The 72,089-nt window shown below is 38.2% G+C and overlaps 1 protein-coding gene across 5 annotated transcripts; it reads left to right on the top strand.

The window, feature by feature from the left end:
- Window positions 1-2,523: 2,523 nt before the first annotated feature.
- map3k7 (mitogen-activated protein kinase kinase kinase 7) lies at window positions 2,524-57,753 on the top strand. Of its 5 annotated transcripts, none has more exons than XM_016997281.2 (17): window positions 2,524-2,864; window positions 7,179-7,289; window positions 10,505-10,570; window positions 12,451-12,496; window positions 13,367-13,505; window positions 16,516-16,640; window positions 28,178-28,306; window positions 30,120-30,250; window positions 31,660-31,741; window positions 32,769-32,920; window positions 33,496-33,655; window positions 36,550-36,630; window positions 43,701-43,765; window positions 46,897-47,011; window positions 50,279-50,340; window positions 52,200-52,315; window positions 56,892-57,753. In XM_016997281.2, exons 1-17 carry the CDS (start codon window positions 2,775-2,777, stop codon window positions 57,070-57,072), a joined length of 1,851 nt encoding a protein of 616 aa, XP_016852770.2. In that variant the 5' UTR covers window positions 2,524-2,774; the 3' UTR covers window positions 57,073-57,753. The 5 variants fall into 5 exon arrangements, with proteins under 5 accessions (XP_016852770.2, XP_062836759.1, XP_062836775.1 ...); XM_062980689.1 differs by having other exon boundaries at window positions 2,525-2,864; window positions 43,698-43,765; XM_062980705.1 differs by lacking the exon at window positions 36,550-36,630 and having other exon boundaries at window positions 2,525-2,864.
- Window positions 57,754-72,089: the final 14,336 nt, after the last annotated feature.

Raw genomic sequence — 72,089 nt, forward strand, 5'->3', positions numbered from 1 at the left:
GAAACTATTACAAATATTGAACATAAAATTATCTTCAGGATATGTGTGTAAGTTGTATATGAAACATCTATTAATTTCATGTTTAAACTTGGGTCTCATGTCCAAGATATCACACAGGTACTTCAAAATCCAAAAAAATCTGAAATCCAAAACACCTCAGGTCCCAAGCATTTCAGATAAGTGATACCCAACTTTTACAGATTCATCTGTTCCCCACATCACACGGTGATCTAGTTATTAATGCACAAATTGCTCAGGTAATACTTCTTCTTTTTTTACTCATATCTATGCAAGAGACATTCTGTCTCATAGAACTATGTATACTCATATTGTAAGGTGCTGGCCCACAAGTACTGCTCCCTTCTCTAAATTGCCACTCATTATCTATGTTAGAGGTGCAAGCAGATGTGTAATTGATACTCATTATCTAGATTAGATGTGTAAGCAGATGTGTATCTCCATTTGTCAGCCACTATAATGATGCTAAACATCACCTCTGTGCAGAAAATAATACAAATACCTTCTTTAAACTGAAAACAGACAAGCTGTGCAAACATTTATACGAGAAAATTAAGGAAACATTATTCTTGTAACCTTATTAACAAAACTTGTCCAAAAAAGTAAGAATGCCAAAGGAGAAGCAATTATGGGGAAGTATTCAATGAGCTTAGAAAATGAAGGGAAAATGTAAATTAAGTAAAATATTTCATAAATATGAATATCATGGAATCCTTTTGCGACAAATGAATGGGGATTTTATAATGGCAACTCTGCAGTAGAACATTTTAGTGAGTTCTGTTAAGTTGCCTAGGAAGCTTCAAAGAAAAACACCATACAACAATTTCTCCAATAAAGATGTTGATGGAAAATGCTGCTTTATGAGAAATCATGTTGTTGTTGTTGTTATTTATTTGTTAGATGCCTCACCTCACAGTTTGAGGCCAGATACTACATGGTTAAAACACAACAATAAAATACAATATTATTAAAATTAGATTACTGTTTCCATCGTTCTCATATCTATGGTTCTGTGATATCAAAAATGGTAAAAGACTAGTGCTGTATCCTGCATTTTGGTCATGGAAACAGAACAAAGAACTAAAATTATTCTTTCTACAGCTGATATTCTGGGTTGTATGGCTATGTGGAAGGGCCCTAAGCCATGGCAATTAAAGTGGGTATCACTTTGAACTGCATGAGTTGTACACTATTGATGCCCCTATCCCTCTGGCACCATTGGCCTCCATTTAGTGCTAGTGAAGTGAGGGCAGCAGCCCTCCCTCAGCACATCTACACACTGTGGAACTGAAAGTTTGACAACAGTGGGTTGCTGCGAGTTTTCCGGGTTGTATGGCCATGTTCCAGAAGTATACTCTCTGCTGACATTTCGCCCACATCTATGGCAGGCATCCTCAGAAGTTGGGAGGTCTGTTGGAAACTAAGTACAGTAGAGTCTCACTTATCCAACATTCTGGATTATCCAACACATTTTTGTAGTCAATGTTGTCAATACATCATGATATTCTGGGGCTAAATTTGTAAATACAGTAATTACTACATAGAATTACTGCGTATTGAACTACTTTTTCTGTCAAATTTGTTGTATAACATGATGTTTTGGTGCTTAATTTGTAAAATCATAACCTAATTTGATGTTTAATAGGCGTTTCCTTAATCCCTCCTTATTATCCAACATATTCGCTTATCCAACGTTCTGCCGGCCCATTTATGTTTGATAAGTGAGACTCTACTGTAAGTGGCGTTTATATCTCTGTGGAATGTCCAGGGTGGGACAGAGTACTGTACTTTCGTCTGTTTGAGGTAGGTGTGAATGTTGCAATTAACCACCTTGATTAGCATTTTATGGCCCTGTAGCTTCAAGGCATGGCTGCTTCCTGCCTGAGGGAATCCTTTGTTGGGAGGTGTTAGCTGGCCCTGATGGATTCATGTCTGGGATTCCTGTTTTCTGTGTGTTGTTCTTTATTTACCATCCTGGTTTTAGAGATTTTTAATACTGGTAGCCAGATTTTGTTCATTTTCATGGTTTCTTCCTTTCTATTGAAAGTGTCCCCACGCTTGTGGATTTCTATGGCTCTTCTGTGTAGTCTGTTGTTGGAGTAGTCCAGCATTTTCCTCGTTCTCAGATAATATGCTGTGTCCAGGTTGGCTCGTCAGGTGCTCTGCTATGGCTGACTTAGTCTGCAGTGCCTTTCATGTTCTTTGATTCGTGTCTAGGCATTGCTGCGTTTGGGGGTCCCTATGTAGGCTTGTCCACACCTGCATGGTATACGGTAGACTCCTGCCGAGGTGACAACACTATAACCGCCAGGGGTCCATGCTATGGGATCCTAGGGATTGTGGTCCTGCGGGGCCTTCCGTTTTCCCTGCCGCAGGGTGCTGGTGTAGAGGCTCCCGGGATTCCATCGCCTTGAGGCCTAGCAGTGAAGTGGTGCCCATTCACTGCATTCATTCTCCAGTGCAGCTCGGGCGCCCCTCCTTCGTGGGAGGGAGGGCGGGAGGAGGAGGCGGGGCGGCTCCGGGAAGCGGGCGCGGGAGGAAGAGGAGGGCGCTGGCTTCCTTGCCTCCGCCGCCAGCCATGGCTCCGCCTGGGCCTCGCCAGCAGTAGCGGGAAGAGGCCGGGACAGGGCACAGGCCCAGGCCCGGCGGAGGAGCGGCCCTCGCCCTTCCCGCTTCACGCCGAGGCCGCGGGGCCATGGGCCGCCGGTGAAGCGGGCCCGGCGGAGGAGCCTCTTGGGCCGGCGGGCGGCGGAGGGATGTCTTCGGCCGGCCCCGCGGACATGATTGACACCCAGCCCGTGCTCAACTTCGAGGAGATTGACTACAAAGCCATCGAGGTGGAAGAGGTGAGTCCCTGGGCCTGGTGTTGGGGGGACTCCAACTCCCAGGAGCCCCCGCCAACGTGGACAGCACTGAGGCATTCTGGGAGTTGAAGTCCAAAACACGCGAGGGACCCAAGCCTAAGGCCCCACCAGCACTGCATTGTCTGGCAATATCGCTGAGGCCTTAGCTCAGGCATGGGCAAACTTAGGCCCTCCAAGTGTTCCGGACTTCAGCTCCCAAGAGCTCCAGCCAGCTTGGCCAGCGCGGGGGGATTCTGGGAGTGGAAATCCAAAACACTCGAGGGAACCGAAAGTTGGGGACCACTGGTGTTCTCTTGAGGTGAGGCCTAGACATCATTGCCATACTGGTTTCTACATATTCTACACAGCGAGACGAATGCAGCTTCGCACCACATTAACTGCCGGGACTCAGGGCCCTTCCACACAGCCATGTAACCCAGAATATCAAGGCAGTAAATCCCACAATATCTGCTTTGAACTGGAACATCTGAGTCCACACTGTCATGTTTCCCAGTTCAATTTGTGTGTTCTATGTAGTACACGGGGCCATGGTAGTACAGGAGGTTAAACCACTAGCTGCAGAAAAAACTGCTGTGACCGGAGGGCTGGCAGTTCAAAACCACGAGTCGGGGTGAGCTCCCGACTGTCAACCCTAGCTTCTGCCAATTTAGCAGTTCGAAAACTTGCAATGCGAGTAGATCAATAGGTACCTCCTCGGTGGGAAGGTAAAAGGGCGCCTCATGCAAACATTCAGGCAGAACAGGATCTGAGATGTCCAAAGACAACAAAGCTCCTCGGCATGGAGAAATGGAACAAGAGCACCTGCTCAAGGCTAGAGTTGAGTATCGCCACCAGATGCCGGAGATGAAAAGGGGAAGACCTTTACCTTGTCTATATATTGTATGTCATTGTGTAAAAGGCATTGAACGTTTGTCTTGTATATGTACTGTAATCCGCTCTGAGTCCCTCTGGTGAGATAAAAGCAGAATATAAATAAAGATTATTATTATTATTATTATTATTATTATTATTATTAAAGCAGATAATGTGGGATTTTACTCAACTGTGTGGAAGGGGCCCTCAAGGCTGTTTAGGCCTGGAAATTGTTGTTTAGTGAGGTGTCATCACTCTTTAGCAGAAAAGGCCTTATAAAGCGAAAACTACCATCATTCCATAGCATTGAGCCATGACAGTTAAAGTGGTGTCAAACTGCATTATGTAGATGCCCTCCAAAACGATTCGCTTAAGTCAGGCATAAGCAAACTTCGACTCTTCAGGTGTTTTGGACATCAACTTCCACAGACCAAGGCAATGGCAGAAAAGCCAATCTTGCCAAGAAAACTATGTGATAGGGTCACCATAGGTCCAAAATGACTTGAAAGCACACATGCAACAGCAACAACAAAGCAGCCTCAAGTGGCATATTCTATATCTTTATATTTTAACTGGAGGGTTGGCAATTTGTAGTCATATAAAATATAATTGAAAACCTGTTTTGTGTTAGTCATGAGCAACCTTAGGCTACTTCATATTTTCCAGAGAGTTCTTGGTGGAAGGTATTAGAAGGGAGAGAGTACAAAGCCTGTGGGTATATTTTCAAGTGTGAGCATCCTACATTTGTGAAATTTCACTTGCACGTAAGTGCAGGAAAACTGCAGCAAACCATTGATTTCCAGTATGAACACAAATAGACATGATAGCTGACAGTTCTCCCATTTTCTCATGTAAGGATGGAAATTGAGCAGCCTTCCAGTTGTTGTTAAATTTAAATTCCCATCACATCAGCATAATTAGGAATGAAAGGCAATGTGAATTTTATTTTGACTTCTAGAGAACCACACTCTCAAACCCTAGGCTATATTTTTACCCTCATGCTGCTTTTTATATGATATCCCTTACACCGAGATACTTTTCTGTTCTCAATCCAGCAATAGCTGCTCAGCCTCACTGTCAAATCCCTCATGGTTTTAAATCCCAATATATTATTGCCCTCAGGTGTTCCTAAAAAGCATGGTTTTAACAAACAAATATAAATTTGTAGTCAGATAAGAAAGGGGTTGAGCCCATAACTGGAAAGAGAAAGCAACAGGTAGGGAATAACTACCAGCTGTACATTACTGATAGGACACATACATATTTATTGCAACAACTTTTGTTCTTGCCTATAGAAGTGCAAGTAGTTATTAAACATTCATCCATCTGTGAGATACCAAAAGGGAATCAGTGTGGATGCCAATACTTGGTGTTGGCCTGAATGTATGCTCATTGGTGCTTAAAAATATGTTGTACTCTACCAGGTTGCTGGCAAAATATCACAAACACTGTTCTATTAAATTCATAACAGAATAAAGAAGGAATTTGTAATGGCAGAAAAGTGTGAAAATGGAACTCAATCAAATACAAAGAACATTTCATTTCAAGCTGTAGATATATCATTTCTCAGTAAGCTACTTGTCTTGCATATGGGGCAAAAACAGCTTCCAGTTTCAGATTAACACCTTGTCAATCTTGGATTTGGAGACCAACATCCTTGATCAAACACATCTGAGAAATGATCTTCTTGAATTTATTTGAATATCAAGAGCATAAAGTTGGTAAAGCTGGCTACGCTTCAGTTGAAGGAACACCTACAGTTCTGTATGAGATGTCAGTGAAAATAATGTCCTTTGTGATTGAATCTCTTTAGCCTGTGCAGCAAAGTAGATGAGTTTTATAATTAGATCAAACAAACTTGTGTTCAAGTTTACTTTAAACAGAAACTGGTTTAGTGTTCGGAAAGAAGGGAAAAAAGTTTCTTTGATAACTACTGTAGCTAGTTATTGCCAGGACCTGGGATGGTGTACCATTTTGCTTCTGGCACCCAGAGCTATGATTTTTCTGTTTTCAATCTAACATAAGTATTTTCTGTTTCAGTCTGAGCAGGAGAGAGGTGGAAGTGGAAGAGTCACATGGAAGGCTTCCTTGTGCTGCTTCTTTGAGTTGAAGTGCTGTTAGTGATGAGCGCAGAAGCTTGCAGCAAAGAAGGGAATGAGTGTGTGAGAGCGATGGCACATTTTTAGTTACTTTAAAAGTTACCCTTTTTTTGTCTTGATCCATTCTGCTTCTGCCAAGAAGAGAAAGTAAGTCAATGTGAATGCAAGAGGAGGAGAGGAAAGGGCTGCCTTGCCAGATGGGAAGATCTAAAGAGCAGCATAGGGCATGCACTTGGATTGATTCAGTATTGCTATTAGATGTGAGAAGCAGAGTCTGATATTTTTCTGAAGGCCTGAAGCCAGTTTGGATATGGGACTTAGCAACTGTTTGGAAGAAGATGAAAAGAATAAAAGTTGAGCGAATCACACTCTCTGTACCTGTCCAGAGCATCTCTGTTTAGTGTCTGCCATCCTGTGCGATTGTGGGTGTATCTGGTAATGATGGCGAATCCAGTCAGGATAGTCTACTTAATTGTGATTATCAGAGATACAGATAACCCAGGAGCATTTCCCTGTATTCTTCAGTGGCATACTAGGGATGGCAGTGGTAACGTAATGGTAAGGAGTTACTTACTGGACTGCAATAAAAAATAAATGTTCTGCTGAGTGACTGATGAAAAAGTTTTCTGATTCACAGTTGCAAGCCTTGTCTCAGCTGACCAAAGTACATTTTCCCCAGAGGACTTGAGTATACAAGATGGATTATATAGAAAAAGGCGACCCCATCAAGTAATTCAGACCCAAACTATGTAGGGCTTTAATGGTAACAACTAACACTTTATACCTTGCCCAGAAACTCATTGGCAGCCGGTAGAATGATTTTAATACAGGTGTAATATGATAACTCCTAGATGCACCAGTAAGTAATCTAACAAACTATCCTTAGGTGATGCAATGGATTCAGATCCTATGTATGCTTCCATGTCTTATTGCATGTATTCAGATGGATAATGTGATCTCCTTGAACATCCCCTTACTTATTCCAGGGTGAGGGAACACAATTCCAAGGTTATTCTTACCATCTCTTACACCCACATACACTCCTGGGAACAATGCACAAATGAAAATGTTTTCCCTGAAAGAGATTAGTGTACATAAAGCTTCTGTTGTAGGCAGGTTACAAACAAATTAAATGAGAGTGAAAATTATTCAAGACAAGCTTGTGCAAGGTCCATCAGGTGAAACTCAGACTATTAGTAATATATGGTAATTTCCAGGCACATGATTAAATGAATGTAGAGATCTATTTTACTCTTGTCTTTTTGTGATGTTAAAAACAGAATTGTGGGAATTACAATTTCTTTGAAATGTTCATCTGAATGTTTCGAATTTTCTTTTTATTTAGGTTGTTGGAAGAGGAGCCTTTGGAGTAGTTTGCAAAGCAAAATGGCGAGGGAAAGATGTGGCCATTAAGCAAATAGAAAGTGAATCTGAAAGAAAAGCCTTCATAGTAGAGGTATAATTTTGCTTTGAAATGTATTCTAATTAAATCTTATCAGTCTGTTAGTTCTAGAATAATATTTTTGTTATGCTTGAACACAGTGCACCCAAGACCAGCAAATGATGTAGACTCTGAAAACAGCCTACAATATACTATCGTAAAATGTTCTCTTAGATTTGATTCTGGATTGTGCTTCAGTAACTTTTTTACATTTATGAAGGTGTGTTTAGTTATTCTATTTTTATTTTATTAGTGCTCTACCTTTTTGCCAAAATTGCGACTCAATGGATGTGCCAGAATACATAAAAGATAACCATTCATGGAGCTTAAAAAGATAAGACTGAAATAATATTGAACTGTCTACAGAATTAAAATTATGTAAAATATTGATTTAAAAGCAAAGAATAAAAGGAGTACAGCACTATCAAAAGCTCATTCCCCGCCTAAACAAAAAGATCTTCACCTGACACAAAAAGACATCAGGAAGGAGCCATCCCCAGAAGGAAGTTGCACAGTTTGGGAATAACCACAGATAAGAGCCTCCCATTCCTATAAAAATATACCTATGAGAGTGGTGGGAGAAAAAGAAGTGCCTCCACTAAAGAGCTTAGAACTTGTGCAGGCTCATACAGGAAGACATGGTCATATAGATGCTGGATATGACCTAGGTCTTTGATCTTTATGGGTCATAATCAGGACTTTTGTTTGCACCTGGAAAGAGATTGGCCACTAGCAGAGTTTTTCTAGTAAAAGAGTGGTGTGCTTCCTGTAACTAGTTTCAGCAAATGTTTTGTCTGAAAGTCTTTGGATCAGCTCAAGTCTCTGACTGAATATTCTTCAAGTGTAAATCCACATGTGTTATAGTAATGAGATGCATCCAAAGCAAAAGCAAAATCCAATGATTTTAAAATTATTTTAAATATATACTGATTGTTTTAAATATATATGTTCTTTTAAACTAATGTTTTTACTATGTTATGTGTTTTGAACTTTGATGGTTCATGTTGTATTTTAATATGTTGCTGTTCCTTGTTTACATGGGGAGAGGCGGGTAAGAAATAAAGATGAAGATGATGATAATAATGATGATATCACAGTAATCAAATCACATTCCTAGAATGGACACTGTTGTCACACTGCTGATTCTACAGATACAATTCTGGCCACTGCTGTGAGGAGATTTGCAGACTTAAGAGTCTAAAAAACTACTTTCTCAAAGTCTGTTATCAGTATAACTCCAAACACAATTAAAGACTGAAGCCTTCCTTTTCTCATATGGATATTTCTGTAAACTACCTTGATCTTGAATAATAGAATTCTTTAGACTCCTTCACCTGAGTTATTGATGTAATATCAAGAGCTGTATTTAGCAGTGAACCCAGCAAAATGCAAGATCAAAGAAAAGTATGTACAGACAGATCTACTTCTTCTTAGTTTTGACAATTTCCAAGCAAGCATTCAAAACACAGTTTCCAGCTTGCAAAGAACCACTCACATTATTAACACAGCTTTCCATATTGCAAAATTCAGTGCAAGAAATTCAAAGATTCAATAATCCTTTGCAGTCACTGACTGAGGATATCAGTAGCAAAAGGTTTGTGGGCTGGATGGTGAACATTGTATGCTTCAATTCCTTGATCCATGCTTGGATGTGCAGAGCAGAACATGAGATTATGGTTTTCCATGCATTCCATGGGTAACTCTTTTTAATAACATTTTGATTTTGTGTGTATTTAAATCAGCCAAACTTATAACCAATACTAATAGTTGTTTTTAGGACAGCCAGTGAGAGTTTAGCAAGCATACAAGTCATTTCAAAAGAATTTGTGTTGGCTTGGGAAAAGCTGTATTGAAAGTTGATTATTTATATATGAGAGAAATACAAACTATCAGCAAGTGAATTCATTTTATTTTGTCTACCAGACTCCTGAAATTATCTAGTGAATAAGTAAATAAGGCAAAATTGTATGGCGCTCAGCAAGCACAAGCAGATTATTACTTTTCTGTTTGTAAGAAGCAATTTCAAATGTGCTGCCAACAATAAAATTACTAAGTCCTTTTGAGACAAATCACTAAAACTCCATCAAAAACCCAAGATAAAAGCATTTTAGATTTTGGAATTAAATCATATGTTACCTATTTCATTATAAATCAGCATTCAAATTATTTATAATAACTATCCCATAAGATGATATGACATGATATGACAAAATGCTTTATATATTTAGAGATAAATTTAGTATGTGAATTGGTTTAAAGTGATTTATTTTTGTCTCCAACTGAAATCCCCTTGTGCATAGGTATTCCAACAATTATCCCATCTCTTCAGCTGCAACCTCACTCATTGAATGGAGAGGCAATTCACAGCTACAGTCAATCCCCACAAATATATATGGACTGAGCTTGAATCTAGGACTTGCATGTTGATGAATTCCTTAGCTAGCTCATGTATTAAGTTCAGTGGGGTATTGGTTAGACTTGCTGATCATCATGAGTGGTATGTCGTACATAAGATTTCTATATACTTCCTAATTATGACATGAAAATAAATATAAAAGTAATATCAGGTCATCTGTATAAATGACAAATGCCTTCAGACCACAGAGGTCACACTTCACCTTTCCAAAGTAGATATTTAAGCAGATGACTTGGTATTGCTTTTATTCACAAGGATCATCTGAGATGAAAAGCCATCATTCTTTGTTCGATCCTCTACTGTTACGGGTTAGGCACATGTCCAGCCTTTTTTGCCTGGCACATCTCCCTCTAAATTCTGTGAACAGAAAACTTAGGAAGCAGCACAGGTCTCCCATGCCATGTTGGAAAGTATCATTTAGAAAGAAAATTGTATACAGTTCTAATACATACTAACAAATGAACATTTGCATTAGTTCAGTAGGAACTATAAACTACCATTCTAGAACAGAAATGCACTAAAGGGTAGGCATGTTGAGTCGTATTCAGGAGGTCATTGTAGCAGTTATGCCTAGTGTAAATGTGTGCTAAGGAGGCTGTGGTTGTTCTATTATCCTCTATTGTAGCTGTGCAATCTTTCTAGGAAGTAAAGCTGGGAGCAGGAGTAGTCTGCAAATCCTTCTCCATATGGAAGCAGAATATTATTACATAACATCAAACTTAGTTTAAAATTAGATATGACTTAATTATGTAAAGGGATGAAGACACAATCTCAGAATTAACCTTTCAATAAATGACACTTTTTAAAATTTCAGCTTCGACAACTTTCACGTGTGAACCATCCTAACATTGTCAAGTTATATGGCGCTTGTTTGAATCCAGTAAGTACTTACCAGTTCAGCTTCTGAGATCACAATGTGACTGTATGTGGGATCAAAAATATATTTATACGTTTTGTTAAAATATCAGTGCCAGCATAATGAAGTGGTTGAGTGCTGGCTGAACCAGGACTCAGTAAGATGTGAATTATTTGAAGAAGAAAACCCTAGGATTTCATTAAAATCAAATTTAATACTTTATCACAAATATTTATAAACCAGGCTTGTTGGTTCCAATTCCATCTAAAGATAGGCTTAATGTTTCCAACACAACAAAGATGATTAAGGTACTCAGCTTATGGCTCATGTACAGACAGCAAAAGCGGTGTTGCCATTGTAAAATTGCAACAGTGATTGATAGGCTGCAGTACTAAGAAAGGCAACAGTTTTGATTCTGGACTAATCAGTTAATCAAAAATATAAATCCTACATTCAATCAATTTCTACTCGCAGTCTTCACAATTTGATTGCTCCGGAGATAGTTTAGCAGGACTGTGTGGATCAGACTGTAAATAACTACTGTAGGCCATCCCAGCAGCAGAAATCACATCATTAAGTGAACAGAATCATATTTTGTGCAAGTCAGAAGATACACCTTATAAAACAAACTCAAATCTAGAAGGTTAAATCCATCTTCTGAAAAAGATAGTTCCATCCATTTGAGTGAAAAATGGGGTAGCAAGGCCTCCATATAAGCTTCATAGAAATATATTGATTTTTTTGAAAATAAACCTGAAAGATATAGAGTGAATAACCTTGAAGAACCTCCAATATCTGTAGTACAACATAACTTTTTAACACCAAATATGTAATTGCAACTGTATTTTGCTTCAGCTCAGATTGTGAGCTGCCTTGGACTCTATATTGAGATATTGAGAGAAAGGTAAGATAATAAACAAACAAACACACTTGTATGGTGTTCCCCATCCAAGCCTAGAGACATTTCAGCAGACAATGCAGACAAATTAGTTTAATCATTTGAGCAATATCTGAGGACACATGTTCAAATACCTTAAAACTTTTGGACATCAGTGAAATTCCAGTCAGCAAACATCCCAAAAGACGTATTAACCCCAACAGGCATAGCCTCCCATTTAGACCAATTAACAGAACAACAAAGTCGTAAAGAATTTCCAAGGTAAATTCTGGGACTGGTGCATGCAGTTTGCCACAGCTTTCCTTTTCTTCACTTGTTTCATCCTTTTCCCCTCTTCCCTACCAGTCTGCAAAAATGATCAATATTTTAAAACAGCTCATACAAACACAAAAGTCTATTAGGATTTCTTTTCATGCTCTGTTTTACAGGGCAGTGAATCAGTAAATAGAGTGGGTGGAAGACTATGAAGATAAAGTATAGAAGGAAATTAAAGCTGCAGCAAGTTGTTTTGTAGCAGTCTCTTTAAAGTCTCAAAGTCAGAAAAAGAAACATGGTAGATCTGAAAGTATTACTGATTTTGCACTAACAAGATTAAATAGTTAGGATCGTCCAAACTCACACAAATTCAGGTTGGGAGAATTTCACAAGCCTCCATATTTTCAACTGCTTTTCCATATAAAAAGTCATTTCCAAAGCCACATTATTCTGTGGCTGGAGCAAAATCGAAGAGGCCCTGTTGAATTTTAAAAGTGAAATATTTTCTACAGCCTAAGATTTTGTACAATTCTGCCCACTTTACCAGATATAAAAATGCTATCCAGAATTTGAAGGGTAAATGCAGTATTTTTGGTTGGCAGGGATAGTGATTGTAGACAGTAAAGTCAGAGGGGAGCTAAATGCAGAAAATATTCAATATGACGGTTTCATTATTAACATGGAATTTTCACAACAGGATTGCTTATAATAGAAACAAAACTTCTTTTAACTTAACGTATTTTTCATTAAGGTATGTCTTGTTATGGAATATGCTGAAGGAGGTTCGCTGTATAATGGTGAGCATCTCTCTTGAATATTATTGTGAAAAATTACCTAAAATGGAAGGGCGTATTTACATACTGGTTTTCATAGAATCGAATCCAGAGTGGTAGTTTTAGCAGTTTGACATCATGTAAACTCACATGTTCTTTTTTTAAAAAATAAAAAAAATCAGAATCAAGCATCAAATATTCCAATTACCATTAATCAAGTATGCTTAATCACTATTTTGGAGATCCAGACAAATTTATACAACTAAATTCATTGATCAATAAATTGAGTTCTTTGCTGAAATCCCCAAAGATTGAATGATAGCGTGATCATTCCACTATGAGTGCATAATTCACAGGTCACTCCATATCTGTCCTACTATCAACAAGCTGGCTTGCTGTGGCAATATAGATGTGAATTGATTTGTGCTCATGATCAAAAGTATCCGTTTATTGACCACTACTGCAAACATCACTGAAGTAAGATAACACTCAGTGCATGTTCTTATTCTGCTAATTTCACTCAAAAACGTTCTTGTGTTTTGTTTCAAGCCTGCTTCTTTCCACAGTAATAAAGCAATCTTTAAACTTGTGAAGAAATTGCATAATTCGTTAATAAAATGGACTGAGAAAGGGGGGTTGTATCCTATTCTGCTAAACAAATTTTGCCTCAACTAGTTTGCTTACTTGGATTAGTTTATTCAACCTTACGTAGGCATAGATGGCTTCCAAAATCAGTTTACAGAAGCCATTGTAGATTGTAAGGTTTAGAAATAGTAAAAGAAAAAATACTATATATTGTATATTTCTTGTTTTAATTGAAGAGATGGTGTACCCATCTGATATCTACCGTAATGTGCAATAAAGTTCTTTTTAGTTTTTACCTTTGTTTTCCAGTTCTTCATGGTGCTGAGCCACTGCCTTACTACACTGCTGCACATGCAATGAGTTGGTGTTTACAGTGTTCCCAAGGAGTAGCATATCTTCACAGCATGAAACCAAAGGCTCTCATTCACAGGGACCTAAAACCACCAAAGTAGGTTTTCAGAAATCATAAAAGCCACTGTCATTCAGAAGACTTGTTATCCAATTCCTACTCATTTTAGAGCCTACTGTGATATTCAGTATCTGTTTTTAAATGTGATATAAACTACCTTAATTTTATTATAATATTAGAGTAATATTGTTAGTACCGAAGTGTATATTCAACCTAGCTACTCAATGTAGAATTTTAAAAAAAACATTTGTCTGTATAACATTTTAATGTCAATTTGAAGAATAATATATTGGTTCTTTTGAGCAGGATAGTGTGCAAATAGTCCTTTGAATATTTAATGCATGTTATAGAGGAATTGCCTCTATATTGCTATTGTTTCTCTGACCTATGCTTGGTTAAAGCTGAAACAATATGGTATCAAATGTTTTAATAAGATGCTATTTGTGATAACATTGCACCATTCTTACCATATGATGTAAGTCATATAGGTTTATCAGAAAACTGTTATGACATTGAAATAATATGTGAAACAGTAGCAACCATTAACAGTTAAAACACAAACTGAGAGTAAAATATTAACTTTAACCCTACTGCACTAAGCTAGAACATGCTCCCACCACCATGTCTTTGAATTGTATGTTTTACCCATAACTAGATTTACAAAGTAGCGTTTCTTACAGCATTGTCACCAAAATAGTTTCAGCCAATTGCCATGTACAGTTTGTTGTTCTAAAAAAAAAATGCATCATGGGCAAAGGAGTCCAAGCAATTCTGCTGCCTTTTCCGATTGGATTACTCTTAGATCCAGTGTAACATACTGGAAGTAAAACAAATAAACTGCTGCAGCAAAGCAGAAATAAAATGTTATGTTTATCTTTTAATTGACCTTATTCAATGAGACATCAGCATTTTCACTTTGGTTAGAAAATGCAAGACGTTACTGTTACATCCCAACCTTAACCCCAACCCAAGCTCTGACCCTAATCCTCACTACATTGCAGTCAGAAAATGTCTCAGCTCAGAGAATGCAACAACGTAGTTGTACTTTTAAAATGAGTTTAGAGCTGGACATGCTGTTTATCATTTGTTTCTGCCTTCATTGGTGAGTGCAGATAACATTAGAAAAACGTGATTTTTTTTGGTTAAAATATCAGCAGAAATAAATTAACTATCCATTAATAACATACCTAGAGAACAATGTCTAGGTTATGTCCATTTCTCATGTCCTGATGAAGGATGGGCAACCATGAATAGGGTGCAGTAATTTAAATCAGGGTGATTTTAAGTCACCAAAAGAAAAGCTCAGTTTATATCAGTTTATATCATTGATTCAAAAACGTTTGATGCTTATACTACTTCACTTGTTTCCTGAACTGTAGTCAAGTCATCCCAAATATATATGTTCAGAACAATGGATACAGTTTATTTGATCCAGCTTTATTTTTGTATTAATTTAACAAATAGTGTTGCATATTATATTCATTACTTGTCATCTACAGATCTGCAGATGATCTGTCAATACACAGATATAACAGTGCTTAGTTTATCTAAATCCTAAATGTTTTACAGATGCAACATGCAATATGCAATACCAATGGCCCTCCAACGATTTGATTCTTTGAAAATTTGTTTAATATATTCTTTGTATAAATCCACTGGAAGTTGACCATACAGTCACACTGAAGGACCTGGAGATTCATACAGAGAGAACACTTTCCTAGGCATTTGTAGGTCCTCCAGCGCAGTCTGGTGGAAGGTGGACATAAGGCAGTGGTTCTCAACCTTCCTAATCTCGGGACCCCTTAATACAGTTCCTCATGTTGTGGTGACCCCAACCATAACATTATTTTCGTTGCTACTTCATAACTGTAATTTTGCTACTGTTATTAATCGTAATGTAAATATCTGATGTGCAGGATGTATTTTCATTCACTGGACCAAATTTGACACAAATACCCGATACACCCAAATTTGAATACTGGAGAAGTTGGGGGGGTGATTTTGTCATTTGGGAGTTGTAATTGCTGGGATTTATAGTTCACCTACAATCAAAGAGCATTCTGAACTCCACCAACAATGGAATTGAACCAAACTTGGCACACAGAACTCCCATGACCAACAGAAAATACTGGAAGGCTTTGGTGGGCACTGACCTTGAGTTTTGGAGTTATAGTTCACCTACCTCCAGAGAGCACTGTGGACTCAAACAATGATTGATCTGGACCAGCCTTTCCACAAATACTCAATATGCCCAAATGTGAACACTGGTGGAGTTTGAGGAAAATAGACCTTGACATTTGGGAGTTGTAGTTGTTGGGATTTATAGCTCACCTACAATCAAAGAGCCCCTTGAGCCCCACCAATGATAGAATTGGGCCAAACTTCCCACACAGAACCCCCATGACCAACAGAAAACACTGGAGGGTTTTGGGAGGAATTGACTGATTTAGGGAGGATGTAGTTCTCCTACCTCCGGAGAGCACTGTGAATCCAAACAACTATGGATCTGGACCAAATTTGGCACAAATACCTGATATGCCCAAATTTGAATACTGGTAGGGTTGCGGGGGAATGATTTTGTCATTTGTTTGGGGACCCCCTCATGACCCCCAGGTTGAGAAATGCTACCATAGGGTCTTTTTGGAGGATTACGAAATTCCTAGAAAAGACTTTCTCTCAGATAAAAAAGTGAATTTTTTATTCATAGTTTTTCTACTTTCGTGGGGTTCTTGTGCTCCTAGCCCTTATACAATCAAGAAGATTTAAATCTTAGAATAATCTAAGGCCTACTGTATATTCCTTTTTAATTTAAACCTTTGATATTAAACCTAAATAATCTCTAGAAACTGGGTTGCTGTAGATTTTTCGAGCTGTATGGCCATATTCCACAAAAGTTAAGCCCGGAAAACTCACAGCAACCCAGTGATTCCAGCCATGAAAGCCTTCGACAGCACATCTCTAGAAAGATTTCTATAATTTTTAAAGTGCCCTTTAATGTAATAACTGTTTTTAATTGAAAAGATACTAAACTATTCTGTTTATTTGACAGCTTGCTTTTGGTGGCAGGTGGGACAGTTTTAAAGATCTGTGATTTTGGCACAGCATGTGATATTCAGACACACATGACCAACAATAAGGGAAGTGCTGCTTGGATGGCACCAGAGGTTTTTGAAGGTAACACATTAATATTGAAATTAATATATATTATTGGACATTTTAAAATCATGATTGCTTATTTCCTCTGATACTTCTTCTGATTATATTTCATTGTTGAGTTCTTAAATGTGGGTACTGTATATACTCGAAGATAAGCCAAGCTTTTCAGCCTTTTTTTTTTTTTGAAGTTTTCAAGTGTTGAATACAGCAGAAGTGTGAGAACAATTTTCGATAGGAATGGTGGGTGAAAGGATAGAATAAATCAAGAATAAAATTAAAGAAGAGGGGGGGGGGGAAACGCACCAACCGTTCACCAAAATCCAGAAAAGAAAAAGGGAGAAATATTATATATATGAATATATTGTGGCGCAGGCTGGTTAGCAGCCAGCTGCAACAAATCACTCTGACCAAGAGGCCATAAGTTCAAGGCCAGCCCGGTGCCTGTGTCTGCCTTTGTCTCTGTTCTATGTTATGGCATTGAACGTTTGCCTTATATGTGTAATGTGATCCGCCCTGAGTCCCCTTTGGGGTGAGAAAGGTGGAATATAAATACTTTAAATAAATAAATAAATGAAATGAAAAATATTACTAATAAAAATTTATTTTTTAAAAAAAGTGAAAAAAGAGAAAAAAGAAAAAAAATCGTATATAAATGTTTGACTTCCGTTCTTCCTCCTTATGCCCTTAATGGTATGGGTATAAGCCCATAACCCTATTAAGCTCAATAGAAATTACACAATAATACTGTTTTATTGTTTTCCTCCTTTTTTGATACTCCTAATTCATTTAAAGTTATTTATTTGCTCTTTTTTATGTAATTTTCAAAAATTGACCAATCCATCATTTTTATACCTTTACCATTAGTCTGTTTTAGTAAAAAAAAAGTCAGTTTATCCATATTCTTTATTTCCAGAATTTTGTCTAACCATTGTGTCTTTCTTGGAATTAAGTCTTGTTTCCAAAATTTTGCAAAGGACTTTCTAGCTGCCATAGCAAAAAAAGTGAACAATTTATCTTTGTTAGAGTCCTTTGATTTTCCTTGAAAATCAAACATTCCTAACAAATAAATTTCTGATTTCAATGGGAAGTCAATCTGTACTATCTTTTTACATTCATTATGGACCATTTTCCAGTATTTCTGTTTTTTCACAGGTCCACCATAAATAATAATATGTCCCTTCTTGCTTACATTTCCAGCATTTTTGTCTGCATTTTTATACATTATCCCCAAATTTTTGGGTGTAATGTACCAACGATACAGCATCTTGAGCCAATTTTCTTTTAAGTCTGTTGCGTATGTATATTTTAAACTTTTTGTCCAAATTAGTTCCCATTCATTCAAATTTATTGTTCTTCCAATGTTCCTTGCCCATTTAATCATTGAGTTTTTTTATCTCTTCTGTTTCAGTTGCCCAGCCAATTAGTTTATTATTATACATATTATTTCTTTTGATGAAAATATCTTCATATCTAGGCCAATTTACCCATCCCAAAAGTCTTCTGTGATTTGCTTCCAGAGGGGAACCCCACATTGGAGTTTTAGTATATAAATAACTTTTATATTTATCCCAATTTTTTATAAGCGTAGATCGAATAAAATGATTATCAAATTTTTTCCAATTTTGACCCCCCCCCCCCCCCCAAAATCACAAATAGGAGTGCCACCCTTTATGTAAATCAAACCCCTCTAGGGTTAAAATTTTTGTATTTTTGAGATTTGCCCACTCTTTTGTCCATAATAGTACACATGATTCATAGTATAACTTCAAGACCGGGAGACCAAAGTTTCCCCTTTTTTCGGAGTCAGTCATAATTGCAAATTTTATTCTTGGTCTTTTATCTTTCCAAATAAACTTCATTATTTCTTTTTTCCAATCATTAAACAGTTTCATATTTCTTATTATCGGTAAATTTTAAAACAAGAATAGTAATTTAGGGAGGAGATTCATTTTAATCTCATTCATTCTTCCCAAAAGAGATGAATTTAAATGTCTCCAATTTTCTAGTTCCTTTCTTATCTCTTTCAATTTCTCCAAATAGTTATTTTTGAGTAGATGTAAATTTCTTAGCATAATCCATATACCCAGGTACTTGATTTTTCCCACAATATTTATTTCTGATAACTCCTGTAATTATTCTTGATTCTTTTTAGATATGCTCTTAGTTAACATCATAGTCTTCTTTTTATTGAGTTTAAAGCCAGCTAATTTCCCGAATTCCTCAATTTTTTGGATCCACTTGGTTATAGTTTCCCTTGGGTTTTCAATAATGCAAATAACATCATCAGCGAATGCGCTTCTTTTAAAGTCTTGTTTATCTATCCTTAACCCTTTTAAGACTTGGTCATCCCTTATCTTTTTTTTTCAGCCCTTTTTATGACTAAAAAAGCCTCCCTCGGCTTATAATGGGGCCTGGAGGCCATTGCTTGCAATATATGATATATTTCTCTCCTCCCTTATCAGTGTGTTTTATTTTCCAAAGCCTTCCTCACTCTTAACCAAGGGAATGTTTTGAAAAGGGAAAGAATCCCTTGCAAGTCAGGAAGAAGAATATACCCATTAATCTTACAAAAACATTTTCTCCTGAAATATTTGTTAATTTCTGCTACAGATATATAGGCATTTACCCCCTGCAAGCCTTTGCAATCCCTATGTACCTATATATCTGTAACTTTCTATCTATATAAATTAATTTTATATATGAATTTCCCCTCATATGTTTGCAAGTCTTTGCAAATCGTATATACATATAGATATCTAGAGATTTCAATGTACCTGTATATCTGTATCTATGTGTATACATTATTTTATATATGAATTTTCATCACACATGTTTGCAAGTCTTTGCAAATCCTATAGAGATATAATTATCTACATAGAGAGAGATGTTGAGATAGATATATATGAATATAGATATATAGGGCTTGAAAATATTACAGGGGAAATGCACACACACAGACATATAGAGTTGTCAAGATAGATATAAACATATAGGGCTTGAGAAAATTTGAAGGAGGCAAATGCACATATATAGAGAGAATTTGCAAACATTTCAGGGGGATATGCATATGTGAAATTAGTATATATAATTATAGATCTATATCTAGCTCTGCATTGTTTATATAGACATTGAATGTTTGCCTGTTACTATGTTGGAAGCCGGCCTGAGTCACCATGGGAAGATAGGGTGGGGTACAAATGAAGTTCTATTATTATTATTAATTGTTAATACATATTGTTTTTGTTGACCCTACTTTTCCATTTACAGAGCTAGTTTACTGTTTTTCTTTGAAATATGGTAAATATTCAAAAATATTTAACCTACTGATGCCTCAATTAATGTAATTTTATTGGTATCTATTTTTATTTTGAAAATTACCAGTAGCTGCTGCATTTCCCACCCTTGGGTTATACTCGAGTCAAAAAGTTTTCCCAGTTTTTTGTGGTAAAATTAGGTGCCTCGGCTTATATTCGGGTCAGCTTATACTTGAGTATATATAGTAAATAGATGCAGAAAATATCGTTTACATCTTTTTGCCAAAAATACATACTTTTTATATTTGCAGTTCATAGCCTAACAATAATTTTACAATAGAAATACACTTCTAAATAATTAAAGACAGATAATAACTTTTCCCGTTTAATGAATCTATCTATCTATATAAAAGAGTGATGGAATCAGGGCACCGGACAAAACAACAAAACTACAGGCCCCCCAACCTCGAAATTTGACAACACAACCCATCATCCATGGCTCTAGGTTGATACAACAAAAAGAAAAGAAAAATAAAGTCCTAATTAGAGGGACAGGAATAATTGTTTTTATCCAATTGCTGCTAGTTAGAGGGCTAAGCTCCGCCCACTTGGTCTCCTAGCAACCTACTCAGCCCAAGGGACAGGCACAGTTAGGCCTCACTTAGGCCTTTTCCACAGATTATCTGATTTTAACTGGATTATATGGCAGTGTAGGCTCAAGGCCCTTCCACACAGCTATATTACCCATTTATAATCTTATATTATCTGTTTTGAACTGGATTATCTTGAGTCCACACTGCCAGATAATTCACTTCAGTGTGCATTTTATACAGCTGTGTAGAAGGGGCCTCATATAATCCAGTTCTAAACAGATAATATAAAATTATAAATATACAGTAGAGTCTCACTTATCCAACATAAACAGGCCGGCAGAACGTTGGATAAGTGAATATGTTGGATAATAAGAAGGGATTCAGAAAAAGCCTATTAAACATCAAATTAGCTAATGATTATACAAATTAAGCACCAAACATCATGTTATACAACAAATTTGACAGAAAAAGTAGTTCAATACTCAGTAATGCTATGTTGTAATTACTGTATTTACAAATTTAGCACCAAAATATCACAATGAATTTAAAACATTGACTACAAAAATATTGACTACTAAAAGGCAGACTGCGTTGGATAATCCAGAACACTGAATAAGTGAATGTTGGATAAGTGAGATTCTACTGTAATATGAAATAATTACTGTGGTAATCCAGTCCAACCCAATTCTGCCATGGAGGACACAATCCAAGCACGCCCAACAGATGGCCACCCAGTCTCTGAAGAAGAAGAGGAAGAAGAAGAAGAAGAAGAAGAAGAAGAAGATGATGATGATGATGATGATGATGATGGTTAGGAGACACCCTAAGGATCATCCAGTTCAACTTCCTTCTACCATGCAGGACAACACAAATCAAGCACTCCTAACAGATGGCCATCCAAGATCTGCAAAATAATAATACAAATCGAATCATAGAATCAGACAGTTAGGAGAGACCCCTAAACGCCATCCAGTGCAACCCAACTCTGCCATTGGACGATACAATCCAAGCACTCCCAACAAATGGCCAGCCAGCCTTTCAATAATAATAATAATAATAATAATAATATGAAGAAGAAGAAGAAGAAGAAGAAGAAGAAGAAGAAGCAGCAGCAGCAGCATATCATACAATCCTAACGTTAACAGATACCCCTAAGGATCATCCAGTTCAACTTCCTCATATCATGTAGGACAGGGGTCCCCAAACTAAGGCCCGGGGGCCGGATGCAGCCCATCAATGCCATTTATCCGGCCCCCACAGCACAAGGGCAGAAGGGGGTTGGGTTAAATGACCCAAGGGGTCTCTTCTTCTCTTACAACCATTATTATTATTATTATTATTATTATTATTAACATTGAGTCTGGGTGGCCATCTGTCAGGGTTGCTTTCCTTGTGCTTTTGGTGCACAAAGGCAGAAGGGGATTGAACTAAATGGCTCAAGGGGTCTCTTCCAACCATTATTATTATTATTATTATTATTATTATTATTATTATTGACACAACGACGTTGTATGACACAGCAAACAAGATAGATATGCTGGATTTCGTTTCACAAAATCACAAGTGTCTAGGACTGTGTGATGTATTTTCGGATGATGCGTGCAGATCCCAGTAGGGTGGCCTTTTGCAGTTGGCAGATCGTAATTTTGTCAATGTCTATTGTTTCCAAATGCCGGCTGAGATCTTTTGGCACGGCACCCAGTGTGCCCATCACCACCGGGACCACCTGTACTGGTTTCTGCCAGAGTCTTTGAAGTTCAATCTTGAGGTCCTGATAGCGGCTGAGTTTTTCCTGTTGTTTTTCATCTATGCGACTGTCACCTGGGATGGCAACATCAATGATCCAAACCTTGTTCTTTTCTACAACTGTGATGTCTGGTGTGTTGTGTTCCAGAACTTTGTCAGTCTGGATTCGGAAGTCCCACAGTATCTTTGCGTGTTCATTTTCCACAACCTTTGCAGGTTTGTTATCCCACCAGTTCTTTACTGCAGGGAGGTGGTACTTGAGGCATAAGTTCCAATGAATCATTTGGGCCACAGAGTTGTGCCTCTGTTTGTAGTCTGTCTGTGCAATTTTCTTACAGCAGCTGAGGATATGATCAATGGTTTCGTCGGTTTCCTTGCACAGTCTGCATTTTGGGTCATCAGCTGATTTTTCGATCTTGGCCTTGATTGCATTTGTTCTGATGGCTTGCTCCTGGCCTGCAAGGATCAGGCCTTCTGTCTCCTTCTTCAGGGTCTCATTCGTGAGCCAGAGCCAGGTCTTCTCCTTATCAGCTTTTCCTTCAATTTTGTCAAGGAACTTTCCATGCAGTGTTTTGTTGTGCCAGCTGTCAGCTCTAATTTGTAGTGTGGCTTTCTTGTACTGGTTTTTTGTCTGCTGTGCTTTGAGGAGTTTCTGATTTTTGACTTCAATCAAAGCAGGTTCTTCACTTTGTTTTACATATTCTGCCAGGGCATGTTCTTCTTCTTTGACTGCTTGTTTTACTTGCAAGAGTCCTCTGCCCCCTGATCTTCTAGGCAGATAGAGTCGGTCAACATCACTGCGAGGGTGCAATGAATGATGAATGGTCATGAGTTTTCTTGTTTTTCTGTCCAAATTGTCCAGTTCCATCTGTGTCCAGTTTATGATGCCAGCAGTATATCTTATGATAGGTATGGCCCAGGTGTTTATGGCCTTGATGGTTTTGCCTCCATTGAGCTTGCTTTTGAGAATTTTTCTGACCCTTTGTGTGTATTCTTTGCTGACCACAGTTTTCACATGTTCATGCTTGATGTTGTCCAGTTGCAATATGCCCAGATATTTATAGGCCTCTGGCTGGTGACACCTTATTGTTTGGCCATTGGGCATATTTATGCCCTCACTTTCAATGATTTTTCCCTTCTTCAATGCCACTGTCGAACATTTGTCCAAACCAAACTCCATGTTGATATCAGTGCTAAAAATTCGGACAGTGTTGGTCGGAGACTGGATTTCAGTTTCCGTTTTCCCATACAGCTTCAGGTCATCCATGTACATCAGATGCAAAATTTTGTGAGAATTCTTAGATGTTTGATAGCCGAGATTTGTTTTTTGTAAGATTGTTGACAGAGGGATCATGGCAATAATGAAAAGCAGAGGGGACAATGAATCTCCCTGGAAAATTCCTCTTCTGATGTTGACAAGTCCATAGCTTTCATTTCCAACAAACAGTTCAGTTTTCCAGTGCTCCATCATGTTTTCAATGAAGGTGCCAACGTTTTTACTAATCCCGATGGCATCCAGGCACTTGATGATCCAGCTGTGTGGGAGTGAGTCAAAGGCCTTTTTGTAGTCAATCCACGTCATGTGAAGATTAGCTTTTCGGCTCTTACAGTTCTCCAGAATCATTTTGTCAATCAATAACTGGTCTTTCGTGCCCCTGCTTTTCCGTTTGTTGCCTTTCTGTTCATCTGGCAAGATATTTTTTTCTTCAAGATAGTCTTGAATTCTGTCAGCTATGATGCCAGTCAGTAGTTTAAACATAGTGGGCAGACACGTTATTGGCCTGTAATTTCCTGGTGCTGCTCCTTTTGCTGGATCCTTTTGTATCAGGTATGTTCTTCCAGTTGTTAGCCATTCACTGATACTTCCTTTCTGCAGCATCTCATTGAATTGTTGGGCCATTTTTCCATGTAAACTAATCAGATGTTTGAGCCAAAATCCATGAAGTTGATCACTGCCAGGCGATGTCCAATTCTTGACTTCTTGCACTCGTTTGCTGATCATTTCAGTTGTTATTTCCATCTGTTCCATTTTGTTCTGTGAGAATTTTCCTTCGAACTCCTTTATCCACCCAGCGTTTTTGTTGTAGCTTTTATTATTTTCCCAAAGTTTTTTCCAGAACTTCGTTGTTGCAGTTTTCTCTGGCTTTATGGTTACTGTGTCTGTTGTTTGGTTCAGACTCTGGTAGAACCGTCTTTGGTCTGATTGAAACAGTTGATTTTGTCTGTACTGGATGATTCTGGCTTCATATCTTTCAATTTTTCTGGCTGTTGCTGTAATTTGTTCTTTCACGATTTCCAAAGCTTCTTCAATTTTTCTGGTGTTCAGCCAGTACTTTCGGATCAGGTATTGCTTGATTTTGTCATTCTTCAGTTTCTTCTCTTTCATATTTTTCAGGTTACTTGCATCTGATCTAAGCTTTTTGATTTTCAACTCTAGCCTGACCTTCCACTTTGGTTTTCCAGTCGATTTTCTTTGGGGCTGCCTTGGTTGTAGGAGCCCAAGCTCTTCTGTTACTATCACTGCTGCACTGTAGGCATACTGGTTTGTTTGTTCAATTGATGTTATTTGGACAGTGGAGAGTACTGTATTCACATCTTTCATGAGAGGCGCCAGGTGTCTCTTGGGCACTGTTTTTAGAGTTGGGAGCCGCTTTCTTATGGCATTTGCTGCAGCATGAGCCATGATCTTATCCTTGAGCTCTTGTTGTCTTGCTGTCAAGGTTCCTGGTGGTTCAGCAGATGTTTCAAGTGCTGGTTCTTCAAATTCTTGCAAAATCTCCACCCTTTCTTCTGGTTCAATCTGTTCCACCATTCCAAGTGTTGCTGGAGTCTCTGCTGCTGTCTGTGCTGTGGTCTGATGGTAATTTACTTTGCAAATTTTCTGGATTTCTTCGAGTTCAACTTCACTGAACACTTTGTTTCTGATTATGAATCTTTGTTGGTCAGCCAGTCGGGGTTCTGTTATCTGTGAGTCAGGGTACTCTTGTTTCCACAGTTGATGCATCCTTTTTTGGTAGCCACGCCTTTGAGGTTCAGATTTGTAGTAGCATTTCATAATTGTGCGGTTTTCTGGCATTGTATATTTCTGCCGCTTCTGTGACTGTTCATTTGGGTTTTGATGATTCCGTAGCCCACTTGTCGATGGATGTCCAGAATCAGCAGCATCCACCGCGGTCCTTTTTATCCTGGGCGACGACCGAGCCAGTATAGACTTCGTTTGGGTTTGATTCTCCATAATGCTAATGGGTTAGGTGCTCTTGGTTCTGCTCCTCAGCTGAGGCCTCTCTGGCTTGGTTGGACCTGCCGGTAGTTACACTACCGCCAGCACAGCCCTCAGTCATCATTGGAGCAGTTAAGCCCCCCCCCCCACCACGTCAAGGTGGCACCTGCGGGGGGGATTTATTATTACAGTAGAGTCTCGCTTATCCAACATAAACGGGCCGGCAGAATGTTGGATAAGCGAATATGTTGGATAATAAGGAGGCATTAAGGAAAAGCCTATTAAACATCAAATTAGGTTATGATTTTACAAATGAAGCACCAAAATATCATGTTAGACAACAAATTTGGCAGAAAAAGTAGTTCTATATGCAGTAATGTTATGTAGTAATTACTGTATTTATGAATTTAGCACCAAAATATCACGATATATTGAAAACATTGACTCCAAAAATGCGTTGGATAATCCAGAACGTTGGATAAGTGAGTGTTGGATAAGTGAGACTCTACTGTATTATTATTATTATTATTATTATTATTATTATTATTATTAACATTGAGGCTGGGTGGCCATCTGTCAGGGATGCTTTGTTTGTGCTTTCAGTGCACAAAGGCAGAGGGGGATTGGACTCAATGGCCCAAAGGGTCTCTTCCAACCCTCTATTTTATTGTTGTTGTTGTTATTATTTATTATTGCTCGGTGGCCAACTATAGTTCGGCCCTCCAATGGTCCAAAGGATCGTGAACTGGCCCCCTGTTTAAAAAGTTTAGGGACCCCTGATGTAGGAGGACACAATCCAACCACTCCTGACAGATGGCCATCCAATATTTGCACAATAATAATACACATCAAATCATAGCATCAGACAGTTAGGAGACACCCCTAAAGGCTATCCAATCCAACCCAATTCTGCCATGCAGGACACAATCCAAGCACTCCCAACAGATGGCCACCCAGCCTCTCAATACTACTACTACTACTACTACTACTACTAATAATAATAATAATAATAATAATAACAACAACATCGTACAATCCTAAGGTTTGGAGTGACCCCTAAGGATCATCCAGATCAACTTCCTTCTACCATGCAGGAGGACACAATCCAAGCACTCCTGACAGATGGCCATCCAGCCTCTACATAATAACGATGATGATGAAGAGGATGATAATAATAATAATAATAATAATAATAATAATAGAATCCAAGAGTTTGGAGAGACCCCTAAGGGCCATCCAGCCCAACCCTTTCTACTATGCAGCAGGACACAATCCAAGCATTCACAACACATGGACAACGTACAAATACTTTACAATACTACATAGGGACATAAAATTCTATCCTCACCACTTTCACAGTACACAAACAACCAAATGCATACTAAACATAAAGACAACCATACAACAGACATTCAATACCACCACTACCTCAACAATTTCTCACCAACACCACCAGACAACACCACAGCAACGCTTGGCCGGGCACAGCTAGTCCATTATAAACTTATACACCTGGAAAGAAAATACTAATCTGCAAATAATAAGACTTAATATTGTGTTCAGACTCCCAATGAGCAAATTAGAATGTTGCTATTTGAAGTACTTTTTAATAGTATTTGTTGTGTGGCACTGAAATACAGGCAAATAAAATTAAGAATACAAGTGGTAGTCATCAAGATCCTTTTTGCCTGCAATACCATTGTGGCAAAACCACACTTCAAAGTCCCAACACACTGAACAGCTGCCTGAAACAAAGTTAGGACGTAATATTCAAAAAGGGACCTCTTAGTCATGTTCTTAATGTGATCTTGTATAGTAGTCTCTTCAAGTATGCCTTCCCTGTCCTTCAATCAACTCTCACACATAGGGAATTTTATAACGTTCTCAGAATGACTATATTATCAGGAAATATCTGTACAATTTGTACTTACTGGGAATAGCTAGCCTATTATTTGAATTAAGAGAATTAAAAAGACCTAAAGAAAATACTTTCTGTGTTTCCCTCTACATTGATTGGAGGAATTAAATATATTGCTTTCAGTGGAAATGAAGTTGTATCTAAAGTATTCTATTCAGCTCTCACTGTTCATTGGATTTGTAACAATATCAGTTAACACCAGTAAAGATGTGGGGCATTTTTACATCACATTTGACCAGAAATCTTGAGAATTTTAGCTTCAAAAAGGAGGAGCTAAACAGGCAAATGGCCTTCCACCCATTATTGGCATGCTGTGATATCGGGCCCCAGTGCTTTCTCCTACAACAGCACCAGAGAAGTAACCTACAGTTTATTGCTTCATCTTTCTCTGGCTTGTTGGAAGAGAGCAAGCTCAAATGCTTATTTTTATTTATGTACTCCTTATCATAGTTGAAACAAGCAGGTAGCCTGCATAAACACACTGAATTTTTCTGGAGATCTCTGGATTGTTGTTGAATGTAAATGTTATTAATATATAAGGATGCTTTGGGTCACATTGTATAGTTGGGTTCACTTAGAAATGACATGGAATAAATCCTTATCTGCATGAATATAGAAATTATTGGATTCTGAACTCAACATTATGCAGCACAAAGCATATGCAAGAAAAATATAGAAAGCTTATTCTGAAGCCTGCAGTCCAGGTTTGTGTGTAGAAAATTGGTTCAGATCTGCCACTAACATTCAGAGAACTTTTTGGGCTGTCACTAAGACTGAAAATATAATGTTTTGGGACACCAATTATATGAGTTATCTTTTTTCAGGAAGCAATTACAGTGAAAAATGTGATGTATTCAGTTGGGGTATTATTCTTTGGGAAGTGATTACCCGTAGAAAACCTTTTGATGAGATCGGTGGTCCTGCATTTCGAATCATGTGGGCAGTTCACAATGGTAAGTTGAAATGTTACAGTGGCAAAAGGGATAACTGACAAGTAGTTTTCTAAAATATATAATTATGTATCTGCCCAGACTTTGAATATTGAGCTGTACTGTAGTCTGCGAAAAGCGAACCACAAAGTAGTGAAGGAACACTATATAATTAACTAATATAACTATGAACCACTTTGGAGATTAAGATCGTTTGGGGAGGCCCTGCTCTCAATACCACCCCCTTCGCAAGTGTGACTGGTGGGACGAGAGACAGAGCCTTCTTAGTGTTGGCCCCTCGGCTGTAGAACTCCCTCCCTAACAATATTAGATCAGCCCCCTCCCTCCTAGCCTTTTGAAGGAGAGTGAAAACCTGGCTTTGGGAGCAGACCTTTGAAAAATAACATAGTTCAATAACTGTAACGGGAAACTGAGGTTTGATTACAGAAAGGCCTTAGACTTTGTTTTTGATGAAGGGTTTTAACACTGGAATGTATTTTAATTATGCTATCATGTATGTATTTTAACCCAATTTTATCTCAAGCTTATGTTTTTATGCCTTAAGGCACTGAATAAGTGTCATTTGTAAGCCGCTGTGAGTCCCCCTTGGGATAGAGAAAGGCGGTATAAATAAGGTAAATAAATAAAATAATTCAGCAGGCTGGGTTAGACTGAGAGCATAGGCCAGCATTATTAAGTACTGCTTTGCCTACACTTTTAGGGCCTTGTATAATTAAATTATATTGTGCATTTCTCTATTCTTCATTCATTTTGGAAAGGTATTGTCAGAATGATTTCATGTAGTACTTCAGTAATTTGCCAGTCTAAAAGCATAGGTGGTAAATATTCCATTTAACATTTAGAAGACAGCATTTTCTTCCTTAAAAGCTTGGTTACTATTTTCTCATTGCTCTCTTAGTTTCTTTTTACTAATGAAAGCAGTTCTGAAAACCTTTTCAGGTACAGAGTGAGATACAAATTCAGTCATAACTAAGAAGACTTTTCCATTCTGAACTAATTGACCACTTCATAAAGTTGATACATATCTAGAGTGTGCAATCTAGTACAGGGATGAAATAATTCCAAGGGAGTGTTAGGTTGAAAAAAGAAAAACTATGGGATTATTATAGGGAGAGCAACAATGTTAATTTATTTATCCAAATCAAGTTGAAAAATGTTCGGCCATCCCAGACCTTTTTACACCATCACAGCTCCACATTTTAAAAATATTGTGATGACAAAAAGTACCAAACCACATTACATTTAAATTATTAAAAATGTCAGTCAAAGCTCCCAAGAAGTGACTTTGTAAGCTTCCTGTCTAAGATTTTGACTGTAGAATCCTGGAAAACTTGACAAAATTATAGAATGTTTCATTTGGGAGTGAAGAGGAAATCTAAGTGTTCAGTTAACTGAAAAACAGTTTTCCCTAGAGAGAGAATAAAGTGTAAACAGCAGAAGTGTGGCTTTCCTCAAAGACAAGAGTTAGCCACATTGTTAAAAGGGGCCTGGATTGGCAGTAGTTGAAGAAGGGAATTTGGGGATAAGATAACTTTATTGCATTGTTAATTATTTTTAACATTGATGAATAAAGCTACAAAATTTCAGCGCATAACAGAAATATTTGCTTTTAAAACATTTTAAAAACAAAATATTGACCTTGTGCAGTTAAACATCTTGGAAGATAGTCCTGACCTCCCCAAAGTTGCCAACCTCTGTCCTAAATCATATGGGATGTTTAGTACAATCAGGTGGTAAATAATTATTTCAGAAATATGTCTCATTCTCACAGTTCTGCGTTTATGAGAGAGAAATAATAGTAATGTTCTACTTTTAGGTACCCGACCGCCACTGATAAAAAATTTGCCTAAGCCTATTGAGAGCTTAATGACACGCTGTTGGTCTAAAGATCCCTCGCAACGGCCTTCCATGGAGGAGATTGTCAAAATAATGACACATTTGATGCAGGTATAATAGGTTATATCTTAGTTATGTACTGTAAAATTGGGGTTGTAGAAAATATAGTAATTAGAAGGCATGGAAGCAGTGAGCAAAAAGAAATATGGCTATAGAGAGGGAAATACACTAGCTAATGCAGCAAGACTGAAGGATAAATATGGCAGAATCCGGTTGTCATTAGACACTGTGTAATCATTGCATTGCATCAGATCACCCAGCTTGATAAGAATGGCTGGATTAAATACAAAACTGGTGTTTTAAATTGAATATTTCATATGTATTTTTCCATTGTGAACATCATGAATAAGTTTTTTTAAAAAAAAAAAATAACGCCTTAGTGGTCTGTCTATTTAATATATAATAAAAGCATTGTGTTACAACTCTTCCTCTTTACAGTTTAAAATAGAAGAGTAGGAGCCATTTTTAATGCAAAACCACTGTTCACCCTTTGATGCCACTGTTTTATTTATTTATTTCGTGTCAAAAGCATTTCACGACAAATACATTTCAAAATGATGGGGGGGGGGGGGGAGAAAATCACAAGCAACTAAATAGTTTTGGACCAAAAGCGGGCAACAGCAACCGCATTGTCCGTAGCTTTAAACAACTCCTCCTCCGTACATGAGGCAGGGCATTGTGGGCAAGCATACATATGCGGAGTTGTTCTGCTCCACAGTCACACAAGGTGGAGGATTCCTCCAGGTAGTGCCATCTTGCCAGATTGTCTTTTGATCTGCCCACTCCGCTTCTCAGTCTGTTTAGGGACTTCCATATTGCCCATTCTTGGTTTGCCCCTGGAGGAAGACCCTCATGGGGGGCCATCCAGTTGGGATTGCCAGGTTTAGCTGCCCAGAGAAGACACCCTTGCTGCTGCTGGAGGAACATCAAGAGGAGTGGTGGTTCTCATGAAGCCCTTCCTTGAGTTGAGTCTACTGGGAGGAGGCTGATAGTCATGCAGTGGGTGGCTTTCACAATGTTCAACCTTTTTTCTCTCGCAGTTAGCAGCGACTTCCCGTCGCACGTCAGGAGGGGCAATGCCAGCTAACTTGTAGAGTTTATCAACAGGTATAGGTTTAAGGCATCCTGTGATGATTCTGCATGTTTCATTCAGTGCTATGTCCACCTGCTTTGCATGGGCAGACTTGTGCCAAACAGGACAGGCATACTCAGCAGTTGAGAAAGACAAGGCCAGGGCTGATATTCTTATTACTTGATCCAAACCCAATGGCATTGGATGCCACTGTAAGCTCATTAGATTTTTAAGTGTGTTTTTTGTTTACTTTCTGTTACAGATTACATAACAGAATACTGAGTGATTTTCCAATTCTCTCTCTGTTTGTTTTTTTATTTGCTCTATGAAGTTGCTTGGCTAAAAATGAATTTGTTAATCATTGAGATATTCCTTTATCTTCTTGCAGTACTTTCCAGGAGCCGATGAGCCTCTACAGTATCCATGTCAATATTCAGATGAAGGCCAAAGCAACTCTGCAACTAGTACAGGTATGTAAAATGTATACATTGAAAGTTTAGTATGACATTATACTGACACAGGTTGAGTAGTATCCCTTATCCAATTTGCTTTGTACCAAAAGTCATACTAATTTTGGATTTTTTTCATAATTTGGAATATTTGCATATCCACAATAAATTAAATACAAAATTGATATATGCTTCATATCCAACTTACACATATAGCCTGATGGCATTTTTGCACAACATTTGTAATATTTTTTGTGCATGAAATGAAGTTTGTGTACATTGAACGTTCAGAAAGCAAAGATGTCACTCCCTGTATTTTGGAATATTTCAAATTTCTGGATAAGGGATGCTCAATGTGTATAGACTTACACACACATTCTGGATTCAGTCACAGTATTCACTGGTATGGATGCAGCAAAAACCTTCTGTGGACAGGTCTTCTTTCCTCCACAAAACTTAATTGATCCAGGGGATCTTTTCTAATATCCAAACAGAGGACAGGATAAATCTTAATTTAATCTCTTCCCCTATACAGCCTCTAAAACTATCGATGTAGATTAAAAGATCTTCAAGAACAGTGTAGGAAGTGGTTCTGGAAATTGCCTAGTATTGAGTGCATTCTGAGTACAGCTCCAGTTGTGGATGCTCCCATCAGCAGATTTTTAAAAAACCCTCTGAGTTCAGACCATTACTTCACAGTTCACAGCAGTATAATGACATTGGAACAGACGGAAGACTTTGCAGCGGAGCAGAAATATTGGTTATAACCCTAAAAATAAATCCTTTACATGCTATTGCGAATAGGTTCAAAAGAATAGATAGAAGAACAGATCACTGATCCCATGAAGCCTAGTGTCTTTGCTGCTCAGTCATGGCGATTTGCAATAGCTTGCAAAGGCTATTGACATCTGGAGAGCTGGATTTTTCCATTTCTGCTGTAGACTTCTTGTTCCTCTTGCCTTAAATTATACAAAAGTTTGAAGAGATAGTAAAAAAAAAAACCCTTCTGAACTCAACTTCTCAACTAAAGACCTCTACTATTTTATAGGCTCATTCATGGATATGACTTCCACAAATACCAGTAACAAGAGTGATGCCAATATGGAACTGAATGATTTTCAAGGAACTGCTACCAATGACACTATTAAACGTTTAGAATCAAAACTGGCCCAACAGATGAAAAACTCAGCAAAGCAGCAGGTAAGAATATGTAAATATTGGCCATAGTTCTAGATGAGATCTCCTGGCCCAACCCTCACAAATCTTGATTTACCAGTCATCAGCTGCTGTGAGCGATAGAGGTCTCTTCTCCTGTCAGGATGCAACAGACTGCTGTTTCCTGCCCCACAAGTCAAAAGCAGGTTCTCTGTCATACTTCCTCCTTGCACCAGAAAGTGCTTGCAGAAGGAAGTGAAAACATCAGTATGCTGTATTCTGATTGACAGAATAATAGACCCCCCCCCCCATTTCTCACAGATGCTACTCAGTAAAATAGGATTGTGGGACTGTATAGTGTATTATATTAATTTTTCAAATGCCCACATTAAGTCTCTATTGAGAACTTTCAATAAAAATAAAAAGCAGGTCCAACTCTTATTTGAACATAAAGCCTCAATAGCAGTATAATCTCACTGTTTCGTCACTGCTATAGGACCGTAGTAATGATTTACTTTCATCTCATTTTAAAACTTTAATTTTAAAAAGTGGTGGTTTGAAAATATATATGCATTTTTGTTCACCCACTTCAAATGTATAAAGCAGCCACTTTTCTACAGGGAGAGCCTGGCCGCTTGAGTTTACCTCCATCTCGCGGTAGCAGTGTGGAAAGTTTGTCAGACATTCGCGGAAGACCACAGTCAACCCTTGTTTCTGGAGAAAGCAAACGAATGAGTGCTGATATGTCTGAAATTGAAGCAAGAATCACTGCTACCACAGGTAAGAAAACCCATTAAATAACATGTAGCTCAAGTGAGACTGAGATGGGCAAAAGCTAAGCATATAGAAAACCATGAACTCTTCCCTTAAACGTTTTTAGATTTTTTGTTAAGAATCCTAATTTGAATAGGATTCATTGGCTGCTGGCACAGTAGCCTCATGCAGTTATCCCCAAAACGATTCTCCTGAGGCTTTAGTGGATAGAAGAAATTTTCTAAATTCCTCTTAAGGCACTTTGCAGAAGTGGAGCTTTAGAAGCACAGGTTTCCTCCATGTCCTTCCCTTGAAAAAGATACCCTAACAAATGTGATACCTTACAGTTGCGATATAAAGCTTCAATTAATTGGTCCAAAGTGCTGGGTTTCTCCATGAGCTTTTGGGAATTTTTCAAGGGAATGGCAGGCTTCCTCTTGCGTAAGTTTTCTATGCCACTTGTAATAATATCTTAACATCCAGCAAATTTAAATTGATGATTTCAGATCATGCACAATAAACTGGCATTCCACCAAGTGTGTCTTGTATTGCAACACTGGAACACCCTAAAGAAAAATAAGGATTTCTAAAAAAAATACATATCACTGAATCCCTTCCCATTCCCTCATTTGAAATGAGTTGGTACTAGGTGCAGTTAGGTTTTCTGTTAATTTTTCATTTCTGTTAATTTTTACTTCAGTCAGTGAAATGTAAATCCAATTATTGTGCTTTCTTTTGCTTTTTTTAGCTATGCCTGTGATTGTGGCTATTAAAGTCACACTTTTACAAAATTAAGCTCCTCTTTAAAATGCAACATTTTATCTGCCTGTAACACATCCCTCTTAGGACAGATGATGCTTTACCCAGATGCCACATACGGCTCATGAACCCTATTGTTGTGGCATCCAAAGGCCCTCTAACCCACTGATTATATTTTTAAAAAATACTACAGGTTTTTAAGTTATTTTTCCCCTCAGAACCATCCAAAACAACACAAACTGGCTACAGATGTAGTGATTTCTGTCTCCCAAGCCCCCCAGAACCATCTTAAGTGGGATGGGGGTAGGCAAAAGATTAGCTCCAGTGGTGACACTTGGAAGAAATAACTGATGCAGACATAAGACAACAGTAACCATGAAACAAAATACAATGCTTTTTCCAGAGCATTCACACTAATCTTGGTTGTGTTTAAACTAATTGTGTTCTATTTTTGGAAAGTTGTCTTCTGATGTTGTTTTTTTTTAGCAAAGAATTGATATCAGAATAAGACATGATGGATGCTAGAGGCCTAGGACAGTGTTACTCAGACTGGTTATCTATAGAGCTATCATCAGTTTATAGGTTCGCAAGAGAAACCTATAAATTATGTGAATAAATGTGTACCAGTTTCTGCTATATGGGGTCAGGGAGTGCTGATCTGGTTTGTCACATCAGATAACTTGAAAAGTAGTGACCTAGTGTGCTAAGGAGTGAGCACAGTCCAGAGAACGTATGACTGGAGTAGAAAGTGCAGAAATCAGTATGATTTCATCCTTATCAAAAAATAATTTTAAGCTTCTGTCATAGACATGTCTTCTGCTTGCAGTAGCAAGAGGAGCAAGCAAAGTCGCACTTTCACATTTCCCAAGAACAACTTCTGTTTCTGTTGATGTTTCTTGTTGAGGGTCAGACAGCTGAGATACATAAAATTATGATTTAGTCCTCAAGTGAAGAAACATTGTGGGCTGGATCCAGATCCATTTCTGTCATTGGAAATATTCCTCGCGCAGATTTCCACTCAATGCCAAAATTGTGAGAAAGAATGAATCTAAGCCATTTCCCCTTCCCACTGCAGCCCCTAGTTTAGGAAATAGCATGCTCAAATACTGTTGCTGAATAAATCAAAAGCTATTGTGACTTGAATAAATGAAATATTTTAAGGATAGATTTGTTCCTTATATTAGAAGACCAGTGGGAGCAACAAGTTGTGGCTGTGTGCTCTTACACAAGTAGCTGATAATAGCCTTTGAAGTACAGTTATTAATTCGATAGATCTTAATCTTCAACCACAAAGAACATTACCCTTGTTCAGTTGTCAATCCCACACCCAAACCCAGAAATTGCTCTCTTGGTGGCTTGCGCTGGGATTGCCTTAGGCAAGTATTGAAGGATTAACAACCAAAACAGTGATACATTTTCTCTAGAACAGGTACTGCATTGACAAATATGTTCCTAATAAGGAGCTTTTAACTTGTTGAACTACTATACGACTACCACTATCATCATCATCATCACCATCATACATTTTATGTTAACTGGTACAATTAACAGCCATAATTAATTATGTAGCTTTATGTTAGAAATTACATGTCCAGTAAATATTTGTGTTGTTTTATTTTAATCACTTAATTTGTGTAACTGTGAGCTTAATATTCTTGGCATTTGTTGATTCTGGCTCTTTTTCAAAACACCCAGTTCTAATTAAAAACAGAGAAACTCTTTAAATCTAGTAATGCTAGACTGAAGTATTTCTTTTGGAGTATGTACATTTTATAGAGGTTTTGCACTGTGTTGTAGGGAATGTCTTTTGTGAACATATGAGTGAAGTGGAGCCACTGGACAATATAGTCTGTCTTGTGGCTACGTTTTGGTATTTTCTTTCTTCATTACCATAGCTCTTTGTTAATTTGACATTTGTGTTTCTAACTGTAACTAATAATGTGCTGTGTTACATGGTTGACCCTAGTTATATGCTGCTCTTAACAAGTGCTTTACTGTTATAAGCATGACTGCAAAGCTGTGCAGTTCATTCAGCATGTCCTGTTTTGCATGTATCATAGTTTAACCAAATCCAGTTAAAAAAGAAGTTTTTAGTCTGAATGATTTGTGTCACCATTGTAGTCGTTTGCATGTGTATTGTATGTGTGTGTGTGTTTTTTCAGCCTCTTCCAAACCTAAACGAGGCCATCGTAAAACTGCTTCGTTTGGCAACATTCTGGATGTCCCAGAGATCATCAAACCAGGTATCAAATACCAGCTACGTGGGTCTGTTGACACTGATTCTGGGATAATGTCCAAATCTTTAAATACTTGTTGCTCCTATATATGAATGACTGCCATCTAATACCAGCCTGTCAGATGTAAACAAGGAAAGGACATCTTTCTGTGTTTTTTGCTTCCATTTCAACATAACAGAATTCTTTATATAAGTAAATCCAGGGCATGTGTTCACCTTTCCAGCATATAAAGAGCTTCCCTGCATTGGTTTCTTGCTATTCCAGTGTAAAAATAAGGACCAACATTCTCTATTAGCTACTTGACTACGTAACCTGTGTAGCTACTAGTGTCTTTTACTGAACAATAGTCATTGCATAAAATAGGGATTGAGAAATTTGAATATATAGAGATTAGGAATCCAAACCAGCAGTGAATGCATAACTCTCAGGTACACATTGATGACTTTCTTAGTAAATTCTAGTCAGTATTACTATCTTTGAAATCAATGTCGATCTCTTTTTATGAAAATGATACTACTCTTAAAAAGTGATCTGATATATATTGTTTATATAGTAAACTAAACATATGCATATGGGATACATTAATGCAACTAAAATACTTTACACAAAGGAGTTTGAGTAGCTGTGGAAAAACTAAAGTTATGCTTAGGTATAATACATGTTATGCTGGTTCCTACAAAATTTGATAACAGGTTGCCATTATCTTTTACTTTAACAATGTTGCTTAGTATTTGTCAGATTTCAGGCTTATGCAAATAGCTCTTTTTCCAACAACAATTTTTTCCATTGAGTTATTAATAGTTATTTTTAACTTCTTTAAAAATTCAATTCTGTAAATCTTATAGTATTGATTTAAAAATTTGGTTGTTTTCATTAAAATTAAATAGATTTCAAAGAAAATTCATAATGTAACCCTGGTGCTATAGTCCCAATATGACATATCCCCCCCTCTTTTCCCCAAAGAAGTGTATTTGATTAAAAAGCCATGGAGGATTGTTACTCCTTTAGAACAGATTTGGGGCCTGTGCAGGCTGTAGTGGAGAGAGACCACACATACCTTTTGATTATACTTATACGGAGCAATTCTTCAGGAAATATGCCTTGCTGGATCTGGGCTATAATTTTAGAAGTTTTTAAATAATGCTGAATACTTAGATACATTGAATACATATATGAAATCAAGATTTTGAATGGATTGAAATAATAATCTCACGGTTCCCCAGTTTTAACCACTATATTAGGTACATATTGCATATAGTTGCTTCTATTGTCGTTAGAAAAAGTAGGAGGACCCAAAAATCAGACTAGCATGCCCTTTACCTTATCCTCATAGTGGATAGGGCATAGGCCCCTGGTGGCACAGTGTTAAAGTGCTGAGCTGCTGAACTTGCGGACCGAAAGGTGCCAGGTTCAAATCCCGGGAGCAGAATGAGTGCCCACTGTTAGCCTCAGCTCCTGCCAACCTAGCAGTTCGAAAATATGCAAATGTGAGTAGATCAATAGGTACCACTCCGGTGGGAAGGTAACGGCACTCCATGTAGTCATGCCGGCCACACGACCTTGGAGGTGTCTATGGACAACGCCGGCTCTTCGGCTTAGAAATGGAGATGAGCACCAACCCCCAGAGTCGGTCACGACTGGACTTAACGCCAGGGGAAACCTTTACCTTTACTTTACATGGATAGGAGAAGAAGGAAAAGAAACATGTTTCCTTCTCTTCCTATCCATTTACCTATCCACTCCTTTTAGGATCATAACCTATAATCATTCAAAACCTATAACTTTTCAATAAATAGAAATGATGTCTATGGAGTAATTAATGTTCTCCATAAGACTGTCACTGTAGACTTGTCAGTTGAAGCATCCTTGATGCATAGTCTTTATATAGTACTAATTTCTAGCCAGACAACTGAGCACATTTCATGTACCAATGACTTCAGAGAGTTTTATCCACATCCTGAATAAAATATGAAAACAATGTGAGACAGTATGTTAGGATGTGGTGAAGGAAGCTTTGAAAGGAATTCTAAATAGGCAAGACGTAATGCCACTTGGCTAGAATACAAGTGCCAACACCCTTACTCTTGCCCAAGTGATAAGGAATTTCAGACAAGTGGTTTGATACTTCTCGGTGCATCCTCAAGAACAATGGTGTTCTGAAACATTTTAAATACAGTAGAGTCTCACTTATCCAACATAAACGGGCCGACAGAACGTTGGATAAGCGAATATGTTGGATAATAAGGAGGCATTAAGGAAAAGCCTATTAAACATCAAATTAGTTTATGATTTTACAAATTAAGCACCAAAACAGCATGTTATACAACAAATTTGACAGAAAAAGTAGTTCAATACGCAATTACTGTATTTACGAATTTAGCACCAAAATATCACGATGTATTGAAAACATTGACTACAAAAATGCGTTGGATAATCCAGAACGTTGGATAAGCGAGTGTTGGATAAGTGAGACTCTACTGTAGTAGCAAAGCTATTTTCTCTTAAACACTTGTAAGCTAGATCTAACCACTTCAGATGAATAAAAAATCAATATGAAATTTATGTTTTCTGATTAGTCTAATATTTGAATATTTGATAGATATTCATATCAGAAAATTTGACTCTAAAAATCTCAGTAGCCATTTGTAAATTTGGATTGTGTGATACAAGATTGGGTTTATATTGGCTTTTGAGGCCATTTTGGATACACAAAGGCAGAAAGGTGAACAGGGAAGTTTCTCAAAGTATATTCTTTTGCTGCATTGGAAGCAAATTCTGAAATTCCCCTGAATTCCCCTTTCCGGCAGGATGGGTGGCTGGTTTTTCACATCTGGGAATCAATTTGAGGCATAGGGCTATAATAACAATACTCTGGCATGCTTCTAGATAGAAGAACAGAAGTAACCTGGTAATCTTTAGAGACTTGTAGTAGCCATCAAGACCAAATGCGATGCAACAGTACATTTGAAAACCCTGGATGCTGGATCAGCCTCACATGGCAACCTATTTGGATTCCCTCAACCTTTTTGGAGGCAACCAGGAGTCCCAAATGCCCAGTGGCACCAAATAATGCTTCAGCACTGTTGGGCAGCCATCATACAGGACCCCCACCCCCCGGTGTGTCATGGCTGTCCCCAGCTGCAACACCTACCTGCCAAGGTCTTCCACACTCTGTCTGAGGTCCGCCAGAGCTCCTGCTCACTGAGAGAGCTGAGCACACTCTCCCATCCCACTCAGTGAGTGGACACTGGCTGATGTCAGGCAGAGTGCCCACAAGACGGTAAGTGGGATGTTGCAGCTGGGGAAAGCTGTGACATGGGAAGAGGAGACGACAGGGGACTGCCATCCCATGTCCCTGCGCCAGCAAATTCCAAAGAACGCAGTATGGCAGTCAAGACAGTTGCCACCAGTTTCAGCTATCTTGACTGCTCCTAATTTGGGGAAGAACCTGAATTCTGGCCCAAATTAGCTTAACCTAGAGCAAGGCTTTGCCCCAGGTTAAGCCAGATCAACCCTGTAGGGCATTTAACCCCCACAAGGCTGATCCGCACACAAACCAACCTAAGTGGTCAGTGTAGATGTGCCCAGAAGAAGTAGATTATAATCCACTAAGGTTCATTGTAGGCTAAAATAGATTAGTTTTAACGTCACTAAAGGAGTCCTTTTTTCCAGCTGTTCTAGAATACATCATTTACTAATATCAGAAAATATAATGCCAGAATTCAAATATAAAGTTTTTTTGCTAAGCCTTATGTTCTGATCATGCACCAATAATAGCAAGTTGGGGTCAGAAATAAAAAGAACTAAAAACACAATTTGGAATCTTAACAGAACTATTCTTGTCAACAGTTATTTAATTGGGGGGGGGAGCAGGAATGAAACAATATATGAAAAACTTTTGTGAACTGAATACTAGATCTAATTGTTATTCAGGCCTCCTTTGGGATGCTATGAAAGCAGTTGTTAGGATATATGAAAGATTCAATGGTTTAAAAAATGTAAACAACACCTAAGGAAAAAGAATGGACGAAAGAAAATTAGCACCCGTTCCATCACCTCTTTGTCTTTCTTACATCATTAAAAAAAAAAACAAAGGGACAAAAATCAGCACTCTCAGTAGAAAAGTGGCTAAATGGGATGTGGTTCATAGCACTTTCAGAAAAAATTAACATACAGACTAAACTGAGACAGAAAATATGTATGAGAGTATGTTACTATTACAAAGATACTTCAGATACGTGTGACTGACCAGGATAAGGTTGATGAATTCAGGAACTGGAGAAGGAGAAGACAAAAAATTAAATTATGAAAATTGTATAGGAAGAGGAAATTATACATATCAGAATTAAAATTGCTTAAAAAAAGGGAAGAAATGATAATTGAAACCTAGTAAAGAATGTATGGCCTCTGCAACACTTTTGTACAGTTTTCATAACTAGATCATTCTGCTGTTTGCATTCTAGGCAAACAGCTGAACAACAATTTAATTTATCAAACAGTAGATGCATATTAGCTAGAAGATATGTGGTTTTGTCGCAGGTGCTAATATAATTCCAGGAGCAATGAGTATTTATTGATATTCTGCTGCTTTGACTGTGCTTGAGCTGCTTGCCATGTGCCTGTAATAATTTACAGCAACAAAGATGCTTAGCCTAAAAGCTTGCCTTAACCTCTTGCTGCTGATTGAAGGGTTCTTGCTTAAAACACTCCTGCTGAGCACAACCTTCTTGAATTTGGGGGGGTGGGGAGGAATATACATGTTCACATTTACTTCTACCCCACCCTGATTATTTTAACTTTTTAGTGGGCCACTGTATAATGTTTCAGCAACACATGTGCTGGGTTCTTTAGATTCATAAATGTTGCTAATCTGAAAGGAGAATGTGTATTCCAGATATTTTTTCTAGTTTATTTCAGCTGAGCTAATTTTAGAATGGAGCAGTTGAATGAAACGTGCACATAATTCTTAAGTCAGTCATGGGTGGTTCATCTATGAAGAATTGCAGAAGATGTGGACCAACTGCCCAAATCTGTTAATGAATGGTGTTTATCCTAAATGTCCCAACTAATGTTCAGTTAACATCCCTTTTGTGTCAGACTGCTGCACAACTGAGCTGATCACTTGGGTAGTTCTTTGGAGGTTTATGCAGTTGATCCCTTATGTTTTGCAGTACTTTGCAACTTGTATTTTTCAGAAATTCACCTGAAATTTGGAACCACTTTCAAAGTACATTATCAGCATTAATATTTTCTGCCTTGAGCACTATTTGGTGGAAAGACAGTATACTAATTTTGTAAAAAAAAAAATTATTTATTTATTTATTTGTTTGTTTACAGTATTTATATTCCACCCTTCTCACCCCGAAGGGGACTCTGGGCGGATCACAATGTACATATACATGGCAAACATTCAATGCCATACGACATACAGACAGAGACAGAGACATCAAGGCTTAGATGAAATTGACACATTTTCAAAGTCTGCTCAGGTTCTGAAACACACTTAAAGTATATGATGCCACTTTTGTATTTTAAGGACTTTGGATTTTGTGAAATACAAGTTAAATACAGTGTGTACACTATAGACTACTTATTGAAAAGCAAAAGGAGTTGAATTTGATGGCATAATAAGCAGAAGACAGCTTGTTCAACCAATTTTTACTTCTCTGCTCCTTTTCCTGTACTATCTGAACATCCTCTTTGGGGTGTCAGGGACCTTCCTGAATTTTGAGGGCTACATAATATGATTGTATAGGATCGGTACAAATTCCATTTTAATAAATTCCCACATTCCACTTAACCTTATTTCTTGGTAAGTTTTTGAGTGATATAGATAGCTGCAGAGTGAAAAAGGAAAAGAAAGATCGTGTTAAGGAAGAAGATATGCAGAATATTTCTGTTCAACCTGCTTATGTCTCCACTCCTTTACTTATATCCCATTTAATTTATATACATATTAGAAGCATACAGCATCTAAACATTCCTGGGTGACTTTTATTCATCCTTTAAAAAGCTGTACACAAGGAGTTGAAACCCCTGATTACTGGCAAGCGACATGTCATAAAAACCCTGAATGATGAATTGAGGGACCCTGGATGTTTGTGCATGTGCTTGTCATTGTTGGAGTGCCTGCTGTAAGTGTTATCCGTAGTCTGGTGTTGGTTTTGAAGTTATGTAATGCAGCTTTCAAAGACAAAGAATCCTGGGTATTGTGTCAGCTGTTAATTGCCACAAGTTGAAGTTTCCTTCTGGAAGGCTGATCTCTCATCTCAGGAGCAGTCTAAACAATGAGGCACTGTAATAACACTGCTTGAAAAAAAAATCCAGCAGACCAAAATACAGCCTTCTATTTTAAAATAGAATAGATTGCAGATTTGAACTATATTTTGATTATTCCTTTTGGTAGCCATCAGTAACTTTTAAAAACAAGTTTGTCCAAGTGTTGTGCTGTAGCCAAAGGAAGATCTTTTTGAAAAGAATGGCAACTTTATTTACAGTGTACTTGATTATCGAAAGTGATGCAATAATATAACTAGAGCAGAAATTAGAATTTGATCATTCTTAGGATGGAAGGTACAAAGACCATTTTTAGGTCAGCCCTGTCATTTCCTCATTTCATTGATTAACCCAAAGCAGTGGCAACACGTTATCTCAGTAGTCTTGCTCTTAAAATCTCCATAACGTAACCTCCTTGAAATAGATATCATCATGCCAGCCCCTGATCTCCCCCCCTCCCCCCCAATGCTAAACTGGCTAAAGCAATGTGACAGAAGATGGTGAAGGAAAGTGCAGAAGCTATTCATGGGATAGGAGTGGTTATTGTATTAAGATATGCTTTCTGTTGACACGCCAGCATGCAGGGTGTTCTTTTTTTTCTTCCTTTTTTTTAAACTTAAAACTTCGCAGCTGTCTCTGTGCTCCCTTACCCCCTCCTCCTACTCCATATACAAACATACTCTTTCTTTCCCTGTCGTTGGATCGGTACAAATTCCAAGCTCTTTCTGCAGCAGTTGCACCCTTCTTGTTTGAGTGCATTTCAGTTTTGTTTTGTTTTTTTCGCTCTCCTTCACCAGCAGGCAACGGACAACAGAGGCGCAGATCTATTCAAGATCTTAGTGTGGCTGGAACAGACTCTAACCAGGTAAAAAAAAAGGAGGGGGGACTACATTTTGATACATTCAGAGAAAGTTCATTCAAAGATGTCTAAAGTTTTAAGCAGAGACTTGTGTGAATTGATTCCTTTCAGGTGGGATATCACACCATCCGAATTGTAAGAGCCCATTCTCTTAATCCAAATACTTGAACTATACCATTAACATTTAAATGTGTGGCATGTGGCTACATAGGTTCCCTTCCATAGCTTTGAATTTTATTCAGGACACTTTATTTAGCACCCCATCCCCCAACAAGCTTCAGAATGATATATCTTTTTCTCTGGTCAGTTCCTTTGCTTATCTTTTGCTGAAGCATAATCCTGGTATATTTAGTTATGGATGAAACCACTGGTAGTGGCTTCCAGGTGAATAAAATGAATAAAACTAGTTTTATTATGGCTATCCTTTGGAAATAACTGGTAGGTGCTAATTGTGTATGTATTTATAATTGAATTTTTATTTTAAGTAAATGGTTGTGCTATGTGATACTTTGACTTTCAAGTATGCAAACCTTTAAAGTGCATCTCTAAAAGTTGTTCACTGAAGTAAGCCTTGGTGAATTCAATAAGATTTACGCACAAGTAAATGTACATAAGAGTGCACATTTTCCATTTTCATCTCATACTACTAAATATTTCAGTGTGGATGTCAATTTAATAGTTGAAACACATATAGATGCTCAAATTTACCAAGGCTTTACCTAGTAGTACAAATTCATAGACCAGACACATTGATGTGTGCATAACCAGGTAATTATATTGATGGTTCATAGTGAAAGCATTGGAAGCAATGGGAAAATAAAGCTGTCGTGTTCTACTTTACAGTAACAATCTATGTTCCTGCATGGAAGGGGTTGAATTGGATAGCCTTTATGATCTCTTCCAACTCTATGGTTCTATTATTCTGTGTTTTGGTACCCTATATACTATTAGTACCATTAATAATAGTGTCTACATATTGATAGAAATGTTTTGAGGGTTTTCATGAAACTTTTTTCTTTTTTTCCTTTTATTATATACGCACACATATATACACATAGAAATATACAATCTTTGATATTCCACCATCAGAATACAAGTATTTTTCCCCATTCCCACCACCTCCCCATTCCCACCCATGAACCCCCACCCCTGACTTTTCTTTACGTAATATGAAGGTACAGGAATACTGTTGAATATTTATAACTCAGTATGATCAAGCATGCAATCATTTCCCTTTATTTGACCAGCTATTCTATTATAACTCAGAATCTTATTAATCTTATACATAGCCATCTCTCTGAGTTTTATGAAACTTCTGAGCACTTCATTGATTTATTCCATCACACATTACAGATTTGAATTAGGAATAAAATTTCAATTCCCTTTTGAGGAAAAATAACCTCACAAACTCATAAAAACACATGCATATGCACAGGTGCATGCAGTATAATTGCTGTATCCATAGAATCATGATACATGGTAACACTTATTCACAGTATGATTTATTCAGTTATTCACTTAGGGCAGTGGTTCTCAACATGTGGATCCCACATGTTTTGACCTTACACTCCTAGAAATCCTAACAGCTGGTAAACTGGCTGGAATTTCTGGGAGTTGTAGGCCAAAACATCTGAGGACCCACAGGTTTAGAACCATTGACTTAGGGCCTCCTGTATAAGATAACACCCTCTTCGGCATTCCTTTGTCATCCATTCAGTTGAAAATAATAGAGTTTGCTCTTATCCATGGTTTCACATATACACTCAAGGTCCAGGAATGTATCCCTCGCAGATACAGGTGCACTGTGTGTGTGTAATCCTCTATACACCTTAATAGAGGGCAGTTACAAGTTGATTTGTTTCAACCACCACTTTGTTATTGCTATGAACCCATTTTGCTGGGGCTCTATGTACATAATAGAATCACTGCCCTTCTAGGAGCAAAATAGGAACCACAGTAGTTGCAAGAGAAACCATAGTTTCATAGCAATAGTGACAGCCACTCCCATAGAAACTTTAGCATCAGTCATAATTTTCAATTCAGATATCCCCATTGCATGGAAAACATAATTTCTCAATATTCAAGTATTGTAAAAAAAATTATAAGATTATAAGATATCTTAATGGAACCCATCTCCACATTTCTACAAACATATATTGAAATCTATAATGACTTGTCATCAACAAGCAAGCAGAAAGGCAGCAATGTCTAGAAACTTCCTAGTTCCTTTCAGATTGCAGTCAAAGTCACCTGGCAGTCCAAGGAGTGCCAATGAGAATGGCTGGCATACAGACCAGTTCCCTTGCTTAGAAAACTGTCTGATGCGATCTTGTCCCAGAAGATCTCTTATTTTGCCCAGCCTGAAATTCCATGCTCATCTTGAGTGCTGACACTATTTTTGCACATGGTCTTGTTTTCATTTATCTGCTACACTAGTACCAAACTTTGAATGCTCAACTAGATGTTCATCCTTCAAAAGTTTAACCTGACATGTATTTTTTTTAAATAGCTGTGATGTTAGGGACTGAACCAGATGGGCACCATAACTCTTTGCCCCACTGTGAGCTGGTCTGAATTAGAAGCAGGTGCACTATCCATTTGTCCATTTGTTATGGAGAGAAAGCTCTGATTGGCCCCAATGAGATCAAGAGGACATTGCTTTCCCATTTCTCCTTTATGACTCCCTTGTTTCTTTGCCTCAACAATCCCTGAGTTGGGATGCAAGCATCTATAGACAAAGGTACCCCAAGTGCAAGAACTGCTCCACCAATTATAATTTGAGGGAAAACAAATATAACACATGTCTATTAGAGCTGAATGTGGCCCCAGACTACTGCATTTATTATCTTGAAATTTTTTCAGAATTGCCTCAAAATGACCCAGCATATTCTCTAGAGATGCAGGAAGGTTTCCAGTGATGGAACTGTCCCCATGTCATCTAGAGGGCATTTGGGGGCAAATGTGTTTTCCTTGTTTTGTTTTGCAAGAGCTGATTTTGGGGGTGGGGGTTACAGCCTGGCATGATCCCCTGTGAGACTAATGTAGTCCTCTAGCCTTTCACAATTGGATTTGCCACGATCTCATTTGAAAGTAGTGTACTTTTAGCGATAACTTCTTTCTAAAATGTTTTGTTACAGGAAAGCAGAAACAGCAGTAGATCATCTAGTCCTAGTGTGAGAATGATCACTACCCCGGGACCAACCTCTGAAAAGCCGGCTCGCAGTCTTCCTTGGACACCTGATGACTCTACAGGTAAACTTCTTGTAGATGTGGGGAGTGGCAGGTGTCATGGTCCATTCCTTTGAGAAATATTGGACAAGCTGTCTGATTTATTTTAACAAGGACAAATAAATATAAATAAGAATTCTGTGTATATGAAATTAGACCCTTAAATGTTAAGTTTTAAATCAATAATAAACAATGTTTGGCACTTGCCCTGCAGCACAATGTAGTGCTGTTGCTCGTTAATAGCTCTTCCTTATTTGTCCAAGACAATAGAATGCAAGAAAAAAAGTTGCAGAATTTTCACCAGCTCCTATGTTTCCATAATGAATGAGCAAGCTGGCAGTAGCTATGTCACCTCCTTGCTTGCCCAACTTTCCTGAGATGGTGATGGGACATAGAAAGAATGCACTCTGAGTGCCCATTGTATTTTAGGCAGACCCACTGATATATCTCCTCTCACCCCCTCAGTTCCTGGAGCTAACTGCCTTAGACTCTATGACTTCCAGTTTTTTGTATAAAAGAAATGTGGAAGGACATCATTTGCAAGTTCTATATACATTCATTAAAGACAAACCTGGAGGAAAGCAGTTCTTACAGTAATGATCATGAATACTGTCCCATAACAGAGTTTTTACAGCTGCAAATATGATGAGACTCACTTGTTTCCTGTGCCTCTAAAATTTGTTTTTGTGTACTTTCAAGACATTTCTGTCAAGTCATGAATTATTGGCAAGATGTTTTCATAGGGGGTTTACCTTTGCCTTCATCAAAGAAAGTGACTTGACCAGTGTCACCCAGTGAGTTTCCATGGCTAAATGGGGATTTGAACCCTAGTCTGCAGCACTCAAGCCACCACATCATGCAGGCTGTCAGCCTCTGAGGAACACAATGTTGTCACCAGTAAAACAAATTAGTATCTTTGTTACTTCACACATCTCTCTAACATGTCCAGCTACAAAACAACATATGTTAGCATATTACATGTAATATACTAGGAATCTCTGGGTCGTTTACTACTTTTTCATGGTCAGCTTCCAGCAAGAGTTTGTCATAGGGTCATGCTGGAAGACCTAGAAATCCCCAGGGAAGTGTTCTCTCAGGGAAAAAAATTGCAATTTCTTTGGCTGTAGTTTTTCATTTTCGCAGGGTTCTGTGCCCCTAAATGTGGCGAATATGGAGGCTGTATTATAATACCCAGAGTTTTTTGAAGATGTATTGAGTTATACATTGCCCGTCTGTATCATTCCCAGAAAATACTTTTTGGTTCAGTATCTAGCTTTTATCTGGGTTAGGTAGATTTGTACCACTACATTTCTGTCATTAAAAAGTATTTTTCATCTCTGGAGAATTTCTGAAAAGGTAGCACATTTGTGTGCAGGCTTTTGCTGTAGATTTGAAACTGTTACTAGCCTCTAACTAATGGGGGGAAAGTCTGGAAACCTATTGTTTAAAAACTCTAGCACCCTAGAAGGGAAGGACATAAGAGAAGTCAGATAAAGCTTTCTTTCTCCTTATATGAAAGCTGTGTCCTTTTGCAGTTACCTGAGAGCATTTACATCCTGAGGATGTTTACATAGGACATTTAAGATCCTGCATATTTTAGAATTAACATTTTAAAAATCAATGTATTAAATCCCTATGAGCAATTTGACAAGGTATTAAGAGCAAAATGATCAGGTTTGCAGATGACACCAAACTGGGAGGGATAGCTAATACTCCAGAAGACAGGAGCAGAATCCAAAACGGTCTTAACAGATTAGAGAGACGGGCTGAGACTGGATGGCCATTTGTTAGGGGTGCTTTGAATGTCATTTTCCTGCTTCTTGGCAGGGGGTTGGACTGGATGGCCCATGAGGTCTCTTCCAACTCTTATGATTCTATGAGCATTACAAATTTCAACCACAATTTGTTGAATTAGAAATAAAGCAATATATAGATTTATTTCAGGCATTATTTTCAAATTTAGTTCAGTAAATTGAAAAAAAATAGTGGTCCATAGATGGTTCATAAAACTTAAATTCATGTCCTCAATTAATCAATTTTGAGGTTTAATTTCTTACAACCATAGGTCACCACAATGTGATATCAAATATCAAAGTAGTTATATAAATAACTAATAACAGAGTTAAAACATAACAGAATGTCTAGTTCCATTTCTTATACTACAAAGCTTATAAGTAAGAATAAAATACACAAAATAAAACTTTAGGAATTGTAAGACTTAAAACTTTTGAGAGGGCTTATTATAACTTTGCCATGCTTTCACTGATGCCATTAAGAAATGTGTAACTCTTCCAGATTATTGAAAATAAAAAATCTATTTTTTGGCAGAAGGACCAATTATTTTTAATAAGCAGCAATAGATAGCGTATTTCTCCACAAGTTATATTGTATCACTGACAATTCGGACTGTATTTCTGCTGAATTAAGCATTATTAATAGATACTGAACAGTTTCAAATTTTCCTGTTGCTCTTTCTTGTATTTCATTTGAAAAATACATTTCTCAGAGAGAGCTATTGGTCACAGTTTGTTTAGCCAGGAACGTATTGATAAACTCCGGGATTGCTCCCTTTTAGCTATTTTTGCACTAGCAACAAAATTCGTAACAGATTTTTTACATAGTAAATGTTTGTTGTCTTCTTAAAAAATGGAATACACCAAAAACTCCTCCATGACTTGTCTGATTAGTCATTTGAGATAGATTAATACCTGCATCTAGAAGGATTTAACATGTGTACAGTTGTGCTGCATATGCCATAAAGGCTATTATCCTTTAAAGGCATATCCTTCAGCAATGCAGCAATACATTTGCATAGAATTTAGATAATTGGGTGGGATACCTGGGTAGATTCCTTTGAGGGCCATTTGTATTATAGAAGCTGAGATGGATTTAAATGGGAAGAATGGCCGCTTTTTTTACTATTTTGTTTTTGACAATTCAAACTATGCACTGCCATATATTGATGCTAAAACCCTTTTTTATAATGCCCTTTATATGTCAGTGTTTCTTTTAAACATCGAGCCTCATATTTGGCTGGTACTTCGTCTCTCTCCACAGAGTAATTCTTGCAAAGAAAACAATGTTGTTGGGCTTTTGCAAATATGTATCCAACTGGTTCTGAATGTTCCTATTTTATCGTCTGGTTGACTGATTGTCAACTGTTCTTTATGAAACAAGCCCTGATTGTCACCAGTCTGCAAAATTCTGTTTCCTCAGAGTGAGTGGGTGAGAATTGGGGTCATCCCAAAATGACCAATATGTAAACCTGAGAATATCTATATTTTTCTACAGATACCAACGGGTCTGATAATTCTATCCCAATGGCATATCTTACATTAGATCACCAGTTGCAGGTAAATCATTATTATGATTTCCTTATATATGATCAATATATATGTTTTAGGTGTTCTGTTTGTTTACATATGTGATACAACCCTGATTTGCATAGCTTTGCCTATATGAGTACACTTGCAATTTACTGACCACGTGTTGAGAACTATAGAAACGGTATTCTCTGTTTTTATGTTTGAATTGAATGGTGTTGCTGTTTTGATACAACAGATTAGAATGCTAATTATTTATGCATTAACATAGTGACAGAAGAGCATCTTGCTAACTATGGCCTCTCATCCAACTCACAGTTTTAAAAGTGTCATCAAAAGCATTGGTACCTCTCGATCATTCAGCTTGGATCAGCACAAATGTCCCCAGGAACCAATCTGCCTATCAGGGATTCTTTTCTAATGGATAGCACAAGTTCATATAGTAGGGGAGTTTTTGCTAACAAGTGTTCATCCTATGGATTATCAAATAATAATAGTTATTGCTTGGGATGAACTTGTTTGCTTTTTTTTAATCCACCCAGAAAAACTAGTTTGTTTGTTTATTTATTTATTTATTTATTTATTTACAGTATTTATATTCCGCCCTTCTCACCCCGAAGGGGACTCAGGGCGGATCACAATGTACATATATATGGCAAACATTCAGTGCCATTAAACAAACAACACAGACAGACAGACAGACACAGAGGCTATTTAACTTCCCAGCTTCTGGTTTTGTGAGGGTATGCTTGAGGAGGAGCTGCTGCTTCATCATCCACTGTGACGACGAGTCCTTTTGATGGTGTACTTCCTCATCCAGCATGCAGGCTGCTGGACATTTTTTATGGTGTTGTAAATCAGTTAAATTAGCCTCCCCGCATAAGCGGTCCTTACATTTTCCTACTTGACAGATGCAACTGTCTTTGGGGTTGCTTAGGTCAACAACAAGCAGGGCTATTTTTTATTTTAATTGTCGGGTGCTCACTTCGACACGGGCTGGCCTCGAACTCATGAGCTCTTGGTCATAGTGATTTATTACAGCTGGCTACAAACCAGCCTGTGCCACAGCCCGGCCCCTTGTCTAAATAAATTACAAATCCACCCAGTAATACTTTAAATCCAGCCAGTAACATGTTATCTAAATAGATTCCAAATGCTAAAAGTATAAAATACTTTTATTTTATTTTATTTGAATATTATTTTTAAATGCTTTAACCAGTAGGATTTTATGTTCTGAAGTGCAAACCAGTTTCCGCCCCAAAATCAAAAGTTGAAAGCTACATTGAAATAGTATGGCAACCATTTGGTGAAGCATCTTATCCAAGAAAGGGATTATAGTCAGCAGTTCTCCACTTTTGGATTCAATTAGCTCTCATCCAATGCTTGGGCTGTGCTTGTTCAACCTAATTTCTCCATGTTCTATATCAAATGAGATTAGTCCTGCTGAATTCCAGATTAATCCATAAAGCCAGACATTAAAAATAAGTAGACAGTGGGAATCCAATATGGTCATACTTGGGGTGATATGGTGCAGAAGGATAGCCAATTGCTCATTGCCCTCCAATCTCAGACAAGAAATGAAAGTACTTATGGGGAGCTATTGAATGATATATACCTAGTTATGTTGTATAGCATATCTTCATTAATTTGTTAGATTTAGCTGTATTAATAGCAGTTCATGAAAGAACTAAACTGAAGTTTGGCCATTTGTTGACTTTTATTTGGGTTGGTCTGTCTCCAGGTCTTCCTCATCAGATTCTTTTTTTTTCTTGTTGAATGGTACCTCTTAATATTCATTTTGCTTTCTTGTTAGTTTTTTAATTTGTGTGTTTACAAATCTGTGTATATCTTTAGATAGTGAAAGTTAACGTATCTGATTTTATTTTCAGCCTCTTGCACCATGTCCAAACTCAAAAGAATCTATGGCTGTGTTTGAACAGCACTGTAAAATGGCACAGGAATATATGAAAGTTCAGACAGAAATAGCATTGCTGTTACAGAGAAAGTAAGTTGAAAAATATGTTCTGTTATCATGGGTAGATAATACTTATCCCGATGGTGTATGACATAACAAAGTAACTACTTCAGAAGTGACTGTCAGCATTGATTCACAAATATCAGCATTTTCATATTTCTAGCCATATTTCTTTTTATGACTAAATAGAAACAAGTGGAATATCCCTAGAGGAATTGATTTCATCAGCTACTGTCACGACCCAGGCAGCAGAGCACCAATAACCATACACAGAAGCCAGAATCTATCTAATATCTTTATTAAGGAAATATATAAAGTTAATAAAAGCAAGCGTATGAATTAGTCCAGGAGTAGACCTTTCAGGAAAGGTCAAAATTAGTCCAAAGAAACAATGTCCAATATGAAATATTAAGGTCCAAAGTTGTAATCCAATAACCGAAACACTCACTTGCCAAGCAAGTGAGGGGAGATGACAAGGTCCTTTAGTCCATGAACTTGAGCAAGGCTAGGAAATAACTTGATTCTTGAAACACAAGGCTTGATTCAAGGCAACAAGGAAACGAGGAGCAAGAATAGGATCCGTGGAATTACTTGGCGAGGTCCGGAAAACAAGGCAAGATCCGGAGAGTAAAACAAGGCTGGAAACGAAGGCTTGAAATCGGGAACAAGGCTTGAAACAGGAACGAGGCTTGGAAACGGAGTAGCTGTCCACACACGCTACTCCGGTAGCTGACGAATTGACTCCGCAAGATCCCTTTGTGGGTAAAACACCTAAATAGGGTCCCGTTTTCCCGCCAAAGAGCAGTTCTCTGGAGAACCAGAAACGAAAGCTATTCTCTGAGTCCAGATGTGTGACTCCTTAAAGTTTCCCATGGAAAGCAGACTTAATCAGCTGAATGCTTAGCAGCTATCCTCGCACTCCTGCGAGAGGCCGCTTGAACTCCCCTCTGTTGTTTACAAAACTCATGGCGAGAAAACGTAGGAGATTTAGGTTCAGGGCTTGTTTGACAGACTTCTGGAAGACAAATCTCTTGCAGGTGCAAGGTTTCCAAATCTGGCTGGGAAAGTTCCAATTCTGACTGAAACGGTGAAAAACCCAAGTTTTCCTCTTCATCTAGCACCACAGTGCCAGGAACGGGACTACATGGCCCATGACTCATCACAGCTACCCCTAGACTGTGGAATGACCTGCTAGAAGGGCTTCAACAGCTAAATGAGCTGTCACAATTTCAATCACAATTAAAAAGCTATCTCTTCCCGCAAGCCTACCCAGTCAATTTTAAACTATGCATTTTAAATTTACATTTTATTAGTATTTGTGTTTCAATCTTTATTCTGTTTTTAATATAAATATTTTTATGGTTGTTTGTTTTATCTATATATTTTGAGCCATGAAGAGAGGTGTATAAAAACAAAGCATCATCATTATTATCTTTGTTACTGTTATTATTTTCTTGTATAAGGGCTAAAATATTATGATAAGAGCAAGAACCACTATGTATTTGTCCCCAACTGGAGCCAACCCATCATATCACTGGGATTTACATAAATGTTGGCTAAATTAATGGGTATAAGTTTTGCCCATATGTTCTTATTTTGCATCATGTACTAAGCTTAAACAATGTTCTCCTCTAATACCATGTAATTACAAATACAGTAGAGTCTCACTTATCCAACATAAACGGGCCAGCAGAACGTTGGATAAGCGAGTATGTTGGATAATAAGGAGGGATTTAGGAAAAGCCTATTAAACATCAAATTAGATTATGATTTTACAAATTAAGCACCAAAACATCATGTTATACAACAAATTTGACAGAATAAGTAGTTCAATATGCAGTAATGCTATGTAGTAATTACTGTATTTACGAATTTAGCACCAAAATATCATGATGTATTGAAAACATTGACTACAAAAATGCGTTGGATAATCCAGAATGTTGGATAAGCAAGTGTTGGATAAGTGAGACTCTACTGTACCACCTGTTACAGCAGTAAGCAAACCTTTCTGCTGAGACTTTTAAGTAAATGTTGTGGGTTCATGTGCTGGTAGATCCTGGGGGTCCCTTTTAACTCTGTAATTCTAAGTTGCTACATGTCACCTGTGGCCATCGCCATTTGGCAGTCCTGCGGTGAGACTCGAAACTAGATAAGCACAATCTGCCATCCTTTTCCCAATTTCTGTTTCTGGTTGTTGCATCAGGGCAGGCAGTGCAATCTTTCTGTGCCCAACACAATGACCAATCTTTCCTGGCTTTAGCATGCCACTTCAGTTCACCTTCCTCTGAGTGTATCAAGGACTGTTTACTGACCAGTCCTGGACAAAAAAGTTGAGGTTGATGTATTGCCCTTTTCTGGTAAATGTGCTTCTCAGCCTCCTTGTATTGAAAAAGACATTAAACCTGCAAGTTACCGGTAGTAGTTGGTTCTCTGAAAGTTGATCTTCAAGCCTTTTTGGGGAGTTGCATTCAGTAAAATGGGGCGTGTGAGGGAGACATACTGTGTTTAGGCCACATGTAGTCTCCCCCAACAAAAATCTTGGGACGTGAGGAGTGATCACCCTGATAAACAAGGGCCTACATTTGGTTTTAGTCCTGATTACAGAAGATCCATTAAATTTACCTACATGCTGACTCTACATCAGTAGATTTAATGGGTCTACATTTGAGACTAACCAATGAAATGCAAGCCAAGACATGGATCCCTGTACACCATTTTGAAATCAGAATTACGCCAATTTTTCTGGTGCCAGGGAAAGGATGTGCTCTCATCTAGGTTTTATTAGATAGTTCTGTATCTCTATCCCTTAATCTTGGAAAGTTGTCCATCCCTTCTGAAAAAGAAGTGCAGGCACTACTCGGAATGCATCTTTGAGGCCTGGGAGAGTCCATTGACAAAATAATTATCTGAAAATGTGCTTGGGATATTTGGTCATCTAAAATTAGAGTCCAGGAGTGTTTTGAATGCTTACTTCATCAATTAAGTGAAATGACAGTTGTGAAAGAAATAGTCTGTGTGACTCTTGCCTCTGCTATTTTAGCTAAAGTTCATCTCTACATAGAACATGAGCTGTTTTTAGAATGGTTAAAGTTGACAAAACCTAATCTTTGAATCCAGGATAAACTTCTAGTATATATTTAGTTAGATCAGGTGTTTTTTTTATTTTATTTGGGAGGGGGGTTGCTAATTTTTTGAGGTTGTAAAAGAAGTTCAGTAGTGACATGGCAATGGCATCAGAGATTTGCTCACCTACTTAAGAAGAAAAAAGTATTATACTATTGTGTTATAACTGTCCTTGTTAAATTCTGATCACTCCTGTCTGTTAGTAATATGTAGTTTCATCCCCAGCTTCTATCCCAAGCATGGCAACCAGCAGGTGGCCGAAATGGAGAAATTAACATGTCTACTAAAAGAAGGGACATTGAAAACCTTTTCAAAAGACTGGAAATCTTTTATTCATTTTTTTGCATGAAGAAGAGAAGGGTGTTCCAATTCTGAGTTTTGAAGAATAAATTAAAGGTTTTTTTGTTGTTGTAACATGAGAAAAGAACTAGCATAAAGAGGTCTAGATGGCACTAGCTTTCTTTGTGACTAGATTGGGATAAACCAGATGTCATCTATCTTTCCTTTCCCTTTTTTTAAAAAAGAGAAGGGTGTATAAAAAGAAAAGGTGAAGTAATGTTTCATGGAAGTGAAGTGTATATAAGTATGAGCACCAACAGAAACTAAGTGTAAGCAAGATGTTGTGATGTTGAAACAGTAAAAAGAGAATTATGGGATTTGAAGTCCAAAACACCTGGAGAGCTGAAGTTCACCCATGCCTGTCTATCCCATCATGTGATTCACTGTTCCTGCTTTTGCTGCCAGAGGCCAGGAAATTTGTGGTAGGATGTCACATTATTCAGGCGCTCGAAACTATACATTGAGAGGAGATATGGGAAGAAAATTAAACAGGTGACTCCAGGGGCAAGCACAAGTTTGCCATTATGTTTAGTTTGTCCTTGTTAAGATGCCACTGGAACTTGCTCATTACTTAGTATTTCCAAGTTCAGATTCACATCACACTATATAGATAGCAGCACTGGAATTACCCAAAGGATGTTCAAGCCTGTTGAGATAATCTTCTGACTGGGGTGAGTTAGTAAATAAATAGTAAATAAATAAATAGTAAATAAATAAATACATCTTATGAATTCCTCAGTGTTGCTGTAGCATGGGACTGGGCTGTTGAGGGGGAGTCTAGTCAGATCACTAACAATGCATTGGATATTGTTGTTGTTTTGTTCCTTCAAGTTGTTACCAGCTTACAGTTACCCTAAGGCAAACTTATCATGGGGTTTTCTTATGTGTATTTGAACCATTTCATTCAGGGTGAAGAGGCTTCATCCTGGATCTTATCAGAAGTACAGTAGGGGAGCATTGAGTGCTTTTTATTGAATTAAGACAGTATTTTAATTGTTTTTAATATTTGAAAAATTTCAGTTTGTGATATGGAGAGCCCACTGTATGTGATCAGGTCACGGTGTGACTCAACAGATAATTGTTTTTTTATTAGAATGAACAATTTTTGTCTAGATTCTCACATTATTTTTTCAATTCAATTTAGGCAGGAACTAATAGCAGAACTGGACCAGGATGAAAAAGACCAGCAAAATACATCACGTCTGGTACAAGAACATAAAAAGCTTTTAGATGAAAATAAAAGCCTTTCCACATACTACCAGCAATGCAAAAAACAGTTAGAGGTCATCCGAAATCAGCAACAAAAACGTCAAGGGACATCATGATTCACTGGGACTTTGCATTGACAGTGATACACAGAAAAACTTTACTTTTTTAATTATCCCATAATATGACAACTTCTGAGTGTTTCCTATTGGTGTGTGCTGAATATGTAGACATACCTGCTGCTCTTCCAGCATCAGTTCAGTATCCTTTTTATTTGGGTAAACATTGAAGTTTTTGAAAATGGTAAGAGGAGCTACATGAATCAGCTGCAGCACTAAATGTAAAGCAAAATGCAATGAACTCTGGCTGTTTGCATGCCTCTTGTGTGATGGCTACCCTACCAAAAGTAATTCAGTGGCTGCTAAATTGTAAGATCTTTTGGTATTAATGCAATAAGAGCAATGTAGAGCGCCCCCTCCCTAATTTTTAGATTTTTTTCTCTCACCTGGATCTGTTTGTAGGCATTTGTTATTTCCAAGGACTCCACTGATTTTACACCAGGCTCAAGAAGCAATGCTGGCTAAACAGTGTATTCTTTGGAATGGTTCCATCTTTCACATTAAAAACAAGACTTCTCAGCTGACGCCGCCATCACTAGTCAAATGCTTGATCACCTTGCATCTTGTAATTACAAAATCATGTATTTTTCTTTACTTGGAGGGTTGAGGAATGGGTAGGGTATAGTAAACAAGGTTATCAAGCCCTTATGTGCAAATAGAGGATAAAATTTCATTAAGTCAGATGGTGCTGATTCATGTTATTTAATCATGTATGAACTGAATTTCTGTCGACCTACAAGTCAAACCAGACATTGGAACTTCCTGATACAGCGAAGAGAAACTTGCTGCAGCTCCATCCTGATCCTTCCTGTTCTGTAGCATATTCCATTTTCAGAGCTACCACTGCCAGCAAGACTCATGGTGCGTTTGGAGGAAGGAGTGAAATAATAAGATGTTCAGACCAATAGTGAGAGGTGATGGAAAGAACTGGCAGGCTTCAGGTTTCCTGGCCCTGTCGCTAAAATACATATGTATTCAGATTGCAAGCAGACAACCCTGATTCCTCTTTTGGAAGATATCACTAATCAGAATGTGTCTATACCAATATTCTGCACTAGCTATTTTATAATGTATGTGTAACTAACTAGTATCTCCTGATTGAGCCCCCTTCCTGGCCATCTTAAAAGTCAGCAGACAATTTGGACAAAAGAGGTCCATTCAGCTTCTGATCAGTACACAAGTAAGAAAACATTTCCAGTTCCTCCCATCAGCAAGCAAAGCTATGACAAAGAATTGCCACAGAGGTTCTGCTTCTGATTGTTGCAGCTTTGCTTGCTTATGGGAGACAGAAATGCCATCCACCTTGTGCCCTACTTGGAGGCTGATGGTCTACTTGTTCAATTCAGCTGCTGGCTCTTAAGGCACTTTGCATTTATGTAGTCTTATGGTAAGACTATGCATATTACTAAATACAGAGCAGTTACAGATCTAGATTAAATCTAGATTACATTTTTATCTTATCAAGCGAAACGTGGGTACAGTTGTACTGTATTTAAAAAGACAAAGTTGAAAACTTGGCATTATACTAAATGTCCTTTGACCAGTAGATGGCCACTTTGAGTTCCTCTGGTGTCACTGTGAGAAGGTCCTCCATTGTGCATGTGGCAGGGCTCAGGTTGCATTGAACTAGGTGGTCTGTGATTTGCTCTTCTCCACACTCACATGTCATAGACTTCACTTTGTGGACCCATTTCTTAAGGTTGGCTCTGCATCTCGTGGTGCCAGAGTGCAGTCTGTTCAGCACCTTCCAGGTCTGTGTGCCCAGGAGGGAGTCTATCATTTGGTATCGGCCATAGCTTGAGGTTCCGAGTTTTAGCCTGACACTTTTGGACTCTCGCTTGCTGAGGTGTTCCTGCATGTGTCTCTTTAGATTTTAGAAAACTATTTCTTGATTTACGGCATTGGCATGCTGGTTGATATCCGAACAGAGGATGGGCCGAAAGTGTCACTGCCTGGATTCTTTCATTATTGTCTGCTACTTCCCAGTGGATGTCAAGTGGTGCAATACAGGCTAAACATAATTTCTCCAGTGGTGTGAGGCATAGACATCCTGTGATAATGCGGCATGTGTCATTTAGAGCCACATCCACTGTTTTAACGTGGTGAGATGTGTTCCACACTGAGCATGCATACTAAGCAGCAGACTAGCAAAGTGCAAGGGCAGATGTCTTTACTGTATCTGGTTGTGATCCCCAGGCATGTAGCATTGCAGCATGTAAATTACAAATACCTAAGTGCAACATTGAATAGTAGCAATTTCAAATCATGTCATAATCGTAGTGCTAGGTTTTTGAAAATGCGTCATAGTCTGCATCCATTTAAGGTTGGATCCACAACCAAACAGTGGGTTCAGCCATGATTACGGACTTGTTTTCTACTCATATTACTCTCATAGAATAGTAGACCTCCATAGACTTACCATATTATACCTATCAACCAGCCCAATTTTTAAAATTTGCTTTCTGTGTTTCTGGGAGCTACTGTTTAAACATTTTGGAATGAAATTATGAAATAGAAGATCAGAGTTGAAAAGCTATTTGAGTAGACTCTGCCACACAAAATGCCTGCTCCCTTCTAAGTTTGATGTGCTAATGCTACATTTTGTTGTTTTCAGGTGCCAAAAAATTAAAAATCACTAATATTGTTATGCATATATATGAGAAGGAATGTGGATAGCCACAAAATTTGTAAATCAGAAAATCATGTTTTGCTCTTACAGAAATCATACACATAACAATTTTAAATAAAATCTCATCAATTGGGGCAATAACTGGCATAAGGGAATACTCATTCTTCAATTACCATTCTGTGGATTTAAACTGGGAAGTAGCTATGGAAATTGATGTAACTGATGTGGTATGCAATCTAATTTTATGCCATTTTTGACCCAAATGAATCCCCTGTGTGTTTAGTAAGGCATACTCTCAGGGAAATATTTCTTAAACCCTTGGGAAAAGTAATTTGGAAGTTACAACACAAACAACAACCATTGGCAAAAGGTCCAAGATTCACCCAAACATTTGAACTGGCAGTCCCACCCAAGAGAGGTTCCCCTGTGGAAATGTTTTGAAATTGTGGCCTTGTGGCCCAGATGCCACCATTTGTGTAGATTTTCAGAGGCATGGAGGCAAGTGTATAGTAGCTTCCAGTCTATATCCACATGACTACCCCCTCAACATGCAATATTGCAGATAATATTTTAATTTAAAACAGACCTCAGAAAAGTCTACTCAGGAGTTATTCCAAGCCACTATGAATGCCCCATTGGAACGTATGTCTACCTGTAAATAACCTGCCTTTCTTCATTAAAGCTTCCTCCCTAGTAGTGTGTTTAGGGCTATAACGCTCTACATTGTTATACGAGAGTAAATCTGTTTGAACTCAGAACTTCTCAATAGATGAAAATAACTTTTCAAAGTTCACCCATGGCTCCCCATTTCTTTCAGCTCTGAAGAATTGCTGACCTTGGCACAAAGATAATCAAACCACAAGGTGTGTATATTCTTAAAACAGACCTCTTGATTTTACAGTAAATCTGTCCTGTGAGAGTTGAAAATCGTATCTTATTTTGGTTAAATAAAGGGGAGGGCTATAATTCCTGAAACCCCAGCAGATGATTTGATTAACTATCTGAAACTGATACTAGGATCAACTTAAGGACACACATATTTATAGCAAAGTATAATTGGCGGGGAAAATAACTATAGTATTAAAGAATAGTGCAAGTGATCCTAGCATTGCGGTTAGCATACATCTGTCCGGTTAGCAATATGGATGCAGTAATGGTAAGTCTGTGTTTCTCAGCATGATTAAAAATAAACATCAACAATGTGACTTTTACATCACAGTCTACAATCATAGGTCTGTTCATGCCAAGTGACCATTGGGACTGGAAAAGTCTTTTCAATCCTAAAATCCATAAACTGAATTGTAAATTTGGGTGTTGTTTCTATCACATGATCTAGAACACTGTTTTGTAAACTGGGTCCCAACCCCAAATGGGGTCCCCATAGCTCAATGTCGCAGTCACAAAAAGTCTAGCTGCAGTAATAGATTTCTGAATGCCACCCATTTGCAGAAATCTGTTAGGAACAACATTCGGTGTTTACGGTAGACTGCAGGAAATGCTTCAGCTGTACTCCACAAAAAGGGAAAGGACCCAGTTTAGCTAGCCTTGCAAATGCTGATTTATTATCAGTAAATGTTTGATTTTTTATACACACTGTATATTGTTATATATCTGGGGTCATGTAAAAAATTCTTGGGCAGAAAGGGGGCCAAAAGTGGGGGGGGGGGGGGGAATTAAAAGCCCTGATCTAGAAAACCAGTCAAATGAGTTTTAACAAGAATAAATATAAAACATGATGTTTGCACAAATATACCGTGTTTCCCCAAAAATAAGACAGTGTCTTATATTATTTTTGCTCCCAAAGATGCTCTAGGTCTTATTTTCAGGGGATGTCTTATTTTCCATGAAGAAGAATTCACATTTATTGTTGAACAAAAAAATGTTGAACAAAAAAATTATTATATACTGTACAGTAGTTGTCATCACAAACCAGCATAACCAGCCAAACTGTGAATCCTATCAAGAATTTCTTGTTACTACCATTATTTCCATGTACAACACTCTATGGTACGTACATTTATCAATCCTATATGCTCTGGTGTTCTGTTCAGCTTTCAAACAAAAGCTTTGCTGTTTCCAGTTTTGCTCTTGATAAGTTCTTGTAAAGGACAAGCAGAATTGAATTCTGCATGGAGTGATTCTACAAGGACCTGTCTTCAAGTACTGTAGGTAGGCACTGCATTTTCTCTATCATGTCACAGGCTCACAGAACCCTCTCTGTTCTCAATACATATAAATGCAGTTGGCCCTTTACATTCATGGATTTACCATGCACAGGTTTGATTTGCAAGTTTGAAGCTGCTATTTAATTAGAGCGACCTCCTCGCCCCACCCTTCCTCTCCATCTCCTATCCTACCAACAGCTCCAACCTATAGCCCCTTCTCACCTTGGCACCATCATGCCTCAGCCAGATTTCTAAAGACACCAAAACTGATTTCAACCTGTAACTTCTGGTTTTAGGAACTCTGCTGAAGGAAGCAACGTTATTAACTGCTATATATTTATAATCCCCCCATAGACCCTATGTAGGGACAGTGAAAGTCCCCCAAATATGTGCCAGTAAGCAGCTGCTGAGATTAACAGGGACCCATCCTGCTATTGATCGAGAGGCAGCTGCCTGACATGCTCACCCCCTTGCAACAACACTGACTGGCAAAGGGGTATTTGTGCCATGGGTACTTTTTTGGCCAGTTGCAATAGAAATCACTTGTTGGAGAGGTGAAATTCACAACATGGTAGTACATAATGGTCATACAGTCAGGAAGGGGTAAACTGTGGAAGGAATGTGTAGATATGAAACACTGCATTGTTATATCCACTTATTTGGAAATAAACGGAACTTTCAGCATTTTAATCAAGTTGAATTTTTAAATACTGCAGTAGACTATCAGTTAACCGGCATAGAATCATAGAATAGTAGAGTTGGAAGAGACCTCATGGGCCATCCAGTCCAACCCCCTGCCAAGAAGCAGGAAATCGCATTCAAAGCACCCCCGACAGATGGCCATCCAGCCTCTGCTTAAAAGCCTCCAAGGAAGGAGCCTCCACCACAGCCCGGGGGAGAGAGTTCCACTGTCGAACAGCCCTCACAGTGAGGAAGTTCTTCCTGATGTTCAGGTGGAATCTCCTTTCCTGTAGATTGAAGCATAGATGGGGGGATGCTGTATAAATATCATTTGTGGGTTTTTTTGTTTTGTTTTTTGAGAGTTGCTATTAAAATAGGCCTAATTAATAATACTTTACCCCATACTATAGGTAAAGGTAAAGGTTTCCCTTTTACATTAAGTCCAGTCGTATCTGACTCTGGGGGCTGATGCTCATCTCCATTTCTAAGCCGAAAAATCAGCGTCGTCCATAGACACTTCCAAGGTCATGTGGCTGGCATGACTGCATGGAGCACAGTTACCTTCCCGCTGAAGCAGTACCTATTGATCTACTCACATTTGCATGTTTTAAAATCGCTAGGTTGGCAGAAGCTGGGCCTAATAGTGAGAGCTCATTCTGCTCCCTGGATTCGAATTGACAACCTTTTGGTTAGCAAGTCCAGCTGCTCAGCGGTTTAACCCGCTGTGCCACCGGGGGCTCCGCCCCATACTATACCATATCATAAATTCTGTATTGGCTCAATATTCATATTAAAATGCAATAATTAAAAGCAAATAAAGACAAAAAAAAGTTGATGTAACACAGTTTTACTGTATTATTAAAAATTGAATTTTATTTTTTATTTAAAGTATTATTTTTTCATAAATATTTTTGCTGGTTGCTTGAGAGCTCCTGTTGATTGAGTTCCAGTTAACTAGAAGTCTACTGTATATACTTTCAGGTAATGTTCAGTTCATGGCCTATAGTTGTGTCACATTCTGTCCAAATAAATTAGGTAAAATTCAGGGCTCAGCATTCTCTCCTCCCCGCCCCCCCTCCTGTGTTATAAAGGAGAGGACAAAACAAATAGAATAATTTGAAAAACCAGATCCCAAGTTAGTAGAAGTGATACAGGCTAGTTCTGAACTAAGGATAGACTGTTTTTTTCAGATGAATCGGCTGAGTCAATTTCTTCAGAAATACAGTAGTCTCTCACTTATCCAACATATGTCTGTTTTATTGTAAGCTGCCCTGAGTCCCCTGTTGGGTGAGAAGGGCGGGATATAAATATTGTAATAAATAAATAAATAAATAAATAGCCTTCTCGATTGTAGCCCCTCATTTATGGAATGCCTTGCCAGTTGAAACTCGAACTATCCGAGACCTACTTGCCTTTCGGAAAGCCTGCAAAACCTTTCTCTTCCGACAAGCTTTCGATGGGTGAAAAACTCAGGGCTATGTCTGTTCTTATTGTTATTTTAAAGCTAATTGTATTGTTTTAATCTATTTCTGTAAACCGCTCCTAGCCAAATTGGAAGTAGCGGTATACAAGTCTAATAAATAAATAAATAAATAAAATAAACGGGCCGGCAGGAAGTTGGATAAGCGAATATGTTGGATAATAAGGAGGGAGTAAGGAAAAGCCTATTAAACATCAAATTAGGTTATGATTTTACAAATTAAGCACCAAAACATCATGTTATACAACAAATTTGACAGAAAAGTAGTTCAATACATGGTAATGCTATGTAGTAATTACTGTATTTACAAATTTAGTACCAAAATATCATGATGTATTGAAAACATTGTCTACAAAAATGTGTTGGATAATCCAGAATGTTGGATAAAAATGAGTGTTGGATAAGTGAGACTCTACTGTATGTAGAAATGATACTTGCTAAAAAAAATTAATTCAAGAAGAGTTACCTGTGTCCTGCTCTGTGACAAGTTTCCAGCCCTCTACTTTGTGGTTAGAACATCATTTGAATGACACAATATCCTAAAGTGACAAATCTCCCTGGAAGTTCAGTTTGGCTGTGCCACAAGAATGGAGTAAGGATTTATTTTAGTAAATTAAGCAGATAATGAGGAGCACAAGCCATCATGAAGCATGATTCCATTTTTATATGTTTTTCTGTCAACACCTGTGCTTCAAATGACAGCGCAGAGCAACAGCTGAGGAAAAAGAAACAGCTCCTTTGCAGAACAGGCAAAGCAATATCCATCCACATGAACTGCCTGAGGTTTCTAGTGTGTCATGCCTTCTCTTGTTGTTTCCAAAGTACAACAGTCTCTGCTGAGTCATTTTGGTTTCTATGGAGAGTTTGGCCTTGATTTGCTCTAATGCCCATTTTGCTTTCTAGTCACCCATGATTAACAACATTCCCTGTTTTGGTAAGTAGTCACTCAGTTTTCTCCTGGACACCAGCACAGACTCTTCCCATGTTTTTCTTCTTCTGTAGCGGGACCATAAACTTGGATTGTGATTATATTGACACCCCTCCCCCAACATTTAGTCAGACTTTACATTACATATTTTGACTGATTTTGCTATATCTCTCCTCATTATTAATGGTACACAGTTTCTGACACAAAATGTCACATTCCTGTCCATTTTATCTAGCTAACCCCAGTATTACAATGTTTATATGTTATCTTTTTTGCTTATTGTATTTTTTCCCTCTGATTCATGTTTCTCACATTCTATGTTCCTATAGTATGTGTTGTGGAGCTTCAGACTTTCCCTTCACCTCTGAACACATCAACAATTGAACGTCCTTTTGAGTTGGGTCCATTTATGCTACTCAGTCTTGTCCTCTGCTGTATTCCAGTAGCTTGTGGTGCTTTCTGACCCAGTAGTATCATTTAGCACTATGTCTTCATTCAAAAGGAGTTTGTCATGTCTTCTTCTGTGTATCCGCAACAAGTGCTGTTGCATCACTGCTGTTGCCTCCAAAAGATCCTCAACCAGTGTCATCCTCCACAGCCCAGACCCATCCCACTATTGGTCTTCCCAGTTTGCCAAATAGGACGCCTGGATGTGACAGCTGGGAGGCTTCTCTCATGTCCCCGCAAGCTAGAGCTGATAGACGGGAGCTCACGCCATCTCGCGAATTCAAACCGGCAAACCTCAGGTCAGCAACCCAATCTTTAGGTCAGCAGTTCAGCCAGCACAAGGGTTTAACCCATTGCGCCACCACGGCTCAAACTTGCCCTTATCAAAGCAGGGGGAAGAGGAAGTGGTTTCTGGTGCTGTCAGCAATATCTTCACTAAGGAAATGAATTGATAAAATAGGAAGTGGTGACCAGAAATACTGGTGGTGTGGGTGAAATGAAGCAGCACTAACTCTGCAGCCCCAGGTTTGCCTTGGCTCATATTCTGCTGCCAGTTTTTGCACAAACACACATGTACACCCTTTTCACGAGCTAATGTAACTTAAATCTTTAAAAGAGGAGTTATCAAGGAAGAGGGGTATTAACAGTTACAGCTAAAAATGATAGCTTCTTATTTTGCTCTCATATTACCCTTTCACACTACATAATTACAACACTTCATTTGTCCCTTTAATTGACAGGGAAACATTCTGAGGATTCCTGGGATCTGCAATTTAGGGAGGGACATTTAGAAAGCTCAGCCAGGGAACCAGGCTTACAAACTTCAGGATTCAAAAGGTTGAAGCAGAATCATAGCACTATAAGGTAAAGGTTTCCCCTTGACATTGCCTGTCTGACTCGCGTCCGACTCTGGAGGGTGGTGCTCATCTCCATTTGTAAACCTAAAAGCCAGTGTTGTCCATAGGTGCTTCCAAGGTCATATGGCCAGCATGACTGCATGGAGCACTGTTACCGTCCTGCAGGAGCGGTACCTATTGATCTACTCACATTTGCATGTTTTTGAACTGCTAGGTTGGCAGAAGCTGGGGCTCACACTGCTCCCCGAATTCAAACTGCTGACCTTTCAGTCAGCAAGTTCAGCAGCTCAGTGGTTTAACCTGCTGCACCATTGGGGGCTCCGACTATAGCACTATAATTGTATGTAAAGGAGCCTAAAGTTTCTTCAAATAGGCATTCTGGGAGAGTCTACCTATCTTTCACTTTCTCTGTGTGTGTAAGTTATAATCCAAGAGGAATTTGAAAAAAAACATAACAGGAACTAGAATGTCAAGTTGAAAGGCTGGTGATCCTAGAGGAGATTTTATATAACTTTCCCAACAATACTTGAAAAGATTTAAGCACACCTGGCCCTTCATTAATCAAGATGCACAGTTTCTACACATACACATACCACAAATGCAAGCATTTGTGCCTGGAAATTACACTACGCACTTTAAAAGCCTGAGAAAGAATAGATTGAAGATAAGAAAATCAACTCTGGAAGCTGCCTCTTAAATATCTACTTCCCGTTAGCCCTGGGCTAAGGCTAGCCCTGCACACACTAAAATTATTTTTAACCAGAACTTAGAAAGGTCACTAAAGCTCTTAGACTCCCAGCCAGCATATTCATATTTGGTGGCCGGGGGGGCGGGGGGACATGATTGGATTTTGCTTATGTGGTGCATTTGTAAATTTGAAGGCATTCTGTTTTGGAGCGATTCCAGACATAAAGATAAAGTTGGTTGTCTATAAGAGTGTGCCACAAAGCAGGCAGTGCAGCGAGCCTACCTCCTTCAGGACCCAAGTAAGGGGCTTCATAATGTAACTAGCACAGGACCTCATTTGTCCTAAATACGGGACTGACCATTGTGATACTTTGACAGTTGTACTAAAACTTCAGAAGATGAGATTTAAAAGGCCTATTCAGTTATGGCAACCCATGGGTAACTTTGGGCAAGACACATTCTATCAGCCTCAACAGAACTAACAGCAAACCCCCCTCAAGAAATCTTGCCAAGGAAACCCTATAAAAGATTCACTATAATTCAAAATCAACTTGAAGACACCAAGAGAAAAACCGCTTCATCTTTCAAGAGAGACAGGCTGTGGAGCAGCTGGTTAGTAGCCAGCTGCAATAAATCACTACTGACCGATTGAGCTCCCGACCATTTAATAGTCTAGCTCGCTGTTGACCTAAGCAGCTCGAAAGACAGTTGCATCTATCGAGTAAGTACCACTTTATGCAGAGAGGCTAATTTGACTAATTTACGACACCATAAAAACTTCCAGCAGCGTGCGGAAAGGAATGAGGAAGTACTCCATCAAGGACTCCGTATCACAATGAAGCCGCAGCTCCCCCTGTGGCTGGAATCGAGCATACCCTTATGAAGTCGGAAGCTGGAAAATGTTAAATTGCCTCTGTGTCTGTCTATATGTTGTATGTCTAATGGCATTGAATGTTTGCCATGTATATGTACATTGTGATCGGCCCTGAGTCCGCTTCAGGGTGAGAAGGGCGGAATATAAATTATGTAAATAAATAAATAGAGACCCTGAAATAAACCTTATCAGTTAAAAGGCAAAGCTCACAAAATTGTAGAGCACATATCAATAATAATAATGATTTTAATCACCCCTTTAAAATATAAATAAGAAACTGAGAAATTGGCAACTCAAGATGTTCTCTTTGCTGCTGAAAGCAATCAGTAATAAAGTCAGCTAAGTGGCTTTACGAACGTCATCCGCAATGCTGGTAGGACATCTTTCCAATACTCACATTAACAATCATTTCCAACCGTTCTCCATTAGCAACTAATAAAATGAAAAGCCTTTAAGATAGGATTTGGCAATTCTGAAGTCGAGCCAACATCACATCATCTCTTCACTAAGAAACTATCTGTGCGATCGGCACAAAGGGCAACACTTTCCCAGATAACACAGTTAGCAATGACAATGTCCAGCCTGATTGCATTTGGTCACAAAGGGAAGAAAAGCAGGACAGCTGCTGACCCTGCATATGTGTCAAAAGCTCACTTACTCGTCACCACTTCAGTTGTTGTCTTTCCAGACAGTTATAAAGATAAAGTGCTGGCAAGGCAAGGCATTTTAACAAGGGATATTACCACTTACTGACTTCACAATGAAGCAGGAATGATAATTTATGGCTTTGACTTTATCTCTCATCATCCCCAGCCAACATGGCCACCAATAATGGGTGGTGGAAGCAGCAGAATAGAAGTAAATTTTGCACTGCAGTTACTCATCAGGGGTGGAAATTCTCCATTTCTCACTTCACCACCAATATGTATTTCCCACATAGTGTTAAAATTTTCACAAACAATGGAAAACTATCCAACTTTCCAAGGAAGTTGTGCATATGGCTGCAAGGTTTAAAAAAACAGCCAGTATGTTATTGTAGTTTGAGTGTTGAAAGAGGATTCTAGAGAACACGGTTGAAATCCGTGGAGACCCTCAATGCCTAAGAAGAAGGCAATGGCAAACCCTCTGTGGGCAAATCTTGTTGAGAACACCTTGTCATCAGATTTCCTTTGGAAACGAGTGGAAAGCATTCAGCAAAAAATGTATGTAAGATTAGTTTATAATAAAAGAAGGATTGAAACTGAAGGCAACAGAGCAAAATGGTTCAGATGTCAAGGCTTGGGTGAGGTGACAAATGAACCATATTTCCTTGCATAAAGACTGCCAAGTTCATCACAGCAATAGCACAACTACCCTCAAAGGGCTGAAATGTATTATGCACCAAAGGTTCTTGATGAGTCACTTACTCTGATAAAAAGCTATAATATATCATATTTGGTGATGGGATGGTTGACACTTTTATCTTTCCCCCTATTTGTACTTGCCATATCTGGCTTAAGGGACAAAATGTTAATCTATATATAAAAAAATGTTCTGACCATTTCTGCCTTAAAGTAAACAGCGAAACTAAACACCCAAAACCCACGAAACTTGGCTACAAAAGACATGATCATCCCCGTTGTGTTTAGACATCAAAAAAACAAGAAAAATAAAGTCCTAATTAGAGGGAGAGGATTAATTATTTTTTTCTATTGCTGCCAGTTAGAAGGCTAAACTCCGCCCACTTTGTCTCCTAGCAACCCACTCGGCCATTTAATGGCGCCCAGGGCCACTTCAATCGGGCCTCTTCCACACTGCCTATAAAATACAGATTATCTGATTATGGATTATATGGCAGTGTAGACTCAAGGCCTTTCCACACAGCTATATTACCCATTTATAATAATCTTATATTATCTGCTTTGAACTGGATTATCTTGAGTCCACACTGCCATAAAATCCACTTCAGTGTGCATTTTATACAGCTGTGTAGAAGGAGCCTCATATCACCCAGTTCTAAGCAGATAATAAAAGATTATAAATATACAGTAGAGTCTCACTTATCCAACATAAACACCCCAGCAGAACGTTGGATAAGCAAATATGTTGGATAATAAGAAGGGATTAAGTAAAGGTCTATTAAACGTCAAATTACGTTATGATTTTACAAATTAAGCACCAAAACATCATGTTATACAACAAATTTGACAGAAAAAGTAGTTCAATGCATGGTGATGCTATGTAGTAATTACTGTATTTATGAATTTAGCACCAAAACATCACAATGTATTGAAAATGTTGACTACAAAAACATTGACTACTAAAAGGCCGACTGCGTTGGATAATTCAGAACATTGGATAAGTGAATGTTGCATAAGTGAGACTCTACTGTAATATGAAATAATTACTGTGGTATAATAATACAGAACAATATAATCTCTAAAACCAGGACAGTAAATAAAGAGCAACACTCTGAAAGCAGGGAAATTGGGAATTCCAGAAAAGAATCAGGGCCAGCTAACACTTCCCAACAATGGATTCTCCCAGGCAGGAAGCAAACAGGCTTTGAAACTGCAAGGCCATTAAATGCTAATCAAGGTGGCTAATTGCAGCATTCATACCTGCCACACTGAGACTATTAATTGCTATTCGAACTGGCCAACCGAGGATTCCACAAGGTAGAAAGCGGACAGGCTTTCAGGCAGTGAGGCTATTCAGTGCTATTCAACCTGGCCAACCAAGATTTCCCCTAGATAGAAAACCCCCAAGCTCTGAGGCCACGAGGCTACTCCATCCCATTCAACCTGGCCTAGCAAGGATGGCCTATGTAGAAAGCGGACAGGCTTTGAAGCTGCAAGACTATTCTGTGCAGTTCAAGCTGGCCAAACAAGGATTCCCCTACTAAGGAAGTAGCCAGGCTTCAAAGCGGCTCTTTGATTGAGGGTGCTACTCCAGCTACTCCAGAAAACAGCCAGACTTTGAGGCTGCAAGGCTATTCACTGCTATTCCACCTGGCCAACAAATGATTCCCATAAGCCACAGCAATGTGTGGCTGGGCAAAGCTAGTGGTTCCATAAAAGTTCTGTATGGAACTTCTGAGCCCAAGCAGAGAAAGTGACTCTCTCACCCTCTAATTTGTCTAAGAGCCAGCTAGTTTTATCTGATGGATGACTCAGACATTAAATGTTTTTAGGGAATGTCTCACAAAGGAGCTTTCACATATGGCATAGATTACGTAAGAGCATGGTTTCAGCATTTTGCATATGTAGACTAGTAGATCAATGTGCAAAAAAAACAAAACTACACATACACAGAGCTTTCTGACCACTGTAAGGCCACAATGGTTATCAGCAGCTGAACATGAAGTTTCATTCAAAAAGTAGCATGTACATACACATTTCCCAAGCCACTAACATCTCAAAGCAGTTAAGGAAGGCAGGAAAGAAAACATACAACTTGTAAAATGTTAAACCATAAAAGCTCTGATCTAACTAAGTATTCATACATACAGAAACAGTCCTCTGACATTTTAAAGTATTTTGGACCCAGAAAGCCCAGGCACTTGGAATGTGTTATTCTAAAATGTCATTTAAAAAACAAAAAACAAAAACAGTTATCTTTTTAAAAAGCAGAGACATTCCCAGAGACTACTCTGGAAGAATGAATTCAATTTTATAATAGTGGGGTCAATTAGGGAAAATGTATACAAAATGTTTTACAGAAGCAATACAATACCAGTCCTACTTGCAAAAATATGTGGTATTGTGTATGATATGTGTACTGTGTGTATTTATTATGTGTGCGATTTTAATAAAATTAAATTATAAAATTTAAAAATATTTTTTAAAAACAGAAAATCAACTATTTCTCACTTCTGCCCTAAATGGATTTGGAGTTTTTGAGTTTTATTTACCAACTTAGTCCAATTGTCAGAGGAAGAACTCACAGCACAATAAAAGTTGAAAATTCTTCCTTCACCGAAGAAAAACAGAGCTTGAAAATAGCTGACTGGGAGAATCTAATGGAAAAAGAAAGGGAGCCCATATTTATTCATTCATTCATTCATTTATTCAAAGCATTTATATTCTGCTCTTCTCACCCCAAAGAGGACTCAGGGTGGAGCACAATATATATAAGGCAAAAATTCAATGCCAGAACATAAAATAAATGATAAATACATAAACATTAAAAATCAGTTCTCTCCACTTTAAAATCTATTGTTTAAAACCATCTCAGATCAGCCATACCAAATCCAGTCAGCAGAGTGAAATTTCCTGTTGCTGCCATTAT

Source organism: Anolis carolinensis, chromosome 1 (genome assembly GCF_035594765.1).
Source record: "Anolis carolinensis isolate JA03-04 chromosome 1, rAnoCar3.1.pri, whole genome shotgun sequence".
NCBI lineage: Eukaryota > Metazoa > Chordata > Lepidosauria > Squamata > Dactyloidae > Anolis > Anolis carolinensis.

What these genes read in the sequence shown, in the direction of transcription:
- map3k7 (XM_062980689.1), top strand. Translation starts at nt 2,775, where the DNA reads ATGTCTTCGGCCGGCCCCGCGGACATGATTGACACCCAGCCCGTGCTC. An exon ending in AGGGACCTAAAACCACCAAA is followed by an intron (nt 13,506 to 16,515) that starts GTAGGTTTTCAG and finishes TTTATTTGACAG; the next exon opens with CTTGCTTTTGGTGGCAGGTG. An exon ending in CAACTCTGCAACTAGTACAG is followed by an intron (nt 31,742 to 32,768) that starts GTATGTAAAATG and finishes ACTATTTTATAG; the next exon opens with GCTCATTCATGGATATGACT.